We start from the raw sequence: 72,089 nt of genomic DNA, 5'->3' as shown, positions 1-72,089 counted from the left end.
TGTTCAGGAGTCAATTCAAGTTCAGCATGAATAACGGAACAGCCTGGCACATGAGGAGAAAATCCTGTGTTTGTGGTTTAAAACAGGAAGTGTTTGGCTTAAATTGTTAAAATTTAAAAAAAAAATTAAAGGAATACGCCGAAACCCACACGACTGAACAAACACATGATAAAACTAGATTGAAAAATGGTTTCAAAATGTTATAATCAAGTGGTTTGTAAATCATGGGGGTGCATGTGAGCTAAATAGTGTATGTGAAGCTGAGGAGGACGGCGATCAGAAGTGATCTGCGTCTTGTTGTCATGTGTCTGTACAGTTTATTTTCTGTTTTTGATAAAACCAAAAACACAAAAAAATATGTTTTTGATTTTAGGGGGAGAAATTTTACAGAAAATACAAAAACATGATAAAATTTCAAAATCCAAAAACATTGAAAAAATAAAAAATGAGTTTTGTTGTGAAAAAAGAGGAAATGATAGTACATCAATGGACTATTACAACACGCTAAAGAAATGGAAAGTCAAATGATTTTAAACAAGTCTTGCTAATGATGTGCCAGTAGGCTTCGCACAAGTAGTAGATTGTTTTCGAGATATAAACCTAAATATCAATACTTGCTTATCTCGTGAGGAACATCTCTCGGATATATGGGTAACCCCCGAAATCTTGTTTGAGAGAATGCCTGATTCTGAGATACTAGGTCTTTATACTGTTTGATATCTGGGGTATTATACATGGTCTTCTGATATTGCGGAAGCAATGGCCTAGACCTCGTATAATACTTTACGCGCTTTTAAAGCATACCCTCTGCATAAAAATTGATAAAATATCGAAAGATACAAATCAAGTGCAGTTGTAAAGAAGATTCCCAAGGGGAACACACCGAAAGTCGAGCCTTCATCTCTTTGATCGAACGGTAGTTCGTAGCTGAGCTCTCAAGGTCTCGCGCTAACCCGAATACAGATATCAGATTGGTATACTCACCTGTATGATTGAATCTAGGGAATTTTGATACAGGAGTATATTCTGAGGTGGGACACGCGAATAAGTTTAAGTCTTTAAAACATTAATCCGTATCTCGAATCAATTGAAACTTGTGTTGAAAGTTTAAGTGGACAACAATACTGACAATCAGAAGTGAATTTGTTTAAGATTTAAAGTTAAATCAAGATCAACGGTGTTAGTGATCAGTCTCAAAAACTGATATGATCCTCTTACACAAACTCACAAAAATATGTCTGTAAATATGTTTGTATAGTTTACTGTTTCTTAAAGTCCAAAAAAGATTTCCTGTTTGTTTAGCTAAATATTAAAAAATCCAAAAAGATTTGATACTTTATCTTATTTTCGAAAACAGACGTTGGGGATCTAATGATCAAAGTCTCACAGTGCTAAACAAGTTGGATCACTTGGGTTGGATAAAGAAAAGTTTGTGAAAAGTGTTGGTAATTGCTCGAAATGTTTAAAAAGTTCATTGATTTGAACTTAAAAATATTTTGAAAATGTCAGCGAGATCATAATTTGGTCAGCGAAGGTCATTAACTTGGACTTGGCAGGCTAAACAGTTGACCAGGGTCATTAACTTGGACTTGGTTAGCTGAATGTGTTGGTAAATAGTTAAAAACTTAAAAAATTCAAAAAAAATTTCTCATAAATGTATGAGATTTGCAGAAGAAAGTTCCAGACTACAATCCCGATAGCTGAGTCTAAGGGGGAGTCTGAAGATGAGCTCACCGAAAGGGGGAGCTTGTAACTGGAAAGCCAGGTGTCGATCCCAAAAGCACGAAAGCTTTACGAAAGGGGGAGCCTGAAGAGAAGAGAAAGACAGGATTGCTAGATTTACAGTTTTGCAAAGACTTGCTGAGGAAGAGAAGAGAGCTGCTAAAGAGAATGAAAAGCTCAGAAAAGCATTATTGAGAAAGCCGAAACAAAGACAAGAAATTTTCAAGTCTTTGTGAAGAAAGTTTTTGAAGACAGGCTGACTGAAGACTGTGGCAATATCCAAGGGGGAGATTGTTGGTGCACAATGTCTATCGCCTACGTCATCAGTCTAGGGCGTGTTAAATGCGTGTAATAGGTCAAAAAGTTAAGTTTTATATGTATTATGTCCAGTTCGCATGAAGTGAAGATTTAGTGTCAGTTCGCATGAACTGGAACATGTCAGTTCGTGCGAAGTGGGTTGTGTTACCCCGTGCGAACTAGAAACCCTATAAATAGGGGTGTTGGGTTTTTCATTTGTAACATTCTGGTGAAATCTGTCACGAAGTGCTGCCGGATTCTCAGCATTTAAAAACGTTTTATATGAATGGAAAACCTGTTTAAAGTGTATTTCTCTGCTTCTACTCCTATTCTAACACCGATTCAAGGTTACTAGATTGTTTCCGCCTTTCTAGCAACCTAGATTTGACTCAGAACGACTCGTATTGATCGAATCTCGATCCTACAATTGTGATTCCATTTAATCACAGGAGAATCTTGATATTTCCATGACTTCTTTTACCACGGAGGAACTCTTTTGAATCTTTGCAAGGTTTCGGTCTTTTCTGTCATATTAAATGGATTTTTGGTGTACGATAGGAGGCGTGCCGCGTGCGCTCATGTAAGGACCAATCTGGTTGCTTTTTGTGCAAATTTGGGAATGTGGGTTCAGAGGGAAGTTGCCAATCGGTTTGTTGTAAAGCACTGTTTGGAAAGAGCTGCGACTTTTGGTATATTCTTATTTGTACATTAGTTAGATCAACGTTTGTAATAGAATCAGTAGCTCGTGCAATTAAATTCATCTTTTCTTAGTTGAACTTGGCCTGTAATTGATGTAGTTTTCCAGCATAAAGGCAGGCGGGGTGGAGCCGTGATGGGCTTTCATCACTCGTGAAAAACAACAAAACACCACCTCTACTGATTTGTATCACTCGTGCATTTCATTACACGTGGAAATTATCACGGCGTGAAAAATGAAGATTGTGAGGGAATGTGAGGGTTTATTGTTGGGAGTTGTGAGTGATGGGCATTTCCACTAAAAAAGGTTGTGAGTGATGGAATAATGGTTGATGACATGACGGAACTTGATTGGATGTTGTGAGTGATGAGTGATCACCACCCCATCCCCCTAAGAGGTGAAGGGAGTTGTTACCTATTTGGAATAGGTAAACTCCCCATTCACCAAATCAGACAGTGTCACGTCAATTCACTTAAATTGTTTACCTAATGCTCAAAAACGTTGGTGGTGGTTTACCTATCCTGGATTAGGTAAACTATTTTTTTATTTTTTAAAGTAGTATATTTAATAATTAAACATGTATTTTAACGAAATAAATGTAAAATAAATTAAAAATAACATTACATAAAATTAAAAATTGCTAAAATTACACTAAAGCAAAACAATTAAAATTACATTATATTTAAATAAATAAATTAGTCTTCGTCGGAATCTACCAACAGGTGGGGTAAATCTTGACTACCGAGATGTTCCACGAGATCGTGTTTTAGTCTCCAATGCGTGTCTTCATCCAAAAGCTCGTCCAACACCCTATCGTCTAGTGTACCGGTGCTATCGCGTTTCCGTTATCTTTTTAAAATCATGTTATGTAAAATAATACATGTGTACACAACATTCCTAATTTTTTAAACGCTCCTTGCTCTCATCGGCCGATTCAATACCCCCCATTTAGACTTCATCACACCAAAAGCTCGTTCGACGTCTTTTCTTGCCGCCTCGTGTTGCCTCTTGAATTTCTTTTTGTCTACTTCATGAGGGTATAAGATCGATTTCACAAACACGGACCATGTAGGGTCGATTCCATCCACGAGCAAATAACCACGTTTTTTTATAAATGGTTGTTAACGTAAAATGGACATTTAGGCACAGTTCCATTTCATTCCGTAAAATAATGGAGATTGTTGTAGCACATTGATATCGTTATGTGAACCTGGTGGATCGCAAAAAGCATGCCAAACCCATAAATCTTGAGATGCAATCGCTTCGAGCATAACAGTCGGGTATCAGTGATCTCCTCTCATATACTTGCCTCGAAGCTCTGTGGGACACGTTCGCCAAACGAAATGGGTGCAATCAAGGTTTCCGAACATACCAGGAAGGTGATGTTTTTCCTCATGAGCGTCGTATAAAAGTGCCATGTCGTGGCTTGTCGGTCTACGTAAGAACTCCGAAGTGTATATTTTGTAAACCGTATCGCAAAAATATTCTAGGCACTCGCGGGAAGTTCTTTCTGCCATATGCAAGTACTCGTCGTTCTCGTCTAGAGGGCTACCAGTTGCAAGCTGTTTAATAGCTGATGTAACGTTTTGCAATGGCGTAAAGCCCTTCTTACCTCGCGCATCGAGGCCCTCTTGAAACCACGAGTCGTTCGCTTCCACGTCGCTCACAATTTTTAGAAAAAAACGTTTCAACATACGGAACCTATGCCAAAAAATAGCTTCGTTGTATTTCGGGCCTTCGACAAAATAATCCGCCATGAGTGTCTCATGCCCAAGCTCACGTTGACGTTCAATATATCTCCTTCGATTAGATGTACCCATGTCTTGAAGTTCGGCTTCTTCGATGAGATTTTGGGAAAAAAGAATGCTACTACCGGATGATTCGTCGCTACTATCGGGTGGAAAAAACAATGGGATTTCATCCGCCATTTTGTTTTGGAATGATTGGGTAAATGTTTGGTATTTTTTGGTTTGGTTTGGGTATGAATTTGAGTGTGTTTGGGTATGAATTTAAATGTTTGCTATTTATAGTTAAATTTTAAAAAAATTATTTTTTTTGTTTTAAACGGCAATATAGTCATTGAAGTCTCCAACGGTCAAAACCAACCCCCTTTCTCGATCGGTAAAGCTTCACCGCTCTCACTGTGTCACCGATCGGTAAACACCATTGGCGGCGGTGTTACCGATCGGTAACCCGCTTTACCGAGGTGTTTACGACACCTCTCCGCTCACCCTAAGTTCAATAATGTCACACCCATATATTTCCACATTTTTCCGGTGGGCCCGGTGGGGAGTATCGTGATGTAGTTGATATCATCATAGACAATTAAACACAATTATAGCATAGTGGAAGGCTTGGAAGTTAAATACTATTACAACCCATAATGTTCAAAGTTCAAACGAAAGAATATACAGACGGATTGTAATAGTATTTAACTTCCAAGCCTTCCGCTGTGCTATAATTGTGTTTAAGTGTCTATGATGATATCAACTACGTCACGATACTCCCCACCAGGCCCACCAGAAATATGTGAAATATCGGGGTGTGACAGGTTGGTATCAGAGCCAACATTGAGGGAATTAAACACTAGCCTTTTGTGTTTAATCTCAATGACACAATAGCACATTCCTTAGACTTCCGAGTCTAGGCAAATGACCTAGGAATATTCTTAACCTTCATTTTTATTTATATATGTTGTTTTCTTGTTTATTGAAAGGTTTTATAAAACAATGCCGCCACATGTCAGGGGTAAAGGAAAAGGTCCCATGAGAGGGGGACCATCCAGTCATGCCGGACCCTCTCATAGACGTACGCCTTCAGCTTCATTCAGCTCCGATTCACATGATGATTGGAGACATTCTCTCGAACCAGCGAGACGATCCGTTTCGCTTAGCACCTTACCTTCCTACCATCACTCCTTCGGGCTGCTACAACCAGACGAGCCCCAACATTCACATCACTCACAGCATTCGCTGCACTCACACTCATTTCACCACTCGTCCCATCATTCTGATTCCCATCGTTCTTACTCACAGGGCCACTTTAACCCTGATGATTATATCAACGCACCAACAGGATATAACCCGTTGGGCCCCGAAGGCCACTTCTTGCAAGATATGGATATGGATGATGATCCGGATCCACAAATGCCACCTTCTGGGACGCCTACGCATCCCATTGATATTTCTAGCGGTTCTTCTTTTGCGGGATCTCCCTACCGAGGTCCCGATACTTATAAAGAATGGTTTGGGCAGTGGGATTTTGTAAACACCCCTTCATTCCACAACGCTCCACCACAACCTCCATTAGAGGACCCGCACTTTCAAGCAGTTACACCACCACCTCTACCAGCGGAGGAACCACCTCTGCCACCTCCTGAACCACCAAGATGGAGGAGAAACGCACACATGTCCGTGAGAGGGGGACCAAGAATTAGTTCTCCTCAGGCTTCTAGCAACTACCCTCCGATTCCAGAAAATCCACAAATGGGTGAACCTTTACATACTGTGCCGGAGATCGATACCACACCGGCCACCTTTGCACCACCGCCACCTCCAATGGGTTATGAAAACCCAATACCTACCTACCCAGGTCCGACTGGGTATAACCCGTTTAAGCCATAAGCTCCAACTGGTTACCATTATCAACCTCCTGCCTACGACCCATATGTCGAGGCAGTTAACTACAACGCCCTCTATCCTTCGCCGTTTCCACCAGCATACCCAACTGGGTATGCTGTCCAAGGGTATCAATACCCTCCATATCAGCAACAACCACAACCTCAACCTCCACCCCAACAACAGCAACAAGAAATCTTACAAAGGGTGGAAGAGGTTGAATGTAGGGTGGAAAAACGTGATAGGAAGAACCATAAGTTTCTTAAAGGTCTTGCGAAATTTATTATGGGAAAGAAAAAGGATCATTGAAGACCTTTAATTTATTTATTTTGTATTTGTTATTTAAATTAAGTCCCTGCGTGGACATTTCGTTTTAGTATCAGTCCCTGGTTTCTTTCTTTTTAGTCCCTGCGTGCACAATTTATTTCAAAGACCTGTTTAGGGCAGTTCTTATAATCCTTAGTACTATTAATGGAATTTTTTTTTAAATTCATTTATATGTATTTTCATTACATCAACATGCAAACAATCATTTCAATTTTAATTGATCTGCTTAAAAATTTCAAAAGATATTCTTAAAGGTATAACATAGCCAAAAATGTCAATGGCTATGATGGTGTAACCTCTTAAGACAATAAATTCTTGTTAACATCTAAAAACATGTTAACACTCCGGGCAGTGTGACTTGAGAAACCACACCAGCCTTCAAAGTACTTGGATCTTTCCAAGCCCTTATATAGCCTAAATGATCAATGTGAATCATGGCTAGAAACACCGAATATGATACTAAAACATCCATTAGAGATGTTATTCATTCTGCCTACGGACCAACTTATATTGTTTTCATGACAAAGATAGTTATAGCCTGTAACTTTTTGTCAAAAGGCAATGAACTATGTTTGACCCTTAAAGTCTTCGATCTAAAAAGATCAAAGTCATATTTTAAATTTTCCTAGTGACAAGACCTTTTGTGCCATCTAAATGTCCTTTGAGACAAGCCTTTTGTGCTATATGAAAATGTCTATACGACATTGACAGTTTTGACATATGTCCCATGTCTAATAAATATAAAGGATTATATCCTGTATAAATGGCAATAATGGTTCATTTGTAACCTAGGCATATTATAATCAAATAATTTCAAGCATACTTCCTTATTGGCCTCTATGGTTATTTATACCATGGCTATCTAATCATCAAATACGATGACTCATTATATGATAACTAAACAAATCATTATTACTTGATTATAGCATTCAAATCATGGCTGGCTCCGATGAAGCTAATAGTCACCCAGTTGATGGGAACAATGATACAAGGCTGAATGTTACTGGCGCCGAACTTCAAGCCATGATAAACACGACAGTTACTAAAGCTGTGAACGAGGTATTCAAAGAGTCAAGTGAGGCTCGATCGAAAACTCATTCTAAGTCCCTATCGAAGCCGCATACGTCGAAAAAGGATGAATCTCAACACTCATCCAATCAGAAAAGTGAATCCCAAAAGCAGATTGTGTTTAATCAGGCTCCCCGGTATAACAAGGGATGTACTTACAAACATTTTATCTCTTGTAAACCAAGAGATTTCACTGGGGAAAAAGGAGCCATTGATTGTATGAAATGGCTGGATGAGATGGAGACAGTTGTAGATATCAGTGGGTGTGCCAAGGAGGACATTGTGAAGTTTGTGTCTCAGTCCTTTAAAGGTGACGCCCTGATATAGTGGAAAGCACTGGTGCAATCCACAGGGAAAATTCTGTTGTATAACCTCTCTTGGGTTAAGTTTGTTGAACTTGGGAAAGACACCTACTGTCCACAGCACGAAGTGGAGAAGGTGGAGAGTGATTTCCTCACTTTAGTTATGAAAGATCTGGATTGTAGATCCTATGTTACCAGTTTTAACTCAATGTCCCGACTCGTTCCATACCTGGTTACTCCAGAGCCTAAGCGCATTGCGCGCTTCATTGGTGGTTTAGCCCCTGAAAGCAAGGGGAATGTCAAGGCTTCATAGCCCACCACTTACAAGGAGTAAGTCAAGGAAGACCACTGAGGATGGAAAGAGAAAGAGAGAGGATGATCAGTCCCACCAGTCAAACAACAAGAAGAAGGGAAACTCTGGGTTTAAGAAGGATCAGTCTGGTAACAAGCCCAGGTGTAAGAACTGTGACAAAAGGCATTTTGGGAAATGCAATCTAGATCCACAAGCCAAGCCTTGTGGAATCTGTAAGAAGAAAGGGCACAAATCTCTGGAGTGCCGAAACTTGAAAGATGCAACCTGCTATGGTTGCAATGAAAAAGGGCACATTAAGACTAACTGCCCTAAGAACACCAAGAAGCTTGATGAGGCGAAGAAGACAAATGCTAGGGTGTTTCAGATGAACGCCAAGGAGGCAGTGAATGATGATAAAGTTATAACAGGCACCTTCCTCATTAATGATATTTATGCTAGAGTTTTATTTGATTCAGGTGCTGATATGTCGTTTGTAGACCTTAAATTTAGTAAATTGCTGAATCTGCCAATTAAAACTCTAGACATTAAATATGAGGTAGAACTCGCAGATGGTACCTTAGAAACCGCTTCAACTCTTCTTGATGGATGCTTTATATCCATGAAGAATTATTCAATCCCGCTATCTCTTTTGCCAATGAAATTGACTGGGTTTGATGTAGTTTTAGGCATGGATTGGTTGTTACGTAACCAAGCCCAGATTGCCTGCGATAAGAAACAAGTCAACATCAAAACCCCATCTGATGAGTCGATCACCATTCATGGAGATACGCACTATGGATTGCCCGACAATGTATCTATACTCAAAGCATCCAAGTGCCTGAAAAGCAGATGTGTCATCTACATGGCACAGGTGACAGTAGATGATCCGAAACCTAAGATAGAAGACATTCCAATCATTTCTGAGTATCCGGATGTCTTCCCTGACGAACCTGGATTACCTCCTGAGAGACAAGTAGAGTTCAGGATTGATATCCTGCAAGGAGCAGCACCAATTGCATGAGCTCCTTACCGGTTAGCACCAACAGAAATGAAAGAGCTAAGAACCCAATTGGATGACTTACTGGAAAAGGGTTTTATACAACCTAGCTCGTCACCATGGGGAGCACCCATATTGTTTGTAAATAAGAAGGATTGTTCAATGCGTTTGTGCATTGATTACCGTGAGCTAAACAAGGTAACAATCAAGAATCGTTATCCATTGCCCAGGATCGACAATCTGTTCGATCAACTTCAAGGGGCAAGCTTCTTCTCGAAGATTGATTTAAGGTCAGGGTATCATCAACTCAAAGTTAGAACTGAAGATGTACCTAAAATTGCGTTTAGGACAAGATACGACCACTATGAGTTCTTAGTGATGCCTTTCAGGCTCACTAACGCACCTGCAGCATTCATGGATCTCATGAATCGAGTCTGCAAGCCGTACCTAGATAACTTTGTCATTGTCTTTATAGATGACATACTTATCTATTCTCGTAATCAAGCTGATCATGAGAAACACCTTCGGTGCATCCTAGGACTGCTACAATGGGAGAAGCTTTACGCTAAATTCTCTAAGTGCGAATTTTGGCTTCGTGAAGTCCAATTCCTTGGATATGTTGTAAGCGAGCGTGGTATACAAGTGGATCCCGCTAAGTTAGAAGTAATCATAAACTGGGAAGCACCTAAGACACCTACTGAAATCCGTTGTTTCTTGGGATTAGCAGGATATTACAGAAGGTTCATCGAAAACTTCTCAAGAATAGCTGCGCCGCTAACTTTTCTGACCCACAAGAATGTGAAGTTTGATGGGGGTCCTAAACAGCAGGAGTCTTTTGAAATCCTCAAGCAAAAGTTGAGCAATGCTCCAGTATTAACATTGCCTGAAGGAATAGAAGAGTTCGTTGTTTATTGTGATGCTTCACACACCGGTATGGGCTGTGTGCTTATGCAAAGAGGCAAGGTGATTACCTACGCATCACGACAACTGAAAGTGCACGAAAATAATTACACCACCCACGACCTAGAATTGGGTGCCGTTGTATTTGCACTTAAGTTATGGAGACACTACCTTGTATGGAACTAAATGTGTGATATACTCAGATCACAAAAGTCTTCAACACTTGTTTAATCAAAAGGATCTCAATATGAGGCAACGCCGTTGGATGGAAACCTTAAATGACTACGATTGTGAAATTCGCTACCATCCTAGTAAAGTGAATGTAGTCGCAGATGCATTAAGCAGAAAGGAAAGGATTAAACCTATACAGATTAATGCCAAGAGTATCAAACTTAAGAACAACTTGAATGAAAGGCTGTTAGCTGCTCAAAAAGAATCTGTATTGGAAGCTAACCTTCCAAGTGAGAAGTTAGGTGCAACTGTTGATCAGTTGTCACCTGGCAAAGACGGAATCCTTAAATTAAATGGTAGAATCTGGGTTCCTATTCGTGGAGGACTTAGAGATATAATCCTTCAGGAAGCTGATATTTCAAGATACTCAGTTCATCCTGGGGGTGACAAGATGTATCAAGATCTAAAGGCCAACTATTGGTGGATGGGTTTGAAGAAATCCATAGCCACACACGTAGCTAAATGTATGACATGCGCTCAGATTAAAGACGAACATCAAAAGCCGTCAGGTTTGCTGCAACAGTTAGAACTTCCCACATGGAAGTGGGAGATGGTAACCATGGATTTCATTACCAAGTTACCTAAAACTAGGCATGGAAATGATACAATATGGGTTATAGTTGACAGACTGACTAAGTCAGCTCATTTCTTACCCATCAAGGAGACTCATAGCTCCGATAAACTAGCTCAGTTATATGTGGACGAGATTGTATCTCTCCACGGAGTGCCAGTATCTATTGTATCCGATAGAGATACTAGATACACTTCTCATTTCTGGAAAAGTTTCCAACAATCTTTGGGCACTCGTTTGAATTTCAGTACTACTTACCATCCTCAAACAGATGGGCAAAATGAGTGTACAATTCAAACATTGGAAGACATGCTTCGCGCATGTGTCATTGATTTAGGTGGTAGTTGGGATGACCACCTTCCCCTAATTGACTTCTCCTACAATAACAGTTACCATACCAGTATTCAGGCTGCGCCTTTTAAGGCTTTATACGGAAGAAAATGAAGAACGCTCGTCTGTTGGGCAGAAGTTGGGGAAGCTCAATAATCAGGACCTGAGATAGTCCTTAAAACAACGGACAAGATTGTCCAAATTCGTGATCTCCTAAAAGCTGCCAGAGATAGGCAGAAAAGCTATGTAGATAAGAGGCGAAAACCTCTAAAGTTTGAGGTAGCAGACAAAGTCTTACTAAAGGTATCACCCTGGAAGGGTGTGATGCGTTTTGGTAAGAAGGGCAAGCTAAGCCCAAGGTACATAGGACCATTCGAGATCATCAAATGTGTCGGGAGTGTAGCTTATAAGCTAAACTTGCCTGAGGAGCTTAGTGGAATTCACAATGTGTTCCACGTCTGTAATTTAAAGAAGTGTCTAGCTGATGAATCACTAGCAATGTTTCATAAAGACGTACAGATTGATGAAAGCCTGAGGTTTGTTGAAAGACCTTTATCAATCGAAGATTGACAGGTTAAAAAGCTCCAAAGGAAGCATGTACCGATTGTAAAAGTGAAATGGGATGCTTGTAGAGGCCCTGAATATACGTGGGAGGTCGAGTCCACTATGCGACAGAAGTACCCTCACTTATTTCAGTAAATCTCAGGGTCGAGATTTCTTTTAAGGGGGGTGAGAATGTAACACCTCGTAAAATCATTTCTAATTATATAAAGACACGTGTCCTAAACCCTAAACGTGTAAAGGATTTATTCCGAAGGACTAAACTTGACAAACATGGAAAATACGTATGCGGAGGGACTGAAAGTGTCAACATGCTAATTTATGCCTCTGAGTGACCTTTTACCAAACCTGGAGCTTCATAATGTTATATCATGCTCTCGGGAATTATTGATAATGATTATAAAAGTTGAGGGGCTAAATATGTAAAGTTTCAAAATTCTAGTTCTCTGATCAATCGCTTACGGGTCGTATTCAGGCTTAAGGTCCGTAAGGACTGTATCTGGGCGAAACAATTCAAAAGCGGTTACGGACCGTAAAGATTCAGGCTTACGGTCCGTAAGGAATGTATCTGGGTAAAAGTTTTGGAGTGTATCTGGGTAAAAGTTTTGGACAGCTGCAGGTTTGTCACCTTATACACACATAATTCAAAACCAGCAGCTTTTTGATGGTTTTAGAAATCAGCTAGGACACCTGTGATGATCTCTGGACATCCATAACACCTGGCTTGATCCTTGAGCACCTTCTTCAACTATAAATAGGAGCTTCAAGTGCCTCATTTACTTGCTCATTCAAATTCAATCTTTCCCACTCTCTTCTGAGGTTCCTGATCAAAAAGGAAGCTTCCTTTAGTTTAAAGTTTGAGCTAGGACCCTTTGTAAGTGTCCTTTGCCATTCTAGTTCGGTTTTTATGCATTTAAAGACCGAAAGTCAAAGTTGTCGTAAAACAGGTTTGGCCTTTGGTTTATACCTAAATGGTCCAGCCATTGTTCGAGCGAATATGGCTACTTGATCATAATTAGGTAGGTGTTAATCCCTCAAAAGGGCACCTCCTAATTATCACGTTTACTTAGTTAATTGTAGGGTCAAAGTAATTAATTAAAACATCAAACTAGTCAAATTTTTAAATAATAATCATAACTGATAATGTAGAGGTTATAAATCATATTTTGTCACTTAAACAACTTGGTAAATATTATTAGAACATGTTTAAACATGTTCAACCCGACAATTCTAAGTTTAAGCTCGGTTCGCAACCGAAAGTCGCAAAAGCTCGACTTTTGCTTTGACTTTCAGTTCTGACCCGATTTAGCTTAATTCCTTTATGTTTTAAGCTTCCATTGTGACCATATAATGTTGTAGTAAAACCCTCTGAGATTATATTGCATGGTCACTTAGAAATTCTGAATTATATGCATGTTTCCATTATTATGCTTATTAATGACAATTATGCCCTTATGGTCTAAAAGTAGGATTTTTAAATAAATGAACATGCAAATGGATTAGGTACTGATAAGTAAACATATTTAAAATGTTTTGACACTTACATTCTGGTCATAAACTGATGTTATGCAAAAGATCGTAAATTAAGCTTCTATATAGACTAAAATACCCTTCGGTGTATAAATCATGCTTAAACATAAATTTTGGGACAAAAGTCTTAACCTACTATTATGATGTCATTTTTAGGAATTTTGGAATGTTGGATCAGATTATATACTGACCTTAACATAGAGTTCGTGTATAAAGCTTATAATTGTCGATAATACCCTTTTTGTGAATAAAATAAGTTTTACAAATAATTAACATGCCAAACCATTTCCTACTGATCTAATATGAAAAATAAAATGTTTTGACCATTCAAGGTTGGTCAAAATCTCAGAATAACATAAACCTTATAAATATCATTAAATATCGGCTTTTACGCTAATTAGGTGCATAGTATGGTTTAAAATCATATTTAGCACCCAAGACTTGTTACCTACTGATTTTATAAATGATTTGAAATATTCTTACAGTACGTATAAGTCATGAACTCAGAATTCCAATTATGTCCTTAAAAGCATATGTGAAATGTCCAAAATACCCTTTCAAAGCATAGTTTGGCCATAAATGGTAAACCACACATATGTGTGATATCCTACTATTATAACATCATAAAATAAATATTTTTATAGAATGTTTTTGACCAGAACATCAGTTTACCTATAAACCCCTTTTTAAAAATCCTAAAATGACCAAAACGCCCTTATGAGGCTTAATTCGGTTTTAAATTCTTTTTGGGCATATATGTTGACATCCTACTGATGTCTTAACATATTTTAAGCATAATAATATATGGAACTTGTATATGGTTCATTCGGTTACCCGTTATGCTTATACGCGTTCAGTTCGGTTTATGTAACTAGTTTGCATAAATTAGCCGAAACGGATTTAACCTTGTCATTCAAACTTCAAATCCAGTATGTATTTAGTTCACCCATATTATACAAGTATTCATACTTGTTGGGTCTAAATTACATTCCATTTCGGTCTCCGCTTAATCTTGCGTTTCGAACCGTAAAGTATCCTTAAAACTAACCGGTCTAAGTCTTTGACTTAAATAAGAACCGTTAGTATCCTAATAGGTTAATAAAACCTTCCTTACAAATTAAGTAGTCTCAGTAGAAGATACGTGCATAGAGCCTTAGGAATATACGGCTGAGTAGCAATCCTTGCATAATTAACTCTGGTAAATACTTTTTAACTTATTTTCCCTTATACGGGCTTGAGATACGGTAAATTATTACCGCTTGGTTGGGTATGAGATCATTTAATCGGATTGTGATTTATTAAATTTGCATAACCCGTTTGAATTTGTTTTGTTTGATAACATAAACATTGGGGGTTAACGACCGTGTCCTGGATATCCTCGGCTCATTTAAGTTATTAATGGCCACGACCTATGCACGGGGTGTAGGTATACACCCGACAGAAGCAAATGCTAAATAATAAATAACCCACATGTTGGGGATATGTCACATCCCTAATTTCCACGTGTCACCGGTGGGTCCGGTGGGGGATTATCGTGACGTTGTTGATATCGTCATAGTCAAACAATCACAAATTATAATGCACAGCGGAAGCAAAGATAGATTTATTTCAACTTAAAATTTATTGTAATATCCAAGTATCACAAAATGTCGAAATAAAATCCACAGGCAGAATCAAACAAAAAGGAAACTCCATTTCAACAGACTTCATGCATCCTAAGCTTGCGAGACTCTATGGATGCTTAAGGAGTGACCAGCCTATTTCGCGTAGTACCTGCACTTAGTCTTTTTGGAAAATACGTCAGTTTACACTGGTAAATACAATTCAACTGACTCATTTTAAAAATGTTTAAAATTGATTTAAATGCACGTGGCATAAAACTTTTTATAACTTGGGATAATTATTTGCTTAATAATCTTGTAAAAGAATTACATGTTTGTTCTGCGTTCAGTAGCCCGGGTCGTGCCGGGTTAAAGCTCAATAGACACACCACTTAATATAAAACGCCGTGAGACTCCTCCCGTGCCGACGATTATACGCAATAAAATGCACTACGGGTGTACGCCTACACCCGTGTGCTAAGGTCGTGGCCATTCATGGAATGATGCCAAGGATATCCGGGACACGGTCATTAAACCCCCAAAGGCGTTAAACAAACAAAACAGCATTTTCAAACGAGTTAATTTGACAGCACTTAACCATCAGCTGGTTAAGGTCAATTCCCCTACCAAGCGGTATTTTATATACCGTACCCCAAGCCCGTATAGGGAAAATAAGTTAAATGTATTTACCTGAGCAAGTATAAACCAAATATAACGAGTGCAAGTAGCTTTTACTGGGCTCCTAGATCTGGAAATTAAGGTTTTAATAACCTATTAGAATCCTAACGGGTCTTAAGCTTAGACCGGTTAGTTTTATATAAAGATTTCGGTTTTAAACGCACAATAAGGCGAAGACCGTTTAAGAATGTGGTTTTGACCCAACAAGCTTGCACACTTGTTTTATATGGGTAATATAATCACATTTTGAATTTTGAGACCAAAAAGATATGGTTTGACCCATTTCGACTATAAGGGTCAAATTTACCACATAAGCCGATCCGAACGCGTATAATACGTAACGAGTAACCATAGGAGTTAAATACAAGTTTCTGAAGTTATTATGCTTAAAATATGTTGTGATATCAGAATGATACCTTCCATTATGCCCCAAATGATTTTAAACCAAACTATGCCTCATAAGGGCGTTTTGGTCATTTTCTAAGGTGTAAAAGAGTTAAATTAATGACCTGAGTTACAGGTCTGATTACATTAGTAAATATACTTAATTTACTAAGTTATAAAAGTAGTGTATCAAAATTATGTGAAATTTATTATCTTTAACCTTACTATGCATCGTAGGGGCATTTTGGTAATTTCACAAGTTCCTAAAAGGTCAAGTCTGGAATTCTGAGTTCAAAACATTTGCCTACTGTTTAAAATATAAAAACTTGCTAATCACATCAGTAGGTTCAATCCTTTAGGCTTAATAAGGTTCTAGTACACACTTATGTGTTAAAAATGCCTAAAAAGGCGATTTGGAGCCATTTCCGGGTTTTCTGTAAAAAGCTGATATTTTTAATATTCCAGAAGGCTCAAAATAATATATTTATCATAACAAATCAGTAGAAATTGGTTTGAGGTCAAAAGGTTTTGTAAAACTCATTTTATGGCTAAAAAGGGCAAAACCGGCATAAACCGAATGAACCTTAGAATACTAAGTTATGCTCAGCCTAAAAATAAATAAAAATCTTCAAAATTCCCAAAATATTATTTTATAACAGTGGGTAAAAATTTTGGTATAAAAATTTGGGTTTTAATAGGTTATACGTAATTTACGCCAATTAATTAGTAAAGAAGCTCTTAATTACGCTATTGAGCATAACTCTTAATCTAGACCTCAAACTGACTTCAAATTTTGGGTGCAAGTTTATAAATTAGCAACTAAGGTGCCTACTCTTTTACATTTTCAAAAATCATGTTTTAAGGTCAAATGGGCATAATGGTCAACATATAAGCAATTAACGGAAACATGCATGTGAATAGGATATCTATTGAACCGGGTTGTATAAACTCAGAGAGTTATACTAATATGAAAATAGGTTCAAAAGAAGCTCTAAGGCAATCCTAATCTTGGCTTAAACGGGTCAGAACTGAAAGTCAAAGCAGAAGTCAAACTTTGCGACTTTCGGTTCCAAACCGAGCCTAAACTGAAAATTGTCGAGTTGAACATGTTGGAACATGTTCTTACATTAATTACCAAGTTATTTTAATGATCAAACAGATTGCATGTAACCTACATTGCTAATTATAAGTTAATTTGAAGTTAAGCGTTCTGTTGACTTTTTATAGTTAGCTTTGACTCGACAATTTGCATGCTTAAAGTGGGAATCTGGAAATACCCTTTTAAGGGTTTGTTACCCACATAATTACCTACTTAAAGGTATCTTTAATTCGTGATTTGACAGAGCACATTATAAGTAATCACGAAGTCAAACCTTAATTACGATGGTTTGACTTTTAGCTAATTAACTAAGCTAAAAGTAATTAGAGGGGTTTAAGGACACTTACAAGAGTCCTAAGAATGCTTAAGGTGCCTAAGAAGATTTGTTGTAGTCCAGGAAAGCTCCAGAGATGTCTTGAACCAAAGTCCCAAGTTAGCAAGTGACAATGGTTACCATTCAAGTCCTTATATAGTGAGCCAAGAGATCCAAGATTGTGACACACAAGTCTACAATGGTTGGGGGATCATCCCAGGTGTTCCTAGAGAGCTAAATACTGCCTAGCAAGCCCCTGGTTTCAAATATTTACGTTTTAAGTCGGTTAACAGGTTGAACAGGCAGCTGTCCAAAATCTGCTGCCAGCGACCCCCTTACGGACCGTAAGCACATGGCCTTGCGGTCCGTATGCTTTTCTTACGGACCGTAAGCTTTAATCTTTACGGTCCGTAACCGACCTTGCTGTAAACTCCCAGGTACCCTCCTTACGGACCGTAAGCCTAAGGCTTTGCGGTCCGTAACCGATGGCCAGAGGACAAAATTTTGTGAGCTTTTAAGTCTTAACCAAGCAATCAAACTAACTTCTGAAATCAGTCCCTCTTTTTCAGATGTGGGACCATCTTGATCAGCCATTGCATGCCTAGCATGCTTTTACATGTTTCCCATTCAATTTCAACTCATGAGGGTCTTGCAAAGTGACGAAGTTTACCAAGAATGAGTCTTGGATTCTCATAATAGTTGGCCAAGGAAATTGACTATATTGATTCCTTTTTATGAGGATTTTATTTAGCAACAAACCTTATAAATCCAAAGTCCATAATAATAAAGATGGAACTTTATTTATTTGGAACCAACCGGTTATCATGTAGGATGTTTATCAAATGATTTAAGGATCTTGGGATTTAAAAAATTCGGGTCGCTCAGAGGTGATTTAATAACATGTCGCCCTTGGGTCGTTCAGAGGTATTTTAAATAACATGACGCCCTTTTAAAAAAAATACTACCAAACATCTTTTATTTAATCCGGCTTTTCTGACACGTCTGTCTCTCGTGACACGTGTCTTTATTTCAATGGACTGGAATTTCCGAGGTGTTACATCCTCACCCCCTTAAAAGAAATCTCGACCTCGAGATTTACTGAAACAGTTGAGGGTATTTCTCTTGCATTTTGGACTCTAACTCCCATGTATATTCAGGACCTCTACGAGCATCCCATTTTACCTTGACAATAGGCACAAGCTTTCTCCGAAGCTTCTTTACCTGTCGATCCTCAATCGACACAGGTTTTTCCACAAATTTTAAGCTCTCGTCTATATGCACATCCGTGTGTGGTATGACTAGCGACTCGTCAGCTAGACATTTCTTTAGATTGCAGACGTGGAATACATTATGAATACCATCGAGCTCCTCAGGTAAGTTCAACTTATAAGCCACTGATCCTACACATTCGATGATCTCGAAAGGTCCTATATACCTTGGGCTTAACTTACCTTTCTTGCCAAATCGCATCACCCCCTTCCAAGGTGATACTTTGAGCAAAACCTTATCGCCAACCTCAAACTTGAGAGGCTTTCGCCTTTCATCTGCATAGCTCTTCTGCCTATCTCGAGCAGCTTTCAGGCGGTCGCGAATTTGGACAATCTTTTCCGTTGTTTCGAAGACTAAGTCAGGACCTGATAATTGCGTATCTCCCACTTCTGCCCAGCAAATGGGCGTTCTGCACTTTCTACCATATAGCGTGTCACACCCCCAAAATCCACCTGCGGAGTGTCACCGCTTGGAGGCGTGACTGACCAGGATCAAGCCACCAATCATATAGAACATTGTATAAAATAAAAGTAACTACAATTGTAATTAAACCAAACCAAATCCATATGAAAGGTGTTCCCAAAACATAAGTAAGTTATCACTGTTTAGCGGAAGCGTATCAATAAAACCCAACATAATTGAGTATGAAATGTCATAAGTGTTTAACGAAACAATCACGATCCAAGCCCACAACGACCAGCTCCTCCATGTGCAAGCTCCATGTACCTAACGACCTGCAAGGCATGTAACAGAAGATCAACAACTAGTTGAGCGAGTTCACAGAAAGTAAATGCGTAATAGTATGTTCGTTTGTAACATGTGGCTCTACTGGGCCGATAGTGTGTTCTATTGGTGGGGGCTTCCCATGTTGTATAACCACTAGACTATTCGTAACCATAAGTGTTCTACATATCCCGAGAACAGTAATACGTACAAGTTTACATAGGTTTTACGTAAGTATCCTTCACAACCGAGGATAGGGGTACACGGGGGTTTACGTAGGTTTTACGTAAGTGCCTGACACAACCGAGGCAGTAGTGAGTATGAGTTCACGTAGGTTTTACGTGAGTGTCCTTCGCAACCTGAGGACAGTGAGTAGCATAAGTATACGTAGGTTTTACGTATGTGTCCTGCACAACCGAGGACGATGGTATGGTAGTCTAGTAACAGTGTATGTACGAATCTAGTCAATCTCATTCCTTCAATCCCATTCCCAAGCCCTTGGGAATCCCATGCCTTAGTAAGAGTGTGAACTCACCTTGGTTTTGCTCGGTAGAGTGTTTAACTTGTTAATGCAACTTTGGGTCAATCACGTCCAGAAGATTAAAATATGCTAGGCACAAGGGTTGATCACTAAGAGCAAGAAGCTTCGACCAAGAGGGGGCATACTGTCGCACGTATATCTTGGGGAAGGTAGGGTTGGTTTTGAATTCTTGTGATAAAAGTTACCATGTTAGGTACATATAGGCAGCATACTAGGGCGGTTCATTAATCAGCCGGCCATGGTAATGGGTTCAAGCCCAAGTGACCGATCCATATTGACAAACAGTCAATATTTAGTGATCAAGGGGGGCTTCGGTTACTTGAGGTGCGGCCCACATATACACTTATAAATATTTTAGCAATTAAAGGTTACTAATTTTTATAGTTGTAATAGATATTAAAAAAGTAGAAATATCGAGAAACAGGATCGCGTGATGAAAGATACAAACCTTGAAAGTTCGGGTTGTCACATAGCGCCTCGAAAGGCGCAGCCTTAATGCTAGTGTGGTAGCTATTATTGTAGGAGAATTCGACTAACGGTAAATGCCTGTCCCAACTTCCTCCTAAATCAATCACACATGCACGCAGCATGTCTTCCAACGTCTGAATGGTACGCTCACTCTGCCCATCCGTCTGGGGGTGGTAAGCCGTACTGAAATTCAATTGAGTGCCCAGAGACTGTTGGAAACTCTTCCAGAAATGAGATGTGTATCTAGTATCCCGGTCCGAGATAATAGATACTGGTACACCATGCAAGGCCACAATCTTATCTACGTACAATTGGGCTAGCATGTCAGAGCTGAAGGTTTCTCTAATGGGCAGGAAGTGTGCTGACTTAGTCAGTCTATCAACTATGACCCATATAGTATCATTTCCCTTCGGCGTCTTAGGCAATTTGGTGATGAAGTCCATCGTTACCATTTCCCATTTCCAAGTGGGAATTTCAGGCTGTTGCAGCAGACCTGACGGCTTCTGATGTTCAGGTTTGACTTTAGCACACGTCAAGCATTTAGCTACATGCTATAGACTTTTTCAAGCCTATCCACCAATAATTTGCCTTTAAATCCTGGTACATCTTATCAGCTCCAGGATGGACAGAGTACTTGGAACCACTGTTGCAAAACTCGCGATTACTCAGCGATTAATCGCCGACTAGTCGCTAGTCGGCCTCCTACTGAGTAATTTTTTACTAATCAGTCAAAAAATCGCTAGTCGGTCAAAGCCGGTCCAAGCCGCCCTAGTCGGCCCTAGTCGGCCCAAGTCGCCCTAGTCGGCCCATTTGAAATCCTTACAAAACAGGCCCAAGATTACAACTTTAGCCCATTTTCCTTATCCCTTACCCTAATATGACGAATAATTTGAGTCGGATATAGAGGATGAAGTAGACGAAGAGATTGAATACGAGTCGGATGGTGTCAAAATCATTGAACACTACGGGGATGACGATTACATTTGAGCTATTTGTTAATGTTTGAATTTTAAGTACTAAGACTTGTTATGTTATGACTTATATGTAAGTTTAGTTTATACTTTGAACTACTTTTACATTTTTAAGTATTATATTGATATGGATGTGTGAGTATATATATACATATTTATAAAAATAATAAAATTTACATATAAAGTTCCGATCCGGTTAATCCTGATTAATCCCGAGTAATCCCGAGTAGTCGCTAGTCCCCACCTCACCGGTCGACTAGCGACTAGCGAGTTCTCCAACCTTGCTTGGAACTGTGGGCTTCCTTGAGGATAACATCACGAAGTCCTCCATATACAGGAACCCATATTCATCCATTTAATCTCAACATTCCGTCTTTATCGTAGGACAACTGTTCTTCAGTTACTCCTAATTTCTCCTCGGAATAGTTAGCTTCCATCACAGCTTCCTTTTGTGCAGCTAACAACCTTTCATTCAAGCTGCTCTTAATTTCAATGCTCTTGGCATTGATCCTTATTGGTTTCACTCTTTCCTTCCTGCTCAAAGCATCTGCGACTACATTTGCCTTGCCTGGATGGTATCTTATTTCACAATCATAATCGTTCAAGGTTTCCATCCATCGTCGCTGCCTCATGTTCAAATCCTTCTGATTGAACAGGTGTTGAAGGCTCTTATGGTCGGAATAGATTACACACTTCGTCCCATACAGATAATGCCTCCAAAGCTTTAGTGCAAATACAACGACACCCAACTCTAAGTCATGGGTGGTGTAATTCTTTTCGTGCACCTTTAATTGACGTGAAGCGTAGGCTATAACCTTGCCCTTTTGCATTAACACGCAACCCATTCCGGTGTGTGATGCATCACAGTACACCACAAATTCTTCAATGCCTTCAGGTAGAGTCAGTACTGGAGCGTTACTCAACCTCTGCTTCAAGGTATCAAAAGATTCTTGCTGCTTAGGCCCCCAATTAAACTTAATGTTCTTACGTGTCAACGACGTTAAGGGTGCAGCAATTCTTGAGAAGTTTTCAATAAAACGCCTGTAGTACCCAGCCAAGCCTAGGAAGCTACGAATCTCTGAAGGTGTCTTTGGCTCTTTCCAGTTCATAATAGCTTCTATCTTTGCGGGATCCACTTGAATTCCACGTTCGCTCACAACATGACCAAGGAACTGGACTTCACGAAGCCAAAACTCACACTTTGAAAACTTGGCATAGAGTTTTTCTTGATGGAGTAGCTTGAGAATGCACCGAAGATGCTCCTCATGGTCAGCTTGGTTCTTAGAGTAGATGAGGATGCCGTCAATGAAGACGATGACGAATTTATCTAGATAAGGCTTACATACGCGGTTCATGAGATCCATGAATGCGGCAGGCGCATTAGTGAGCCCAAAAGGCATCACTAGGAACTCGTAATGACCATAACGAGTTCTAAACGCGGTCTTATGTACATCCTCCTTCTTGACTTTCAATTGATGATAGCCAGACCTGAGATCTATCTTGGAAAAGTAACTCGCTCCCTGTAGTTGGTCGAATAGATCATCGATTCTAGGCAAAGGATATCTGTTCTTGATAGTAACCTTGTTTAGCTCACAGTAATCAATGCATAGACGCATTGACCCATCCTTCTTTTTGACAAACAGAATTGGCGCTCCCCATGGAGATGAACTAGGTCTAATAAAGCCTTTAGCTAGCAAATCATCTAGCTGTGTCCTTAATTCTTTCATCTCCGTTGGTGCTAGTCTATATGGTGCTCTGGCCACTGGTGCAGCTCCGGGGATGATGTCAATCCTAAACTCCACCTGCCTATCTGGCGGCAAACCAGGTAGTTCCTCCGGAAAAACTTCGGGATAGTCAGAAATGGTCGGTATGTCTTCGATCCTGGGCTTCTTCTCGTCAATGGTTACTCGTGCCATATAAATGACACAACCCCTACTCGTGCACCCGGATGCCTTAAGCATGGCCACACGCTTTGGCATTCCGTGTTGAGTATCTCCCTGAATAGTGAGTGGCTCACCAGATGAGGTCTTGATTACTACCTGCTTCTTGTTGCATACTATCTGGGCTTGATTATGCGATAACCAATCCATCCCTATTACTACATCAAAGCCTGCTAGCTTAAAGGGTAACAAGGACAAAGGAAAAGAGTGGTTCCTAATGGACAGGACACATCCATCTAATACAGTCGAAACTGTTTCTAATGATCCATCAGCTAATTCCACTTCGTATTTCATACTTAGGACTTTAACAGGTAATTTCAACAGTTCACAGAACTTATTATCTACAAAGGACCTATCCGCCCCAGAGTCAAATAAAACCCTTGCGTAGACATCATTAACGAGAAAAGTACCTGTTATGACATTATCATCCTGTATAGCTTCCTTTGCATCCATGCGGAAGACCCTTGCATTTGTCTTCTTTCCATCTTCTGTTTTCTTGACAAGCTTCGGGCAGTTGGGTCTAATATGTCCCTTCTCATTACAATTGAAGCAGGTGGCATCCTTAAGTTTCTTGCAATCTAATGCCTTATGATCCGGGGACTTGCAAATCCCACATAGTTTCTACTGAGATTGGAACCTAGACTCCTGCCTACATTTCCCGAAATGGTGCTTCTTACAAACCTTGCACCTGGGCTTCTCACCCGACTGTTGATCTCCCTTCTTGGACCCCGACCCTTTCTTGTGGTCGTCATTGCCTTTCCGCTTCTTATCTGAGCGTCGCGAACCATCATCTTCGCGTTTTCGTTTCTCGGCATCTGCGGCCCTCAGTGATCTCTGTCTAACTGCATCTTTTGTAAGGGACAGAGATAGGTCAGCCACCGATCGAAAAGTAGTGGGCCGAGAGGCCTTGACGCTTGCTTTAATTTCTGGGGCCAGACCCCCAATGAAACGGGCTATCCTCTTTGGTTCAGGTGTTACAAGATAGGGAACTAGCCTCGACAAGGTATTGAAGGTTGTGAGATAAGCCTGGCAGTCCAGGTTCTTCATAACCAGAGATAAGAAATCAGACTCTATTCCCTCGACCTCGTGCTGTGGGCAATAATTCTCCTTGATTAGGGCAACAAATTGTCCCCAAGACATGTTGTATAGAGGTATTTTCCCGGTGGCTTGAATCAACAACTTCCACCATTGCAGGGCATCACCCTTGAAGGATTGCGTCACGAACTTCACAATCTTTTTGGAATGATTATCATTTTCATTCGAAGAATGTCTATCATCCTCCTTCTTGGAGTCCTCCTTCTTGGATTCCTCCTTTTTAGACTTGGGTTTGACAGAAGGTGGCTTGCTGTGAGCCTCTGAATGAGTCTTAGATTTATTATGCGGTGTAGACAGGGTTCTACTATGGGTCCCGCTGTACTCACTGTACTGTCTTTCTAAAGCCTTAGTAACCGCATCATCTACCAGTGTTTTCAACTCTGCACCAGTTAACTGTATCTTTGCATTATCGTGGTTCTCCACCGGACGACTATTTACTTCATCTGACCCCGCCATGTAGCTTCAATTGCTACATATAAACAATAATGGGCAAGGTTTTTATTTAATAGTTAATACAGTATTTTATGTATTTTATTAACCATGGTTTTAAATAGCCATTGCAGGTTAAATTATTAATTAACATAAATTCAGGGTCTGCATTATAACCCTATATTATAGTTAAGAATTAACATATAACTTAGTCACAAGGACAGTGTTAGCTTATAACCCGGATTCTTACAGAATCAAGGCATTAGGGTTTGAATCACAGTTCATTACCCTATTCTAGACAGTGAGTTGCAGACTCAAACTGGCTTTTAGTCCCTAGGACATTAATTACTACCCGTAGGTACTTCATTCTTAAGGAATGGTCATTTACTTGCAGGGAATCTTAAATTAACCCAATTTTCAATGATGGTCTATGTGACTTCTACTGGGTCACAATTTGCCCAATATGTCAACATACTCACACATGTTAACAGTATTTGGAATCTTTTAGACAGGTTCTGCCATCTTGGCCATGTCTGCAACGACACGTGGCTAGGCTTTTACCCCTTAGATTCTCTTTATAACGCAGATCAATCCTAAGTTGAGATGTTAATTATGGACCTGAATCTAATTATGGAGATACTATTTTGGCCTTGTCTTAAAAAAATGACATGTGGCTAGGTCTTGTCCTTTTTTAGATTTTTGCCATTTTACACAAATGGTAGGTCTTCTTTTATTTTAGGAAATGTTATTTTCATTTTATTTTAAGTTTATTCATATACTTATTTATAACAACAATCATAAAATTTAAATGCAACATTTCACTAGATCAAGATTTAACAGTACATCAGTTGCCCAAAACGGGACTTCTACAACAACATGCCCACGCAGGGGCGAAATACAACGAATAAATCAACAAACAAACCCACGCAGGGGTCAACTGAAAGACATGCCCACGCAGGGGCAGAATACTAAAAGACAAGCTCACGCAGGATCTGAATACAGAAACATAAAGTCCACGCAGGGACTGATTACAACTAAGCAGACAAACATCAAAGGTCCTTAATGACCCCCCCTCTTAGACTTCCCCTTTAGCAGGTCTGACAGGCCCTTGAAGAAGCCTTGCCGCTCCCTGCGGTCCTCTCGAACTTCCTGTTCGACTTGGTGCAACCTCTCAAGAACCTCCTGCTGATGTTCCGGCGGAATCAGTTGTGGCTGCGGCGGCTGGTACATAGGTTGAGGAGGTGGTGGATGCTGGTACACATAAGTCGGGTAACCAGTGGTCCACGGTCCTCCGTATGGTCCTTCAGGATAAAGAGCGTTGTAGTCCCGAGCTACTTGATATGGATCGACCTCCGCATAGCCGAAGTTGTAGTGAGTATGCGCTGGCTGCTCAAAGGGGTTATACGCTGCCGAACCAGCATACGCAGGGATTGGGTTGTCAAAACCCAACGGAGGTGCCATAGGTACTGAGTTGATTTCTGGAATGGGGCTTGATGGATCCCCCAATTGTGGTTCTTCCTCTTCCTCCTGAAGTGGCGGATAATGGCTGCCACTTGATGGTTGGGGTGTGCTGATGCGGACACCCCCTCGCACGGACATCCGTGCGTTCGATCTCCTCCGCCTCGGTGGCTCCGGAGGCGGCTGTTGTTCCACTGGTGGTGGTGGTGGCGGAGTAACTGCCACGAAACGAGAGTCCTGAGAAGGATCCTGTTGCTGTTGCTGCTGCTGCTGTTGGTATGGGGACGAGTGGTGTGAGGGGTAAAATACCAGTCGATGTTTCGGAACCTCTCCTCGTAGCTGTCTGGACCGCGATAAGGCGATCCGTGAAAAGATGATCCGTCAGAGATCTCTATCGGGTGGTTGGGCGTCCCTGTAGCAGGCTCCATAGGGTCGGTATCCTCGTCCATATCGTTTTCCCCAGAGAAGTGGTCTTCCGGTCCAAGTGGGTTAAAACCCACGGGTTCTAGAAAAATGTTGGCCGGGTTGAACCGGCTCTGGAAGGTTGGGGTTGGGTCACCAAAGGAGTGGTGAGAGTTGGATCTCTGCAGAGGTATGAACGAGGGTGGTTGTTCGTTGGGCTCATTTTCAGACTGTGGCCCAAATGAATGCTGGTAAGAAGGTGAAGAGCTGAGGGAAACTGATCGTCTCCCGGGTTCAACATAGAGCCTCCACGTCTCTTGTGGACTGGTGCTCATGGTAATGGACGGGGTACGCCGGTGCGAAGGCCCGGCTTCGTGGTCGTGACCCGTGACAGGGGCCTTGCCTCGTCCGCGAAGAAACCTTGGTGGCATATTGACCTGCATACAAGTTTTAGATAACCACAATATAATAATATAAGACCCAAAAATAAAACAAAACAGAGTTTGTCCTATGTTCTTTGTCTAGACATCGGAACTCGAAGAATGTGCAATTCGTGCACTGAGACTAAACACAAAAGGCTAGTGTTTAATTTACTCAGTGTTGGCTCTGATACCAACCTGTCACATCCCTAATTTCCACGTGTCACTGGTGGGCCCGGTGGGGGATTATCGTGACGTTGTTGATATCGTCATAGTCAAACAATCACAAATTATAATGCACAGCGGAAGCAAAGATAGATTTATTTCAACTTAAAATTTATTGTAATATCCAAGTATCACAAAATGTCGAAATAAAATCCACAGGCAGAATCAAACAAAAAGGAAACTCCATTTCAACAGACTTCATGCATCCTAAGCTTGCGAGACTCTATGGATGCTTAAGGAGTGACCAGCCTATTTCGCGTAGTACCTGCACTTAGTCTTTTTGGAAAATACGTCAGTTTACACTGGTAAATACAATTCAACTGACTCATTTTAAAAATGTTTAAAATTGATTTAAATGCACGTGGCATAAAACTTTTTATAACTTGGGATAATTATTTGCTTAATAATCTTGTAAAAGAATTACATGTTTGTTCTGTGTTCAGTAGCCCGGGTCGTGCCGGGTTAAAGCTCAATAGACACACCACTTAATATAAAACGCCGGGAGACTCCTCCCGTGCTGACGATTATACGCAATAAAATGCACTACGGGTGTACGCCTACACCCGTGTGCTAAGGTCGTGGCCATTCATGGAATGATGCCAAGGATATCCGGGACACGGTCATTAAACCCCCAAAGGCGTTAAACAAACAAAACAGCATTTTCAAACGAGTTAATTTGACAGCACTTAACCATCAGCTGGTTAAGGTCAATTCCCCGACCAAGCGGTATTTTATATACCGTACCCCAAGCCCGTATAGGGAAAATAAGTTAAATGTATTTACTTGAGCAAGTATAAACCAAATATAACGAGTGCAAGTAGCTTTTACTGGGCTCCTAGATCTGGAAATTAAGGTTTTAATAACCTATTAGAATCCTAACGGGTCTTAAGCTTAGACCGGTTAGTTTTATATAAAGATTTCGGTTTTAAACGCACAATAAGGCGAAGACCGTTTAAGAATGTGGTTTTGACCCAACAAGCTTGCACACTTGTTTTATATGGGTAATATAATCACATTCTGAATTTTGAGACCAAAAAGATATGGTTTGACCCGTTTCGGCTATAAGGGTCAAATTTACCACATAAGCCGATCCGAACGCGTATAATGCGTAACGAGTAACCATAGGAGTTAAATACAAGTTTCTAAAGTTATTATGCTTAAAATATGTTGTGATATCAGAATGATACCTTCCATTATGCCCCAAATGATTTTAAACCAAACTATGCCTCATAAGGGCGTTTTGGTCATTTTCTAAGGTGTAAAAGAGTTAAATTAATGACCTGAGTTACAGGTCTGATTACATTAGTAAATATACTTAATTTACTAAGTTATAACAGTAGGGTATCAAAATTATGTGAAATTTATTATCTTTAACCTTACTATGCACCGTAGGGGCATTTTGGTAATTTCACAAGTGCCTAAAAGGTCAAGTCTGGAATTCTGAGTTCAAAACATTTGCCTACTGTTTAAAATATAAAAACTTGCTAATCACATCAGTAGGTTCAATCCTTTAGGCTTAATAAGGTTCTAGTACACACTTATGTGTTAAAAATGCCTAAAAAGGCGATTTGGAGCCATTTCCGGGTTTTCTGTAAAAAGCTGATATTTTTAATATTCCAGAAGGCTCAAAATTATATATTTATCATAACAAATCAGTAGAAATTGGTTTGAGGTCAAAAGGTTTTGTAAAACTCATTTTATGGCTAAAAAGGGCAAAACCGGCATAAACCGAATGAACCTTAGAATACTAAGTTATGTTCAGCCTAAAAATAAATAAAAATATTCAAAATTCCCAAAATATTATTTTATAACAGTGGGTAAAAAGTTTGGTATAAAAATTTGCGTTTTAATAGGTTATACGTAATTTACGCCAATTAATTAGTAAAGAAGCTCTTAATTACGCTATTGAGCATAACTCTTAATCTAGACCTCAAACTGACTTCAAATTTTGGGTGCAAGTTTATAAATTAGCAACTAAGGTGCCTACTCTTTTACATTTTCAAAAATCATGTTTTAAGGTCAAATGGGCATAATGGTCAACATATAAGCAATTAACGGAAACATGCATGTGAATAGGATATCTATTGAACCGGGTTGTATAAACTCAGAGAGTTATACTAATATGAAAATAGGTTCAAAAGAAGCTCTAAGGCAATCCTAATCTTGGCTTAAACGGGTCAGAACTGAAAGTCAAAGCAGAAGTCAAACTTTGCGACTTTCGGTTCCAAACCGAGCCTAAACTGAAAATTGCCGAGTTGAACATGTTGGAACATGTTCTTACATTAATTACCAAGTTATTTTAATGATCAAACAGATTGCATGTAACCTACATTGCTAATTATAAGTTAATTTGAAGTTAAGCGTTCTGTTGACTTTTTATAGTTAGCTTTGACTCGACAATTTGCATGCTTAAAGTGGGAATCTGGAAATACCCTTTTAAGGGTTTGTTACCCACATAATTACCTACTTAAAGGTATCTTTAATTCGTGATTTGACAGAGCACATTATAAGTAATCACGAAGTCAAACCTTAATTACGATGGTTTGACTTTTAGCTAATTAACTAAGTTAAAAGTAATTAAAGGGGTTTAAGGACACTTACAAGAGTCCTAAGAATGCTTAAGGTGCCTAAGAAGATTTGTTGTAGTCCAGGAAAGCTCCAGAGATGTCTTGAACCAAAGTCCCAAGTTAGCAAGTGACAATGGTTACCATTCAAGTCCTTATATAGTGAGCCAAGAGATCCAAGATTGTGACACACAAGTCTACAATGGTTGGGGGATCATCCCAGGTGTTCCTAAAGAGCTAAATACTGCCTAGCAAGCCCCTGGTTTCAAATATTTACGTTTTAAGTCGGTTAACAGGTTGAACAAGCAGCTGTCCAAAATCTGCTGCCAGCGACCCCCTTACGGACCGTAAGCACATGGCCTTGCGGTCCGTATGCTTTTCTTACGGACCGTAAGCTTTAATCTTTACGGTCCGTAACCGACCTTGCTGTAAACTCCCAGGTACCCTCCTTACGGACCGTAAGCCTAAGGCTTTGCGGTCCGTAACCGATGGCCAGAGGACAAAATTTTGTGAGCTTTTAAGTCTTAACCAAGCAATCAAACTAACTTCCGAAATCAGTCCCTCTTTTTCAGATGTGGGACCATCTTGATCAGCCATTGCATGCCTAGCATGCTCTTACATGTTTCCCATTCAATTTCAACTCATGAGGGTCTTGCAAAGTGACGGAGTTTACCAAGAATGAGTCTCGGATTCTCATAATAGTTGGCCAAGGAAATTGACTATATTGATTCCTTTTTATGAGGATTTTATTTAGTAACAAACCTTATAAATCGAAAGTCCATAATAATAAAGATGGAACTTTATTTATTTGGAACCAACCGGTTATCATGTAGGATGTTTATCAAATGATTTAAGGATCTTGGGATTTATAAAATTCGGGTCGCTCAGAGGTGATTTAATAACATGTCGCCCTTGGGTCGTTCAGAGGTATTTTAAATAACATGACGCCCTTTTAAAAAAAATCCTACCAAACATCTTTTATTTAATCCGGCTTTTCTGACGCGTCTGTCTCTCGTGACACGTGTCTTTATTTCAATGGACAGGAATTTCCGAGGTGTTACAGGATAACTGCTTGGTGGGTTTTATAAGTGGTGAGTCGGTTAATCATGACTAGCTTCCAAACCGGCCCCAATTGTATGACAAACATGTAAACCTGTATACAAGATTTTAATAAAAATTGTCCCAAGTTATAAAAGATTTTGTGCCTTGCGTGCCTAAACCAATTTTCATAAGCTCTTTTCAAATTGTCAGTTAATTGTATTTACCAGTGAAAACAGACGTATTTTCCAAAGACTAAGTGACAGGTACCTCTCGAAACTAGGCTGGAGCTACTTGGCATATATTAAGAGGATCTTTCAAATCCCTAGATGCCTGAACTCTATTAAACTCAGTTTTATGTATTTATTTTTATGGTCCACCTATGGATCTATATTACAATCCGTCTGTATATTCTTTCGTTTGAACTTTGAACATTATAGGTTGTAATAGTATTTAACTTCCCAGCCTTCCCTATGCTATAATTGTGTTTTATTATCTATGATGATATCAACTACGTCACGATACTCCCCACCGGGCCCACTGAAAATATGTGAAAATATCGGGGTGTGACAAATAAACACTAGAATATTATAAAATATAGTGATAAATTAGGATATTTTACATTTATAAAGATTGTTACAAAGATACATGTACAATAAGAGACATTAAATCTGGATCACTTGTGCTAAGATCAAACCATTAATTAATCCATCCTCGGGTTACCACCACCATTATTGAAAAATGAATCTTATAACATGTGCCTCATCCTCTAAGTCCCCCTCCAAATCCTTAATAAGCCCTTTGATTAACTTGAAAAGTGTTGGAAACCAGTTGTTCTTCAATATAATCAAACAATAGATTTAACAACAAAAACTCTTTGATTAAAATTGAAGGTTACATAAACTCTAAACTATAATCCCTATTTATACTAAACAACCCTCGGAGAACAAGTAACTCAAGAAACCAAATAAAGTAAACAATAGATTCAACAAGAAAAACTCTTTTATTAAAATTGAAGGTTACATAAACTCTAAACTATAATCGCTATTTATACTTAACAACCCTCGGAGAACAAGTAACTCAAGAAACCAAATAAAGTAAAACTAGTACAAACCCTAAATCTTCAAAACATTTTAGTATTAATCAAGCCTAACATTAACTATACGTATTCCTCACCCGGGTCACTTTTGTTGCCTTCAGCACAACCCGGGTAGTTAGATTGACTAGCGCCAACTCGCAAACGGGCAAACAGGAGTTCTGCCATGGCGCAGTCGTATGAAAAGTTTGCTTCATCATCGATGACATTGTCCCAATCATCATACTCATTTGGAGGTGATAGGTTAAATAGGTCAAGATTTAAACGGGTGAGCATCGAGGTCTAAAAACAGGTGTTTAATAGGCTGCTGGCGGTGCATGGTAGGCTGCTGGCGGTGGTTGATAGGCTGCTGGCGGCACATGGTAAGCTGTTGGCGGTGTTTGGTATGATCCGGGGGTTGCAAGTGCACAAACATGCATACGCCCGGGTAACGGCAACATGTGGAACAGTTTCACGACGAGAACGTCATCTAACGTTCAATTGTCCGACTTCACCACCACCCATTTCTTATAAGTAGTTTTGATAGATAATATAGATAATGTGGTCTGCTGGTTTTTATATAGCTAGAGCCATACACAGAATTGTCAAATTTTGGTAGATAATATTGTTTTGTAAAATAATATTAAAAAAAACATGGAACTTTAAATTTTATAAATACAATAACTAACACAGATCACAAATACAACAAATTGGATTAAAATACATTAACAACAACAAATAGAACAAAATGCTATTTAGCGATAATTAACACGGTGTGATTCCAGGCTCCCTTTGTAAGTGAGTTCTTGAAAATTTTGCTTTGATCCGGGCCCCTTGAAGAGATACACCGATCACATCAGTGTTATTTGCCAGGTACTAGGGCTGTCCAAACTGTTCGACGATCGAGGATCGCTCGACGATCGCTTGAAAAATGCCCGAAAAATGCTCGTTCGATTTCCACTCTGTTTGTAAATGAGCTGCTCGACTCGGTTTGATTTGAAAACGAGCCAAGCATGAGCAAAGGTCCGCTCGCTCGTCGATCGCTCGGTTTCGCTCGAATTATTTTTATTAAATAATTAATATATATATTATAGATTTTAAAGATTTATATATATATATATATATATATATATAGAAACGGATTCGGGAGAAAACGCTCAAAAGTGTGAGAACGGTGAGAACGCGCATCCTGGCCCAACACGTGTCCCGCGGCATAGAGAAGGGCGGAGGGGTTTTTTTGTCTTTTCATTCTTCTTTTATTTTCACAACGCGGTATAATATTTTCTGGCGTCTAAGTTTTTTTTGGCGTTAATTGTATTTATTAAACTTTTTGACGTTGAATTAATTGTTTTTGTGTCACATATATAATTTTTTGGCGTTATATCGTTTTGTGGTTAATTTTTTTGGCGTTTGTGGCGTTTTGTATATTAATTCACTATGAGTAATTAATATTTGCATAAGATTAAAATAAGTCCAATTTTTCTTTTTGGCGTTTAGTGAATTTTTGGCGTTTTAATACCCTTTACAAGGTGCTTTGCCAGCAGCTGTTCTCCAGTTTTCATTCTACTAGCGTTTTGGTATTTGTAGTTTTTGGCGTTTTATATAATAATGTATTTTATTTATAGAGAATTAGATAACAAAACAACATATAACTTGATATCAATACAATATAAAATGAAAACAAAAATAATTAAAAATGGTAATCTAATTTTTTCTTTCCAATCTTCAATGTCATCAGCCTCTTCCTTCTTGAATTTGTTTTTGGCGTTTTGAACCTTTTTTGAATAATTTAGCTAGATGCCAACTTTCCATCATAAACCCCGTCTTTTTCAGAAGAATCTGCTTAGTGGCATCCTGTTTTTTGGTGTGATATTCTTGTTTGGTGGCATGTCATTAAAGATCAACTCTTGCTTGATGCTATTTGTAATAATGGCGTCCAAAATAACATTTTACACTTGTGTTGAACCCTTTATTCCATCCATATAATCATCAAGAACAAAGCTCACATGATGGCATATCACTGTCATCAGTCTCTTTTTCTTGAATATTTGTCCATCTCATTCAGCAAAATATTATTGAGTTAACCCCCTCAGAAAAAGGATCAATTTCAGTGAAAGCTTTGCCATCTGTGGTGTTTTAAAGGGAGTGGTTTCTAGAGGATATGGCGTTTTTGTGTTTTTCTGTGTGTGATTAATTTCATTGTGTATAGACCCCTCTCTTATAGGAGTTTTTTGGCGCGTAGTTTAGGCGGGACTTTTTATTGTAATAAATGATCGTAATAAAGTAACTGTCTTTTCAGTTACTGTTTTTGTATTTACTGTGTTGATCAGCTTTTATCAGTTTTATAGGTTATAGATGTCCCATCTTCTATGTTTCACGTTTTTTTTAAATGGCCTTATGCAGACCAACATGACAAAATACAATAACGGAGTAAATAAAATATTAAGCAGGAAAAATATTTTTGTTATTTTTGGCGTTTTGTTAGGGTTAACAATTTTTAGTATTTTTTTGGCGTTTTAATAATAAAGATAGAAATATATCATTTAATTATCTTAAAAAAGATTACATAGAAGAAAAAAAAGGAAAAAAAATAAAATCCTTCGTCAAAAGGTACTTTATCTGAATAGTATCCATCACTTGCGTCATCTTCTTCCTCCTCGGAGTCTTCAACTTGATCGTCATCCATGTCATCACATTCACCTTCATCAGCTTCTTGTTCCTGAAGATTCTGAAGCCTACACCTGAACATGTCTTGCATTAACTCCAATTTTGAGTCTATTTCTGTGTTGGTACAAGTGGCGTTATGCAATTCTTCCATGAAACCCAGTCACTGCTTTGTCATGATGTTCTCTAGCCAGTAGACTTCCTACTCTCCACTGTCGCATGTAACCGTCACCATGTCTGTTTCATCATCAAAACGCCATGATGTCATGACAGGGTCTGGCTTCACATCTCCTTTGATTGGGCCAAATTTGCTGGTTAATGCTTTCATAAGCATATGCGTTTCATGGCATTCGTTGTCTAGAGCGATGCCAATGGATAAGATTTGCCTCTGTATCTCTTCTTCCATCTTCAGAATTGCCCTGACCGTCTTAACATACACCCTCCTTCTGTTGTCAAAATGGAAGACGTATCGCCTGATTCCAAGAGTGTATCTCCACGAAACGATTGTTGCCATTTTTGGCGTTTTGTTTAAGTTGGCGTTTTTGGTTAACGATTTTTTTTTTTTTTTGCAGAAAATGGATAGATTGAAGTGATTATGGAAGCTATGTCTTACCTTTGTTTATATAATGATGTTTTTGGCGCGTAATTTAGGAGGGAATTTCTTCTAATAAATGTTAATAACTGAAATTCAGTTATTTGTGTTGTTTCATCTTCCTGTAATATTTAACGCCTTTTATTACTAATTTTTTGCGTTTTGTTTTTAATGGTGTTTTATCATTTGATGGCGTTTTGAATATAACCATTAAAAGACCCTTTTACCCTTAATGAAGCGCGTCCCACATAATAATATTAATGTTATTTACGAAAACGCCACCGCGCAATCTAGTCCATGGATTGTTTTATCGGACGATCCATAAGTGTTCTCACCGTTCTTACACTTTTCACCGTTTTCTCTAAATCTTAACCCCATATATATATAGGGGAAGGTTCATTTGAGAAGAAATTTAATGTGAGAATAAAAAGAAGAAAGGGCATATTAGTAAAATATTATTTCATTTATAACTCATATCATTAATTTTTTCTCTCTTTAATTAATTAGTCAACTAATCATTAATTATCCTACACATAATCTACAAAACCTACACATATCAAAATTTTCCTAGATATACCCTACATATTATAGAATTTTATCCTACACAGTCGAAAGTTATCCTACTCACCTCGAAATATATCCTGCACAACTCGTAATTTATCCTACACAACTACTAATTTATTCTACACTATAAATTAAGTTGTTTTTTTTAATTTGGAAAAAGTATATATTTTGAAAAGGAGTTACAAATTTAATTTAGTTATTTATTAAAGGAGAAGAATATAAAATTAATGATTTATGTAAGTTTACCAATATACCCTTATATTAAAATTAAATGCAAATATTAAATGAAGTAAAATAAAGCATTCTTATTGGTTAAAACCATTGTTGCAAAACTCGCGATTACTCAGCGATTAATCGCCGACTAGTCGCTAGTCGGCCTCCTACTGGGTAATTTTTTACTAATCAGTCAAAAAATCGCTAGTCGGTCAAAGCCGGTCCAAGCCGCCCTAGTCGGCCCAAGTCGCCCTAGTCGGCCCATTTGAAATCCTTACAAAACAGGCCCAAGATTACAACTTTAGCCCATTTTCCTTATCCCTTACCCTAATATGACGAATAATTTGAGTCGGATATAGAGGATGAAGTAGACGAAGAGATTGAATACGAGTCGGATGGTGTCAAAATCATTGAACACTACGGGGATGACGATTACATTTGAGCTATTTGTTAATGTTTGAATTTTAAGTACTAAGACTTGTTATGTTATGACTTATATGTAAGTTTAGTTTATACTTTGAACTACTTTTACATTTTTAAGTATTATATTGATATGGATGTGTGAGTATATATATACATATTTATAAAAATAATAAAATTTACATATAAAGTTCCGATCCGATTAATCCTGATTAATCCCGAGTAGTCGCTAGTCCCCACCTCACCGGTCGACTAGCGAGTTCTCCAACCTTGGTTAAAACTTCTTTTTTTTTTCTTCTTATAAAAAATTTCTTCTCATTTGAACTCTCCACTATATATATATATATATATATAGTGGAAGGTTCAAATGAGAAGAATTTTTTTGTAAGAAGAAAAAAGAAGAAATTTTAACCAATAAAAATGCTTTATTTTACTTCATTTAATATAAGTATTTAATGTTACTATAAGGGTACATTGGTAAATCTACATAGGTCATTAATTTCTAGTCTTCCTTTTTATAGCTAACTACATTAAATTTTTTGTAACTTAACTTCAAAATATATATTTTTTCAAAAAAAATAAAATAAAACAATTTAAAGTGTAGGATAAATCACGAGTTGTGTAGGATAAATTACGAGTTGTGTAGGATAAATTTCAACGTGTATGATGAATTTCGAAATATGTAAGATAACTTTTAATGTGTGTAGGCAAAAAAAAAGTTAGTGTGGAGGATACTAGTTTTTATGACTAATTAACTAGTTAAAAATGATAATAAATGAGATAAGTGAAAAAACTATTTAATGTTTTACAAAATTACCCTTTGTTCTTTTTCTTCTCAATTAAATTTTCTTCTCAAATGAACCTTCCCCTATATATATATATATATATATATATATATATATATATATATATATATATATATATATATAGAGTGGGGATCCTACGGAAAGTGTGTTTTTCCTAAAAAGTGTAAAAAGTCATAAAATACAATAATTTCAGGCATAAAACACACCTAAAACTCACAAATAATAGAGTGAATAGTACTAAAACACCATATTCAAACTCTAATAGTCCATAAAAACTTCAAACACACCATCGTAGAACTATGAATATAAAACACACAATGCTAAACAACATAAAACACAATAATATTTGTAATTCCACAATCAGAGTCTTAACATCTAAAACACAACACAAAACCCACATACATGATGTTTTAGTAATCTTCATCATATTATTTGTGGGTTTTTGGTGTGTTTTATGGTTGATATTATGGTGTTTTATAACTTTTTACACTTTTTAGGAAATTTGGACTTTCTGGCCAACTCCTATCCTATATATATATATATACATATATATATATATATATATATATATATATTGTTATATAGATAAGTAGCCCAAGAAAAATTAAAAGCTCAAGAAACATACTAGCCCAACTCAATACCAAAACCTAACCCTAATTCCTAAAACAATCACATAATCTCGCTGCCACAATCACATATTCACATACCTCGGCCCTTGCTGCTGGTCAACTGAAAAAATGGAATCTCGCTGCTGTAATTGATGAATCGGGAGGGAGAAAATCTGGTGAGATATCTGGACAATGTTGATGTAATTTCAGCAGAGGATCCAAATACCTCGCTGCTGCTCAACTACTCAAGTTCAACTCATACGGAATCTCGCTGCTCAACTGCTCAAGTTCAACTCAACTCACGATTACTTTTAGTAGAGGATCCAAATCAGCAGAGGTACAATCTCATGATTGTTGAGGTACAATTTCAGCAGAGGATCCAAATCAGCAGAGGTACAATCTCCTACCTCATGTTCGATTTTACTTCAATTTTGATACCGAGACTGAACACTAGTATATTCATTTATTTTGATCTTGATTGATATGAATGTATTTTGATCTTTCAAAGGATATCGTGGAACTTCTTGTTTGTGGAAGTGATTGGTTAAAGGTCAGCTCAAAAACAACCTTAAAGCTGCAAGAGATGAAGAAAAAAATGGAAATTGATGTGTTGACTACAGACGGGTCTGATAATAAATTAAAGGTATTTTTATAATTAACAAACCATAAAAGTTGTTATGTAATGTGTAGAACTTAATGGTTTTGTTTAATGCTTGTGTTTATAGGTTATATATGTTGATTTGAAGTTGAATTTTGTGGATGGAGATGATCATGCTTAAAGAATAAGTTTGTGGCTTTTGAGCTAAATGACAATTTGTATTTCGCACTTTATTTTGTGCTTCTTGATATTGTTAAAAATATTTTTAGAAACATGATTTTAGTTATGTATTGCTTTTGTTAGTAAGGTGTTGGACATGCTTTAATTAAGTTAGAATTTGTTTTTGTTGAATGCAGCCTTGTAATAGTCTTGATTTCAGTTTTTTTTTTTTTTTTTTTTTTTTTTTTGCTACACATGTTTTAATTTCGGTGCTGAGAAAAACCGAGCGAAAACGATCCGCTCGATTCAAATTCAATCCGAGCACGAGCATCAATTTTGTATTTTGTGCTCGGTTTTGCAAATTCAATCCGATCGAATCGTTTGTAATTCAATCCGAGCACGAGCAGACCCTCGATCGGATCGGATCGGCTCTTGAACACCCCTACCAGGTACCATCACCCATAAGCACGGGCACTTCTAAAGCTTAAGAAAACGTCATTTTCAAACCATGTAAACACCTTCGTTTCTATTTGGAGGCTATCGAAAGGACTAGAGATAGCCATTGTATACAATTGGTTGCATATATAACATCTGATTTTCGTGGGTATTTATAGGGTGCAAATTATAATTTACAAATAATTCGAAAATGTTAAATAAATAATTATCGACAAGCGCCTCCAATGCGTCCTTCAATAAAGCATACGAGCCAGCCAATGAGCCATCAGCGAGCCAGCCAAGGAGCCATCAGCACCTCGGGAAGCAGCAGAGCCAGACGCATCAGGCTACTTTATATACTGGGATGCGCTGGCGGCTGACTCTTCCACACAAAATCCACACGTGTCATACTCCTATTGAAGGACGCGTTGGAGGCCGGATGCGCTGTTCCAAGGGCGCATGAGGTGGCCATTTTCACAAGTGGGTTTGGTCTTTGGCCATTCTCGTAATTTTCCCTATATCTATTGTCGGCTCCATATCCAAACCAGTTTCCGTACATTTCTTTTCATCTTTAAGTTAACAGATTGTGACCTAGATTACTCAACGGTAACTGTTCCACTTCCATCAACTTTATGTGTTTCAATAGAGTAAACTGCCAAAATGGTCCCTGAGGTTTCGTCACTTTTGCCACCTTAGTCCAAAACTCAAACCTTTTGAATCTGGGTCCCTATGGTTTCAATTTTGTTGCCATTTTTATCCAAAAACAAAATCTGGTTAGTTTTTTTAGTTAACATTCAGCTTTTTTGTCTGTTTTTCCTCCCTTTTAATGAAGGGCAAAATGATCAGATTTTTTTAATTTGTTATAATAAAGCATTAAAAGACTATTTTGCCCTTCATTAAAAGAGAGGAAAAGACATATTAGCTAGATGTAAATTGAAAAATCTGATCAAATTTTGATTTTGGATGAAAATGGCAATAAAATTGAAACCAGAGGGACCCAGATTCCAAAGGTTTGAGTTGTGTATGAATGTGGCAAAAATGACCAAACCTCATGGACCATTTTGACCCGTTCCCCTATTTAGCTATTTTTTATTTATAACCCAAATCTACTGGATTATATCTCTTCACACAATTTAGAAAAAAATCTTGAACATCATCTTAAGGGACCTGCTAGGGTGCGAGATAACATGAAAAGGTGTGGAGCGATCTTGTAATTTCAGTAACACCATGGAACACATTGATTTGATGAAAATGTGAAATATCATTGTGAATGATTATTAAAATGTGTTAAAATTTCCAGTGGGAAAAACTATTTATGTTCTCGTCAGATTGAGGGTATTGACCTTGATTTGTACAAAGAAACAGCTTCCTGAAGCCTTGGAGCAAGTCTAGTTTATTTTATTTCATTTTTTACAAGTGTTGCTAGAGGTGGCAGTTAAGATTCAGTCAGTTATAATTATGGGCTTTTTGCATATTTCTCCTTAAAAATTTTAAAATTGCATATATACCCAAATCAAAAATTAAATTGCATATTTCCCCTCTATTAACTAGTAAAATTGTAAATTTACCCATTTTGATTTAATTTATTAAAATTAAATTATAGAAAGACTATTTTACCCATCATTTTACTAAACTTTAGAAAATTGCGGATATACCTTTTTTACTAGTTTTTATCTTTTTTTCACTACTTGCATTTTTTATGAAGTTTTTTTTTTATTATTTTTTCTCACGAATTAGAGTAACAATCATAAAAAAATACAATTGACAATCATCTAAATAGAAAACAAAATGCCAAAACTTTAATCCATTACAGTACCAAAAAATCATCTAAAAAACCATCCATAAAAATTCAATTTAACAATATCCAAAAAATGAAAAAGACAGCCAAAGTTTTGACCATTTGGCCATTAACAGTTTATATGTTCTTGTGCCGGCACCTTTTGAATCTGTGGTGGCAATCACATGTGTGACATTATCTCTGAATATTGACACTATTGCAACATTGCTGCTTGCAAAATCAACGAGATCAAACTGCATTTTAATGTTATTGATTATTAAAGTTGAATGAAAACATATATAATTCTTATAAGCCTAACCAAAGCAAGAAGATGTAATAAGACAGTTTTCTGGAACAAAGAAACAAATTCAAACATATGAACAAGGTTTAAAAGTACGGCGGCTAAACTCAGTCAATATGACCGTTATTTGACTCCAACAACATAATCGTGCTCATGCTGTCAACAAGCTATAAGAGAATTGCCAAATTTCAGTGATAATTAGTTTTGTACACCAACCTTTTCATCTGAAACCCACCGTCTCCGCCGCCGTGAACGGCGGCACTGACGCCGGAAATCTCGCCTTCGCTATCTCTCTCTCTCTCTCTCACCAATCTCTCTCTCAGCTCCGTCTCTCTCTGTTAACTCTGCAAGGTGGGGTGTGTGTGAGGGTTGTGCGGCCGGAGAAGACAGCCGGCGTTGCTCCGGTTTGCCGCCGGAGATGAAAGAACGAGGGAGAGTTGTGGGGGTGTGGGTGGTGTGTCGGAGAAACAAAAGAAAGCCGGTGGCCGGCCGGTGTGACTGTCGGTCTGTCATCGAGAAGGAGAGGCAAAGAGTTGTTTGGCTTTGTGTGTGTTTGGTTTGGATAGGGTTTGTAGAGAGTTTGAGAAGGGTAGTTTAGTCATTTTAACATGGAAGGGGAAATATGCAATTAAGGTTGTTTTTAAGGGGAAATATGCAATTATTCCTATTACAAAACCAAATCTTAAACATAATTATTAAACACAATTTAAGGTTTTGTAATTACTCAATGACACAAAATAGTTTTCAAGAATTTATTACAACTTTCACACATTCTTTTATAATTTTCAAAACTAAACTAATATTTTGTTTGTTGTATCGCCCTTGATCTTGGATCTTATTTGCAGATCCAAGATCCCTAATCAATATAATGTTTGGCTAGAAAAGGCCCATTCAACAAATAAAAATAAATAACTAAATATTTTATTCTCTTCATCTTCATGCGCTCACCAAATAACCAGAGAAGTCCCGACCGTTGTTGGTCTACCAGAAATTCTTTTTGGTATGACTTATCTAACTTTTTTTCTTCTTCTCGTTTGGAATGCTCTGTGTCACCAATATACGAGGGTCAAACCACATAAAACCTTCAGCCTTGGATACTTGATTAACATAAATACAAGTCGCCGAAGGGTCAATGGACCCCCTAATTCCGTTGTTGGCTTATGGCAAAACTCATCATAGCCAATGTCAAAGGTGTCAAGGCCATGGGTGTTGTCTTTGACTCGCCGCGAAAAAAAAAAACAGAAGGCGGTCGTCATGCTTTAGATCTTGATCCAGATATGTAAGGGCACACAAGGATGTCGTGGGTATCGATTCTATATTGATCACTATGTAGTCACTATGAATTATTTTATTGACTTTAATATCAAAATAATTTGGTCTAAAAGATTTTAGCACAAATCTGGTAATAAACGAGGAGAAAGGTTGGCTGAACTTCATTTTTTATAATAATAGAGTAAACTATTTGAGAAATCACATATTATTTTCTTGTATTCTTATCATAGACGAAAACTGAGTAAGCCTCATCAAAACAAAATGAGATAGCTAAAGCTATATGGACAAGTTAATTTTCAGTACCTTAATGGGCCCGGTTGAAAGACTTTGAACAATGAGTTTAATTTTTTTATTACTTTATTATTATAAATACTTTTAGATTATTATTTTTTATAACTTTTAAGATATGGTATTTTATAAAATTCCAAAAATATCGTTACGACATGCTAATTTTATCTATGTTTAGATATAAATTTATCAAAGCACAAACATATGTATTATTAAAGCTACCTCATAGTTTACTTTATATATTATATATAAAGTGTTTATATATTATATATAAAGTGACATTGTCTAATATAAGATATTATATAATATATAATTCCAAAAATATCATTGCGAAATAATTTGATTAAAGTTTAATCCAAACGAGCCAAATATAGTTGATTTTTTTCTTTACTGCGAGGAACAAAACCTATACCGTCTGCATAACATTGGTGTTGGTTCCGTATTCATTTGTTTTTATTGTTGTTTCAACGTGCCGTTATGAAATTTGTTAAAAATAGAGTTGTATTCGCAATAAAGTATTTTTTAATATCGTAGTGCCGAGCTAATAGCGGTCGAACACCGAACCACATCAGTATTAGTATTGGCATTCGTTTTTATGGTTTTCAATCTAAAACATGTGTGGATATTCTCTTAACGTATCTTTTTTGTTGCTATACTGAGTGCCAGTACCTTAGCATACCGAACTGAAGTGATACTGACCGAAAGCTCGTTGTATAGCAATGGAGAATCCCACTAACATGATTTATACTCAAAAAGAATTTTTTTTTTTTTTTTTTTTTTTTTGGCAAGTGAGGTCCCACTCTTTATAGGGCTTCACATCTCAAATTGATGGTAACATTTTTAAGTGATCCAATGGCTACAAAATAGTATCTAAAAACTTTATGTAAGTTTTTAAAGAAAGTTCTACATACATGTAACGATGTAACGTTATTTTCTTTGAGATACCTGGATTTATGTAGAGTTTGTTCAAGCTTTATAAATGAAATATGCCTTAACTTGAAGGTCATAACCAAAGATGCAAATAATGAAAAAGCTAGGGCTGCGAAATGGGCCATCTTCGAGGGTTGGTTGGTTGAACTCAACACTAATCCAGAAATTTTATATGAACTCGAACATGACACGTGTATTAGTTAGTTGACACGATCACGGTTCGTTTAAGAGAAAAAAAATATATGTAACTTTTTTCCATATTAATACTTTGCAATTCTAAAATTACGTTTACTATTTATATTTTAAATAATTGTGTTTAAACTGTGCCAACTTGTGTTTTAAAGTGATAAATTTAAACATAAAAAATAACCAATTAGTTTAAGTTTACATAAAACACATTTAAAAAGTAGAAAAAAATAAATTCTTAAACGAGTTGTTACTAACCCACAAACACGTCTGTTTAACTAAACGTGTTTGCGAATTCAGCGTGAAACTGACAAGAACATGTTTAGACTGTATCAAAACTTGTGAATTTCATATGAACTTTGTGTGAGTCCAAAATTCATACCCCTAGTTAAAACATAGATCAATTTTGACAACACTCAACTAAAAAAATAGGCTAGCTCGAGTTCAACTTTATAAGATTGCGAGCCTTCATGGGGATGTTAGAGCGTGGCTCAGAAAGCTCGAATATTATTTGAAAACAAACTTTCTTTCCAAATAGAGTAAAATGGCATTTTGGTCCCTGTGGTTTGGGCAGTTTTATCATTTTAGTACAAATCTCAAACTTTTTAAATCTGGGTCCCTGTGGTTTCACCTTTATTGTCATTTAGTCCAAAATTCCAAGTCTCATTTTTTACTGTTACCACCTGCCTATTTTGTCTTTTTATGCAGGGGTATTTTTGTCCAAGTGCTTTCATTTAACATTTTCTTAATTAAAAAACTAAATTAAATACATTATTAATTCCTTTATATACCCTTTTAATATTCATTTCCCATTTACATCATCTTCAACCCCTGGATCAAAACCCTAACTAGAGACATCTTCAACCCCCTAGTAAAACCCTAACACACAGTAGATCAAAAGACGGCGCACCCTGTGTGTTACATTATTCTATCTCTGTTAGGGTTTCCAGAACTTGCGGAACATCCAACACCAAGATTCAGTTCCTGTTTTCCCTATCTCTCATACTTTCTCTCTCTAGGGTTTCCATAATTCTAAATCTTCTTACACACACAACTGCAATTAACCTCCATCAATGGCGGTGAGACTAACGACAGGCGCAATATCGGCGATATGTAGCGGAAATTTGCAAACGACGGACGCGAAACCGGTGATTCAGGTGTTGGATGTTCAGCAAGTTTAGTTGCAAATGATGTGCAAATGATGGGAACAGATGGCGTACCCTGTGTGTTAGGGTTTTACTAGGGGGTTGAAAATGATGTGCTTCGATCTACTATGTGTTAAGGTTTTACTAGGGGGGTTGAAGATGTCTCTGGTTAGGGTTTTGATCCAGGGGTTGAAGATGATGAAATAGTGTTTATGAATATTAAGAAGGGTATTTAAATGAGTTAATAATTTATTTACTTTAGTTTTTTAATTAAGAAAATGTTAAATTTAAAGCAGTTGGACAAAAATACCCCTGCACAAAAAGACAAAATAGACAGGTGGTAATAGTAAAAAATGGGACTTTTCGAATTTTGGACTAAAATGGCAATAAAAGTGAAACCACATGGACCTAGATTTAAAAAGTTTGAGATTTGGACTAAAATGGCAAAACTGCCCAAACCACAGGGACCAAAATGGTAGTTTACTCTTCCAAATAATTTGATAACCAAACTAAGTGAACGTTTAAATAATAATAATAATAATAATAATAATAATAATAATAATAATAATAATAATAATAATAATAATATAAATATTGTTTACCAAAGACGTGAATAGTAACTTTATTTTTATAATAATATATATTTTTTTGTTTTTCTTTTATCTAATATATTACAACAACCATACCCAGTATAATCCCACACATAGCGAAACTGTTGATAGAGTCTAGGGAGGGTAGGATGTAGGCAAGTCTTACCTCTATAATTATTTATTATATTATAATAGTTTATTATTATATTTACTTTTAATAACATATTTTTAATTTTTTCCTTTTTTTAAACCATATATTTCCTATACCATTTTTTTAGTAATTCTTTTTTTTTCTTTTTTTAGTAAATATATTAATTTATCGATTAATTTGATACTTCTTTAATAATTTACATTTATAATTTTTTTTCTAAAAATTTAAGTACGTAGTTGTGCTTGATTTTTTCTCCGACATTCTGTTAAAAGTTTTGCTAAAAACAAAGTTGTACTCTAAATAAAATATTTATTTGGTATCATAAAACGGTACGATGATAAACTAAACTGTTCTAATGGTTTGGCTTTCTAAACAACGTACTTTATTTTCAAATCACGTTTGTTTTACATTACCATTTGCTCGGTTTCGCCGCAACGCGCGAGGTAAAAAAAAAACTAGTAATAATAACATTTAATAATGAACCTCTTACCATAAATCAAATTATTGTTTACACAAAGTAGTTAAACTAACATATGTTACAATTTTATATCAGTGGATACATTCATTCAATGTTCTATATGGAAAACAATCTCCTACAATGTCTTTGCCGATGTTGCAGACTTGCTACCTCAACATTGATCACCTCATCTATCAAATCTTTGAAAATAAGACGCTCTATGTCTAACACTACCCCTTGAACCTCATAACAACACTTTCCCCAGTCTTCAGATTTTTTATTCAAATCTGCACTTACAATGTTTATCACTTCATCATCATCATCCTCATTGTATGTGCATCTTCTGAAGCCCTTTTGAAGAGTATCTATTTCTGACCACAACTCTTCTAATAGTTTCTCTCCATTCATAAATTTCCCACATCTTTTTCCATCCAAACTGACTAGTTTGTGGAAGAGAATTTCATTTACAGAATCAAATATCATTTTTCTTCTGATTTTCTCATTTGAGTTTGATCTTGGGTTCTCCAGAAGGTGGAACAAGTCTGGTTTAATCAAGCTGCAAGTTGGATGAAGTTGAACTTGCCTGATGGCAGAGTCTAGATCTTTTAGAAAACCCGAGGCCGATAATATCTCTCTGATGTATCTGTGATCTTCATTTGTGGTTTTGCATGGATATACTAGTGTTTCATCCATTAGCTTTGACGATTCAGTTTTTTGAATGGCACAAGCTTTGTTTTCTAGTTTTACATGCTCTGCCTCTGCCTCTGTATTGTTCATCCATTCGGTTTGATCATCGCGTAAATTCTCATTTGGTTTATTCTTTATTGGAGATGGTGTGTCTTCTATGAAAAATGCATCAAGAACTGAGTCAGGACTCGGTTGTTCCACAGAAAGTTTGGCAAGTTTAACCATTGGGATGTCTTCTATCAATCTTTCAGCAAAATTATTCTGAATAGGGAAAAATGACACATGTTAACTAAGTTAAATCTGTAACAAATACATGTACTTATGTGCATATGCGCATATACGTTTAATGTATGTATAAATGTGTGTATTTTGTAAAAGAAAGTGAACCAGCTTAACTCACCCTTTGATTTTTCTTTGGCTGATCATTTCTTGGGACTTCCAGTTTACTTTGAGAAGCCAGATTAGTTTTGCCTTTTGATTTGAAGGAAACTTTATCACTATCATTATTACACCTAAATGATTGCCCATTGTTTTGCATTGGATTAATGGGCTTGATTCTTGGGTGTTTGGTCTTCAAATTGGATGATGGCCCGTTAAAACATTGCTTGTCAACGTCATTCTTTGGCTTTTGCAGTCTTGGGCTCGTCGTCCTATCAGTTTCCTTCATGTTCTTTGGAGTTCTACCATTTACCTGCTTTCGATCCGTGTGGTTAACATCATGATGACCTGTCATCATCTTAAGTTCAGTAGCCATCTTGGCCGGTTTCATGGCCCGGTTCACGAGTTCACGTCTCTTTGGTGAGCTAGTCCCCTTGACCGATGGTGAACATGGTTGATCGGGCTTCTGTATCTCCAGAGACTGCTCTTGGTTCTTCACCCCTGTTTTGGTCATTTGGATTGCTTCAAGTATCTGTTTAAGTGCTCTGAGGTCTTTCCCTGATGTGCTAAACTTGAGCTCATTCAACATTTTCTCCATCTCGCCATAAACAGAAGGTTTTTTGGCCCGATAACTGCCTTCATACTGCTGCAAAGCTGGTCTAATCCTTGAGTGCACTCTTGGAGAATTTGAAAGCGGTTGGTCACTCACATTCTGTTTAATCTTTAAAGATTCAACTTCACAAACAGAGTCTGTTAAACTATCCAGACCCATTAACCGAGCCACGACACCTGATGACGGTCTTTTATTACTTCCTGGCTCGCTTCCTGGCCCGTTCATGAAATTCGAGTGTGAGTTTTGCTTACTATCTAATGATAGCCTTGGAGGCTCTTTGACTTTGAAAGTTGACTTCAAAGAATACTGTGATTCCCTTTCATCACAAGAGAACCTTGATATCTCCTTGACTTCTTTTACTGCGGATGAACTCTTCTGATTCTTTGCAAGGTTTCGGTCTTTTCTGTCATATTGAATGGATTTTTGGTGTATGAAAGGCCTCGGGGAATCAATGTGCTTCATGGCAGGGGGCGCGCGCTCATGTTTTGTCATCCGGATCTCTCTAGTCATGGACTCCTTGACCACATCTCGGATATCAGTTGGTGGTAAGGACCGATCTGGTTGTTTTTTGTGCAAGGTTGGGGATGTGGGTTCGGAGGGAAGTTGCCAATCGTTTTGGACTCGCCTACTACCTTCGAAAGATGAGAAGGTGGTAGATGAACAAGAAGAAGAAAATGAGTTTCTTGATGATTCAACTGAGGCACCATTCTTTTCTATCATTTTCTTTTGGTTTTTCTCCTGTATGTTTCAAATTTTAGTTAAACATCTATGTTTCTGTTGATGTTTAGATATGGTAAAAACTACAAATTACATTCTTTTTCACCTTAGGTTTCTCTAGTGAATTCTTGAACTCCTTTTCACCTTGACCACCTTCCCCTAAACAACAATTGGTTTGTCATTAGTCAGTACATAGATTACACTAGGATGAAAATAGATTAATTGACCACTTGTTTTAAACAAAATAGTCAATGACTTTTCAAAACAATATCAATATGACTCTTTACATTTTAGTATCAAGAAAAATCAATGGTTAGGCGACATGTGGTGTACTTTTACGTCGACACGCCCACCCTATCATGACACATGGGATACTTTTGCGCCCCCAGTACATATTTGCGTCCTGTAGCGCAGAAAAACATTTTTTGAGATACTTCTTATCTTTTCATTGGTTGTAATCATTTGCAATGCTCAAAATTTTAATCTGAAAAGAAAAAAGTCAATGGCTATTTTATTTTAAGTGATTGATCAACCAAGCTATTCTCGTGATTTTCCCTTACATTGGCCCATTGCTATGGCGCAAAAATACATTTTTGAGATACTTCATGTGTTTTCATTCGTACGGTTGCAGTCATTTTTAACGGTCAAAATTATCAAAGAAAACCAACGGTTAGGCGGCATGTGGTGTACTTTTGCACGCTCTTCACTCTATCATGACATGTGGGGTACTTTTGCGCCCACAAGACATCTTTTGTGTCCTATGGCGCAAATATACATTTTTTGAGATACTTTTGTTTTCATTGGTTGGAGTCATTTTTAATGGTCAAAATTTAATTTGAAAAGAAAAAAGTCAATGGCTACTTTGTTTTAAGTGATTTGTCAACTAGGCAATTCTCGTGATTTTCCCTTTACATTGGCCCATTGTTATGGCGCAAAAATACATTTTTTGAGATACTTCTTGTGTTTCCATTGGTACGGTCGTAGTCATTTGTAACGTTAAATTTTAATTTAAAAAAAAAAGTCAATGGCTATTTCTTACCAAGCGATTGGTCAACTCAGCTATTCACATTGGCCCATTGCTATGGCAAAAAAATACATTTTTTTAGATCCTTCATGTGTTTTCATTAGTAAGCTGTCATTTTTAACGGTCAAAATTTAATTCAAAAAGAAAAAAGTCAATGGGTATTTCGTTTTAAATGATTGGTCAACTCAACTATTTTCGTGATTTTCCCTTATATTGGCCCATTGCTGTTATAGTAAATAAATTTGTGACCATTAGCAAAGCTAGACGCTACTAGATAATTATAAGTAGAAATTAAAACAACCACTTTTTATCCTTTCGATAATACAAATTGCACAATTTTACACTAAACTAATAAGGACAAAACAATAATATTATATTTTTTGGTAAAAACTATACATGACCGGTAGATGAAAGGTGGTTGGAATATTGAGATACAACGGTTGTTACACAACTACCATTACACTAAAATTCATCTACCTGTTTCCATGAAAATAATATCTACCAAGACTTCATAAGATGTAAGTTAAAACACTTAACATTATGCAGATGAACAAACACACAAACACACTAACAACATAACTGAATTCAATTCGCACGGTCGTACCTGCGGTTAGCCTGTTCTGGATTGAGCCATGGCGGTGTAGGCCGAGAAGGTAACGACGGTCAAAGAGCTGAAAAATCCCATTCATGCATCCTAACTGCTTCTGCAGCCCTTGTTTATCTTCTCTTAGTGTGTGTACAACCTTAGTAGACATTATTAAAAAGAAAAAAAAAACAAGCACAGCCACTAGAAGAAAAACAAAATATGCTTTTCTTGTTCAAGCGTGCAGAGGATTTGATAGTTTTTCTGTAAAGCTGCAGAAAGAATGTGCAGAAATTAGTAGTTTTGGCTCCACTTTATTATAGAAGGGTGAAAGAAGGATTTGAATATTTTTTTATTTATTTTTTTGGCTCCTTATAGGAGGCTGCTAGATGTATAGTTGGAAGGGGATTTTGAAGCAATATATGGAAGTATTGGTGGATTATTTTATGTGGGAAATGAAATGAGGAGCAATTTTCTAATATTAAGAGGGAAATTTGGATGGTGGTTTAGATTTATATAATTATTTTTGAGAGTTTGGGTGTGGATGTGGTCAGATCTTGACAGCCATGTGGACAAAGTAATGTTTATGGGGTATGCAGTCTGGCCCCTTTCATGTGGAATTTGTCAGTTGAGGAAGCTAACTACATACTATTACTACATACATTGTGTATTGTCAGTTTGTGGGTTTTAAACCCCTTTTGTACTCCATTCCTATGGTATAATTAAGGGTTAATGTAAACCGACTGAATCGTCTAAATCAAAATCAAAGCATGTCGGCCAGTTTGACTGGTTTGAGATTTAAACGGTTTGGTTCATGGTTCGGTTCTTACACTTTACCAGTTTAGCGATTCGATTCGATTTGTAACTTGGATCGGCCGTGTAAACCGAACGGGGGGGGGGGGGGTAATTTTATTTTTTATCTATATCTCTTTTTTCTTTTGTGGAATATATATAGTTAAGAATATGCATAAATCATTTTTTAATATTTTAGTACAAAGTAATAATTTAGAATAAAAAAGAAAAACAATTCAACATGTCAAACCGAACCATTAAACCACCAAATTGGTAAAACCGTCTTGTTTGGTTTGTCATTTTCCAAAACCGTAGTTATCGTTTCGGTCCAGAATTTTCATCAGACCGGTCAAACCGGACCGTAAACACCCATGAATACTAATGATATAACCTTTTTTTGCAGTGCATTCTTATGATTATTAAAAATTTAGTAAAAAAAAAGAAACCAAAAATGCTTGTTTAACAAGCATACATACAAAAAGAAAATGTCCCATGGCTAAGCAAGCTGCTACATTTATCATGTGCCTCCATGTACATAGGCAGTACAATGATTGTCTACATACATGATTATCAAGGTGCAAGTGATGTACTGCATGCATGCATTACCTACATGTACTTTTCTACTTAATACATATCCATCTATCCAATTAACTTGCTTTTGTGGGGCAGTTGACTCTGATGGTTGGTCTTGGGGGCATGACCACATGCTTAAAGGACTCACATGAGGATTGCTTGCCTTTGTTTCACTAAACATTCACCAACCATTAGCCATCAATCAAACCATCCTAACTAGGTTCCAAGAATTTAAAATAAAGCCACATTAGCATGCCACTTTAGCTACATGATGACCCCCCCACCCCCACCACAAACAAATCACCAAGTGTTATGTACATATAAACAGGCCCATAATAGAGTTGGATGGATCTTTATGGTAGTTTCTTTGTGATTTGTTAAAATTTGGGGTGGGTTGGAAGGGGATATGGTGTGATTCTTGCAGGGTGTCAATAAAATATGGCTTGTGTTTGATATGAATATTTAAAAGGAGGTAACTTTTTACACATTCTTCTAGGGTTCTAAAAAGGGGTTGAAGATTGTGTGAGCATTAAACAAGGGTTACAAGTTGTTAACTGATTGTTATTTGCAAGTCAAGATTCCTTCTTATCCCTTTTTCATCACATGAAAAGGAATGAAGGAGCATAAAAGGTTTGTGCATTTAAGCTTGGGGCCGATCCTTTAAGGAAAAGAAACACTTTTCATCTTTTATTTATTTATTTGTATAGATAGTGAGAGAAATCACTAAATTATTAGGAGCTAAAAGAATACTTATTATAACTATTATTCCCCGATCTATGGAGAAAGAATGAAACTTATCCTTGAGGGGAGTATAGAGATAATTAATCATCACTTTCATATAATGGTTTTAAAATGATTTTTTTTTATTTCTTATATAATACTCGGTTATAACCCCGTGTGTTACACTGGTTAAATAAATGTAATTTTATAACTTAGTAATAAAATAAATTATGCTTTCAAAAGTATGTGTATTGAACGAACCGAAAAAACCATGTATTATACGGCTTAAATGTCATATGTTAACACGTTGAGTCGTCAAGACATGTCTTTAAACATGAACTTTAACATGAAATTTGTAAATCATGTTAAGTTAATTTTAAAAAAATATTTGTTTGTTTTCCTGCCTCTCACTCATACTTACTTATATATACTTATTTTTTTATAATTAACGATATTTTTGGAGCCGAGGGTCTCTTCTGAAGCAGCCTCTCTATCCCTAGGGATAGAGGCAACGTCTGTCTACATCTCACCCTCCCCAGACCCTATAAGTAGCTTTGCTATTTACGGGATTTACAGGGTATGGTTATTGTTGTTGTTATAATTAACGATATTCATTATATATAGATAAATTTTTATCGTAATAATGTGATCAGAATGATGAATCAAACATAAAAAGCAACCGATAAAGCCTGATATTGTGTATTTTAACCCAAATTAGTAGAATTAAAGGAATATCAAATGCTAAGTTGTCAACCTCACAAATTCGAACTAATATGCAAAGAATCTCAATTAAATTAAAATATTAGAAATCACCCATTATATATATATATATATATATATATATATATATATATATATATATATATATATGCGAAGAGTACTGTACAATATTCCTTAATGTACATTACGTAGAATATAGTGAATTCGCATGTTATAAAATAGCAGGATGAAATCGCATGTGATAATTTTGATGAAATAGCATGGTTGTTTTTTTGTAACAATTTCGCATGTGGTAATTTTGATGATATCGCATGTTAAAAAACCAACATGCGAAATTGTTACAAAAAAACAACATGCGAATTCAATGCGGGAAAATAATCGGACGGCTGAGATTGTAACGTACGTATTGTACGATAAGGTCATTTGTACGTTAACCTACCCCTATATATATATATATATATATATTGTTGACGAATACTTATGAATAGTAACTTTATTTTTATGATAATATATAGCTTTTCTTATTCTATTATTTAATACTATAATAGCATATTCACTTTTAATCTAACATATTTTTATATTATTGTTTTACTTTTGTAAAACCATATTTTCTTTTTCATTTATTATTTATTTTTTTAATTTATTTTTTCATAAATAGTAACTTTATTTTTATAATAATATATAACTTTTTAATATTCTAGTATTTAATATTATAATAGTACATTCACTTTTAATTTTAAAATAGTTTTATATTATTATTTTACTTTTGTAAAACCATATTTTCTTTTTGAGTAGATTAAAAGTTTTGTACTTAATGTTCCAAAATCTTGCACGTTATGTCCTTTAGGCCAAACCCAGTTAGATTTTTTGATTAAATCCGGTCATGTGCCTTGCACATGAGGGCATTATTGTCTTTTCATCTCTTCAGATACTATTATGTACAATAACTAATATTAAGGGGTTATTGTATACAAAATAAAGACATATAATAAAACACTCTCTCTCTTCCTCCCTCACTCTGTCTCTCTCTCTTCTCTCTATTTGCAAGATGATAGAGGACAAATTTGTTTTATAAATAGATCGAATTCAGGTTATGACATTTCACTCGTTCATTTAATACTATTTTTTCCATAAACTCTGACGATGACAACTATAACTTTTATAAAAAGTATTATCTATTTTTTAATAAACAATCTCTGCTTCATTCCAATCACCAAAAGAGGGTTCTGCGGAGGTGGCCCTAGAAGCGGATTGTGACGGTTCATGGGGAAATAACCGGAGATCTTACGGTGGATTTGATGACTGTTCATGGCGTTAGCACTGGAGGACCGTTGGAGTAGGGGAGGACCGTTGGATTTGATGACAGTTGGATTTGATAACGGTTCATAGTTGTAGCACCACCACCACCTGTTAGATCTTCTGATTTTGGTTCCGGTTTTCGTGATTCCGGTGGTTCGAAGCAGCACCGTTGGAGTAGGGGAGTGGTGGCCGAAGACTCGATGCCAGAATTGTTTTTTGGGGTTTTTGATATTTTTGGTTTTGGGGGTTTTTGATTTGGTATTTAGGTTTTTTATTTTTGGGGTTTTTTTATGCAAGTAACAGTGAGCAATGAATGTGGATGAGGATGTGGAGGGTGGAGGTGGAGGGTGGTGGTGGAGAAGGGTGGTGGTGGTGGTGGTAGTGAAGGGTGGTGGTGATGGGGGTTATATAGTCATACACCACTGATGTAACTCATTTAACCTGTTAAAACCCAAGTTTAATAGTTGTACACCACTGATGTTACGTTATTACACATTAAACCTATAGTTAAAATAATAATAATATTTTAAATTATTTTATCTTATTTTTTAAATACTATTCAATAAATGGGGTAAAAAAGACTAAAATGCTCTTGGGTGATTTAATCAAAAAATTTAACTGAGTTTGGCTTAAAGGACATAACGTGCAAATTTTTGAAACATTAAGTACAAAACTTGTCAACTTTTGCGTTAAAGGACAACGCCTTCAATTTGGTGTAAACATAAAGGACAAAACTTGTAATTTACTCTTTCTTTTTCATTTATTGTTTATTTTTTTAATTTATTTTTCTCTTTAAATCATATTTTCGTTTTCGATTAGTTTGATATTTCTTTAATAACTTATGTTCGTTAATTTTTTTTGACACCATAAACAATGATTTCATTTTTATAATAATTTATAGTTTTTTAATATTTTATTATTTAATATTATAATAGTTCATTATTATATTTACTTTAAGTTTTAACATACCTTTTGTTTTATTTTACTTTTTTAAAACTATATTTCTTTTATCAATTATTTTTTGCTTTTAGTGATTCATTTTCTTTTTTAATCATATTTCCATTATCAATTAATTTCAAATTTCTCTAATAATTTACGTTTGTTAATTTTTTTCTAAAAACTTAGGTACGAGTTGCGTTTAATTATTTCCCTCTACATTCCGGTATAAGTTTTGTTAAAATGAAATTGTATTTAAAATAGATTATTTATTTGGTATCGTAAAACGGTATGATGATAAACTAAACCGATTCTGACGGTTTGTCTTTCTAAACAACATGCTTCAATTTCAAATAACGTTTATTTTACATTGTCATTTGCTTCGTTTCGCCGCAACACGCAACATCAACGAACCTAGTAATATCAATTATCACTATTATGTTTTGTTTTTTAATATTTTGACCAACACCAATTCTAAAGTTGATGAAACTTTTAAGTAAAAAAATTAATAATTAATTCCATATTAAATTCGTTTGTAAAATTAGTAATTAAGATTTCCGAAACTTAACCGTTAATTATGTATTTAAAAATTCCAAACTTTCTAGAAAAAAATTAAGAGTTCAACCAGCTTGGAAACATACAACTACTTCAACGTATATATAATCCTTTAGATAAATTCAGAATATTTATAATCGTTTAGATAAATATTTTTGAAAAAAAAGACATTTATCTCAAAGTATTATCTTTAATAAAAAAGTAAGGATTTATAATTAAGTAGGATAAAATTTAATATTAATTACTATTTAATTAATAGATAAGTATTAAATACAGACGGAAAAATAAAAATTAGATGTCTCCAATTAATAACACGTGTTACACATCGATTTACTTTATTATATAATATAGATATAAATGTGTATAAATAAATAACTACATTTCAAAGTATCAACATGTAATTTTTCTTATGGTTTATACATGTGAATTAGCTCAAGTGACAAGTTTTTTAAATGGTGAATTTCATGTATAAGGTTACCACACGCTTCAAATCGGAGAGCCCCGTATTGCCCCACTTTGGTCAGGCTATGTTGTCTTAACCGGACCCACGCTGGATTCAAAGTTTGGTTTTTTTGGATGTTCCTCCGGGAAACTATGCCGACGACTGCCCACTTGACAGTCGTTGTGCCACTACAAGAGCAGAACTCTTTTGCGTAACACACGGTGAGATGAAAACCTGGTTGGACTCGGGAATTGAACTGACAACTTCACACAAGACCTAGTCCAAATATTTCATTGTCTATATATATCCACCCCCAATATGACAAAAGTGAAAATTGAACTTGAGTATTTTTTTTTTAACCAAAGAAACCAAGGCCTCTCGCCTAAAAACTTAAGTGAAACCCAACATCTTATCATGATTCTTCTTAATTAATGAACTTAACTAGCATATACGACCAGAGATCGTTTACGCATGTTTGTTTCAGCTTACAAAAGTTATAAATCAAATTGAATATATAGTATGTCTTTATTAACCATGAACCAAGAATAATAGATTCGTAAATCTATAAAGAGATATTGTGGATCGAAGCAAGAATGGACCTACATGAGCCCAAAATTTAGAAGTTGCATTCATATGTTTCCTTGGAACGTGTTGGTTCAATGGCTTGAGGACAATTTGAGAAGATTTTTCGCACGTAGGTTAGTAGGTGTGAGAGTAAAAACCAGCTAAAGGATTTGTCTTATAAACCCCTTGTGAGCTTGGTTTTTTTTTAAATATGTGCAAACCAAAACCTACTTTCTACTTTCTAGCTACTTCATTCTATTCCATTCCATTTCATACGTCTTGCTTTTGTAAATCATTCATCTTATCTTCAACTTAGACACATCTTAAGCTTATTATGAATCTCTCATCAAGGAGAGCATGATTCTGTACAACATTATATATTATAACAACAACCATACCCAGTAAATCCCACAAATAGGGTCTGGGAAGGTTGGGATGTAGACAGACCTTGCCTCTATCCCTAGGGATAAAGAGACTGCTTCCAGAGAGAAAACATTATATATTATAAACAGATATTAATTAAAATTACATTTTTACTACTATTTTCTAAATGTACTAGTTGTGATTTTGATTGCTCAAAACATTTCAAAATAGATTTGAGTTGTAACTGTATACAATGCTAATCAACACTTTGTTTTTAAGACTTCGTGTACAAATGTGGATTCTTGATCCCATTTCAATCTATTCCAATTATATTCACTAAACATTATTTGAATTTGCAGCAATCTAAATAGTAAAGTTTGAATAATAATAATTGAAAGTAAGATGTCATATTTAAGTTATTTGGTGGTTTAAGGAGCACGACAATGAAGACGAAAAAACTATTAACCAATAAACATCCCCACTTCTTGTTTCTTAATTTGCCTACACTTTGTTCTTTTATTTAATAATTTCATTGAATTATCTATTTTTATTCATACATTTTCCAGAAAAATATGAAACACATATCATTTTCCAAGTATAAATGTAGTTTTATTAATGAGACATGACATTAAAATATTTATTTATTTATGTATATTTTATATAAAAAAAGTATACATAACTATAATGAGATTCAATGAAAAAATCATAGTCAAAGGTCAGTGTCAAGTAAAATCATGCTACAAAAATTGCCAGATAATGAAATCAAAAGTCACCTAATTGCACATGCTTTGTTTCGGATCCACGGAATCCACTCTTGATTTCAATCACCTTTTTCTCTAATTAATCTTTAATCTGATTCTGATTCTTTCATCTATATAGGGCTAATCATTTTACTAACTATGGTTTATCACAAATAAATATTATTCTACACCTTTAAATTAATAAGGGGGCGAACATAAGGGGCGAGGAGCCGAGGATCGACGGTTCTAATCTTTCGTTTTCACTGCACCAAACGCAAAACAAAACCCATCACCGCAATATCGACCTAAATCTCGTTTTTTTCGGCCATTTGTCTTTGCTGAGTTCAAGTTTTTCTGACAATGATTGACGGTTCTAGTCGTTTGTTTTTTTTCCCGGTTCACTTTTTTTGGTCGTCCATCTTCACCTCGTTCACATTTCTTCGATGTTTCAACTCAGTGAAGTTGTAGAGAGGAATATTGTGGTGGAGTGCCGGGGAGATTTGGGTTGGGCGGTGTGTTTGTCAGTGTGTCTAGATGGGTCCGCCACTGGGTGTGACTATTACGGTGGAGGACTAGTCACGGATCGGCTAGGGTAGTTAAAAGAGTTAATTAGTTTTACCCTTTCAGGTGTTATTATAATTTATTGTACTTAATTCTTTTAATAGTAAGGGTAGAAAAGTAAGTTTACATAACCTACATGTATCCAAAGAACAAAACGTGTGATTAACGATTGAAGTGTAGAAATTACAACCGTAATTTTATTAAACTTATGGACAAAAACATGAATTAAAAAACCTCAGGGACTATTCATGTAATTAACACTAATAATTGACCCGGAGATCTTTCTAAACCTTGTGATTGCAAATTAGGTACACAGAGTTCAAGTTCATTGTTTAAATGGCATTTGCTTTTGCAAGGTTTTTTTTTTATTAATATTTATCTCAAAAGAGTTTACAACGTTTCATTTTTATATGCTGTCATATATAATTATTGAAGAGTAAATCTTCTTTTTAAATTGTTCAAACTTTTGAGGATAGAAACAAATACAATCAACTTTTTTTAAAAGTTACAAAATTTAAAGTGATAAATGTAGCCATGTGTAGTTAAGATGTATAAGGTCATAGCTATAAATCATGAAATTTGGAGCTTTATGAAATATGATAGTGTTTTAGTGTTGATCTCAGAGTAAAAGTACGAATATGTTGGTGATAGCTTTAGAGGGAAGACAACTTTGGTATTTAGGCTATTGAGCATGTTCCTCACGTCCTCATCATCCACATCCTTCACATCAGCTCCATGTCACCACTTTCCCCTCTATCCCTATCAAGGAGAATGGTGTTCCCCATCCTTCCGCGTCACATTCAATCAAGATTCCAACGTTCAAAATTAATCGGGGAGATTGGGAAGTTTCCCCAAATGCACCGAAGGGAGGTCGGGGTCGGTGTTCCCCTTCCTTCCCGTTGTCACATCAGCATCCCCGACCCAATACCCTTTAGCCTTACATGTTTACTAGTCTTCTTGAAATTAAACAACAAGATTACTATTTACCAATAATGTTGCACGAGGCTCTACCAATAATGGAGTTGTAATAAATCATGACAATATCTCAAAGGTGGTCTCCACAAGATAACTTCAAACGAATATTGTTAGCAACACCCTAGCTTTTGAGGCTAAAAGATGTGTGGAGCTCTATGATGGCTTCAAAGTCCGAACACAATGTTTGTTTTTAGTATACTATAATATAATCAAGACTTGTTATAAAATAAAGTGTAGTCTTAGGTGATCATCATAATTCTACATGTTGTGGTCTATGAATGAGCTTCGGGTTATCATAAATAATTTAACGTGTGTAACTAATTTGCATCTTTAAGATATCAAGGCTCCGAGTCAATTATTAGAGTAAATTACATGAGTAGTCCCAGGACTATATAGTTTCGCAGTTTTTCCATATTTTTACACTAACAGTGCCGAATTCGTACCGCTCTTCCATAATCAGTCTGATATTTGGTTTTTGTTTTCTGCTCATTTTTCCATTTAGTATTATCAATACTGATTCAGATACTATACCAATTTCATCTCTACTTTTTTCTTACGAAAGTTTATTTAATATTCTTGGTTTAATACTGATTATTATTTTATGTAATTTGTTAAATATTTATCATTAATAGTTTAAATATTATGAATGTCTCGTTTATATGATGTTTCACTCATTTATGATTGTTTCTTTTGTACTATCTAGATTGTTAAATATCAACATCGACGTGTTATAAGGGGCTATGTGGTGTGGTGTGGTCATGACCTAAATGACCACCACCATCATCCACGTCAGCATCATATCACCCCATCCTCATTCATTAACCTAATCCACCACCCTATATGATATGGATTATGACCCTCACTATCATCCACTATACTCCCCCATCAATTAAAATCCCCTGATTAATTGAAAGAGAGTCATGATTACCATGAATTATACCATGCGAACCACCATGGTTTGCACATGGGCGCTGTAGAGGTGATTCCAGGATCCTACATGGCAATCTATGACCCAAATCACCATCCCATAACTCATAGCCTAAGAGATTGGAAAAAAAATCCTTAAAAGTTTACTTGATCAGTGTGGTAAATGATTGTTTTACAATATGTTTTAATGCTTACTAATAATTTTCATGAATTCTTTTTGAAAAAAAAATTATGTGCAAGAATATATTAAAGATGTTTTTATTATATTTTATCCGGTCATATTCAAGAGAATACATAAAGAGAGGAGTTATTTTACATAATATTTTGAGTAAAATGCAATTTTACCTCCTAGATTTTTACCCTACTGACACTCTTACCCTCTGAAACCAAAATCTTTCTACCCTACCCCGGACGAATGCCAATTGCCACAATCTTACCCCCTGCTGTTAAATGACTTACCAGATCTGTTAGTTGCCATGCGAAATGACCATTTTACCTTTTCAGTCTTACCACATATTCTTTGTAACAAGAAAACATCTTACCCACTGCACAACTCTTTACCATTCCTGCATAATCTATTTGACCTTGAATAGTTAACACCTTAAATTGGTTGACCCAAACAAAGTCAAAGCCTGCAACTGTAATCAAAATCAACCTATAATTAACCTATAAGGGAAACTGTGATCAATACCTTTTATGAATTCCTAATCCTAATTCCAAAACTGAAATGCTAATTCTAAAATTGTGATCAATGTTGTGATTATCAAAAGAATGCCCAAATCAAACTCCTAATCCTAGTTAACCCCCTAAATATTATTATAATATTGCTATCAAACTCAAATGCACATCATAATCAACATATTCCTAATCGAACCCAAACTGTAATAAAATATTCTACAATTAAGTAAAGTTAGCCCACATAAGATATATAACATAAGATCATTTAAAATATTAAAACATCATTAAAATACCAAAAGATAATCAACAATAAGTTTGAAAGTTACATAATATAATCATCCATCCTACAGTTATAATACATATATATATATATATATAACATGATATCAACCCTTTCATGCTTAGGGGGATACTGGAAGTGCAGGAAAGGGCGGTCATGCATTGTGACCACCATGTGCAACATAATGGTTGTTACCGTTACCTGCATCCTCACCTCAACTGCAAACAAACAATCAAACAACAATGAAATCAGACAACATTGATCATCTAGTGAAACAAACGAAATCAAACAACAGTAAACTACAATACAAAAAAAATATATATATGATCATCCACTGTGATTCCACAAACAATAAGAATCCATACTAATCATCCACTGTGACTCCACAAACAACAAGAATCCACTCTGATCATCCACTGTGATTCCACAAACAACAAGAATCCACTGTGATTCCACAAACAAAGAATCCACAAGAACAATGGACCTCTACTTAACCCCTGTTTCAATGAACCTCTAATTAACCCCCTGTTTCAAGTGATCTTATCAAAATTAAATGAACACTAAACCCTAGTTCGATAATAAGCACATTCACCTAAGGATAAGCCGTATAAACAAACTAATGTGTTACCCTATTAAACTGTATAAACCGTATAAACAAACTAAGCACATTCACCTAACTTCATCTGAAATCGATCTAGCGCAAAACATACCTGACATTTGCCTCAACATGTCTCTGACCGTAGTTTGAATCGGCATTCTTGATGATTAGAAGTGTTCTGGTCAGAATAGTTTGACTCGTCTGTAACACCCCGTGTTTTCGAATGTCAAGGTCAAAGTCAAAGTCCAAGTCAACTTTGACTTCTTTGGCTGTTAATGTTCTTTTGCTTTTTGTATTATGTGGAGTAAGTGTTGTCTAAATGAAATGATCGAATGTTTAATCAATGCGACCGATTTACGACTGTGAATAGTAGGAAGTAACAATGCGATAAAGTTAATCAATCGATAATCAAGTAATCAAATCAATCATCGAACTCGAACCTCGAATTATGCGAATTTTGGTATTGCTATATGTGTGTGTGTGCCTTATGTGTTACTTGTGCATGTTTACTTTATGTTTTGTGTGGTATTCAATCGAATCAATCGAAACTCGAATCGAAACTCAAAAAGCAATCAAACTCGATCGAAACCGACATTGAAACGTGACTTATAGATGATTGTATGTTAGACATAGTAGTTGGGACTGAAAGTAATTTGACTAGGAACTCTATCGTATTCGTATCATCGTCCATCAAAATCGAAATATCGAAAACCGTCGCGAAACACTCAAAAAAGGGGTTCCTGATCGAACAGGAATCACTGATCGAACAGGCTAGCCGATCGAACATCTTGTTCGATCGAGCAGCCCAGCCGATCGGAGATCCTGGCCGATCGGCTACCACTTTCCTCTTTTGGAGCCTATAAATAGCCCTGTCATTGTCACTCTTTCTACTTTTGGAAAGCTCTGACCGAACCAGCCCTTGTTCTTCACTTTTTCTCAGATTTCTCTCAACTCCGGTAAGTTTTCACTCTAATTCTTGTACGTTTTTTATCATTACATGATTCTACACCTTTCTATCTTTCAAAACTTGATTTCTAACCGTGAAATCACCAAGATCTAAGTGTTCTTGGGTGATGTCATCATGGTGTTCTTGAAGAACATCATACTTTGGCCACATTCAACCGTGAATAGCTTAGATCTGACCGATATCCACATAAACAAACTAGGATTTGTAAGAATCTTAACATTTTCATGGAAGGATTTCCAACTTTCTTTCAACTCTTTTACACTCAAAACCTTAAAACCGATAGAAACGAAGCTCGAACCAACTAACTAATCATTCTAACAGTCAAGAGGTTCAAGATTCGGATTCTATCTACGAGGTTCACCGATTTCGGGTTAAACATCAAACTACCGTTCCGAACAGTTCACCGGCCGGACTTGGGTGATTCCTGTCCGAACCGGTGAAGCAAGTAAGAACCCACGTTCTACGGTTTAACTCGCTGTCAAAATACCTTAAAATCATGATAAATAATCAAACAGCCAAGTGTTAGACGAAAGGCCGACCAGGTCAGAATGGCTGGCCGAACGGCTAGGCTGTTCGAGCGAACAACCCAGCCGATCGGACATACCAGCCGATCGGCCGGGCCAGCCAATCGGCTAGCACATGGTTCCACACTTTTCACTTTTCAAACTTCATGAAGTATGCTATTGACGAGGTGATGTTCGATCGAACATGCTAATCGATTGGTAAACATTACTCTTCGGATCATGAGATACTATGCTTCAGCACTTAATCGATTTTGCAACTCATTCGTAGTATGGAGTGCCAGCCGATCGAACAGGCTGTTCGATCGAGTGACATCCTGCTGAGAACTACTTCTGAAGTTCCTAGCTGATCGGTTAAGCCGGCCGATCGAACAGACCGTTCGATCGATCGACCTGAAAGGTAAGAACACTTCAGTGTTCTCAAACACTACAACGAAAACTTCAAAAGTTCAAACCATCATACACAAACACATCAGAGGAAGAAACAATCCACTCGAATGGTCCAGCCGGTCGAGCCTACCGGCCGATCGAACAGGACTGTTCAAATGGACTTTCAAGCCGATCGAACAGCCCGTTCGATCGAACCTGTTGTCCGATCGACCAGGCTATTCGATCCATTCAAACTTGTTTACATTTCCGCGTTACTCATCATTATGCTATCAAACTATTCAGGCTGACCCTACTCTCAGCGCTCCCTTCAATCCATAATCAATCACTGTGAGTATACTCGAACCCTTTTTGCTTTAGCACTTTTGGGTGTTACATACGTTACTTATCAACATCACAATCGAACACACTATTCAAACTATTTGAACGCTAACCGATTGCATGTATTACGTGACTAAATGTATGCTTGTTGTTATGTTTACACGTGGAATGCTGTCTACCTGCCTTAGCAACGTAGTACTATAGTTTGGACTCAGCACCCGTTCACACGGGGGTTGTTAAGGACAATTACTTGCATGGATTACGGTGGTAATCATGTATTGCGAACTGTCTCGGACAGTCAACCCGCAGTCGTTGGTATCGATAGGTCCATGTCGATAATTAACATGCATCATTTCCCTCTGTGTACGTGCTGGTTATGCGTAAACTATTCGAACTCTATATGCTATTATTAAACTTGTATGCTCACCTTTACGTTTTATATATTGACCTTATTTTAACGTATGTGACAGGTGTTTAAGATGTTTGCTTGCTAGGGAAGTGAAGCTAGAATAAAGCTTTAGAGGCCCCCAACAAATAGTTGTCTGTCAGGAACAAGCAACTAGGGCATAGTTGTCTGTAGATCTTGTCAGGCTGGGTCTTTAGGAGCATTTGAAACAATATTTATGTTTTGTATTAACTTAAATCTGAGTTGTCGGCACAGAACTACTTGTTTGGATGTTATCTGTAATAATGTATTTGTTTATTCGGGATACGGTATGGGACGTATCTTTAACTGGATTATATAGATAGTTGTTATGGAAACTTCTGAACAATCTGTTTCGCTCAGTGCCATGCCCCGATGATTCCGCCATCGGTTGGGGTGTGACATCGTCGGCGATAACAAGTTCTAAAAGCGTGTGGGAAATGGTTGGGGGGTAAGGCAGAACTGAGTGACATAAGTAAGGGTCTTTGCTAACGTGACTAACTAAATAAACGGCAAAATTACTAATATACCCTTTTACCGTTTAACATTAACATGGACTTTAAACGGTTACTAACAGCAGGGCGTAAGATTGAGACAATTTGCATACATCCGGGGGTAGGGCAGCAAGATTTTGGTTTCAGGGGGTAAGAGTGTCAGCGGGGTAAAAACCTAGGGGATAAAATTGCATTTTACTCTAATATTTTTAACGTGTAGAATATCCCCAAGATAATAGTTCGGATATTCCAGTAAAGCACTATTTTACTTTTATTAATATTTTAAATTACATAGTTTGGTGTGATTTAAGCGTTTCAAAAAATATATATATTTATATAATATTAAAGACAAAGGTCGGTGGAGGACCTTTGTCTTTAAGTCCTCAACTTTTATAAATATACACACTTAGCCCCTATACATTTATCTTCTTTCAATTTTCATATATTACAATTCTAATCCATATACTTTTACTTTTTAACCCCTATATTTTTAGTTTTTTTCACTTTACACTCTCAAACTAGGTAACTTAAGCATTCATTTTTATGTTTTGGTAATTGACAACTTTAATCTGCCAACTTTTTCTACTTAATAACTTAACGTCTCATTTTATTTGAATTGCTTTTACGAGTTTAAACCATAGCGTCACACATTAATATACTTGTTTTATCTACGTCTAACCATATTAATGTCTAAATTACTTTTACCATTTTACACGGTTGTCTAAAATATTGTTACAACTTTACACTGCAATAAGCGAGCCATATATATATATATATATATAGGGGATGGATCATGAGAAAACTAGTTTAAATGAGAAAACCAAAAAACTAACTAAAAAAACCTAAAAAAAACAAAAAAAATACCAAATTTTTTTTTTTTTTTACAATTTTTTAATAAAAAATCGCTACTTTATATGTATGGAAAAAAATTTTCAAAAAAAAAAAAAAAAAAAAAATTTTGTTGTACTGCACATGTGCACTAATACGGAAAGTCTAAACCACTTAACCCACCACCCACCGACACCCCCCAAAAACCTAAACCCCCCCCCCCCACCCCCACCCCCCAAAACCTAAATTCACCCTCCCACCAAAAGCCTAACCCCCCCACCCCCCACCCCCCAAAAACCTAAACCCCTCCCACCCCCCACCCCCCAAAAACCTAAAACTAAACCCTAAACATAAACCCGAAAAAAACCTAAACCCCCCACCCCCCCCCCCCAAAAAAAAACCTAAACCCCCCTCCCCCACCCCCAAAAACCTAAACCCCCCACCCCCCACCCCCCAAAAACCTAAACCCCCCACCCCCCACCCCCCAAAAACCTAAAACTAAACCCTAAACATAAACCCGAAAAAAATCCTAAACCCCCCACCCCCCCCCCCCCACCCCCAAAAAAAACCTAAACCCCCCTCCCTCCACACCCAAAAAACTAATCCTAATCCTAAACCTCCAAAAAAACTAACCCTAAAAGCTAAACTAGACTCAAAAAGCTAATTTTAAGCATGTAATGCAATTGTAGTACATGTTACATTGCACATGTGCACTACTATAATAATAGTGTAGAAAACAAGACGACACCATAAATCTTTTTTTATGTCATAAAAAATATGCTCGAATATACTTGAATGAAAGATAAGAAAATTTGTGATCTTATGGTGCCATTTTTGTTTTAAAATGATAACGTATGGAGAAATGGGAAATGTTTGAAAATTTATATATTTTTTGTTCCAATTTTACCCCTCCTTCATTAAAAGTCCCCCCTCCTTCATTAAAAGTCTCCCTCCCTCTCCCTTTTAGTGGATTTTAGTTAGTTTTCTAGTTTTCTCATTTATATCTAGTTTTCTCATGATCCTCTCCCTATATATATATATATAGGGGTGGGTTATATGAAAAACCCCATCTTTTTTAAAAAAACCTTGGAAACCCAACCTCATCCATTGATTTTGTTTCATCCAAGTAGATCAATGGTTGAGCTTTTTTTGGTGTCCTTTACATTTAAATAAAACCATAAATTATAAAAAAGGTAAAGGAGAAGGGCATTTAAGGGATTAAAAATCTGACTTTTCTCTCACTCACATCAACTTTATTTCTCTTACACACACATCTTATCTCTCTCCTCTCTCCTCTCTCCTCTCTCTTCAATCAAGAGCATGATGAACACCAAACACAACATTCGATCTTCAAGTTCAGATCTACATCGTGTGAAAGAGAAAATGTTTGAAGATTGTTGTTTTAGAGAGAGAAAGAGGACAGGATGAAGGTTTTTAAAGAGATGAATTTTTTGTTTTAGAGAGAGAAACAACAATCTTCATCATGTTCATCTATAACACCAAGAACACACATACAAGTGTGTGAGAGAGAAGAAGTTTGAAGTATGTTGTTTTAGAGAGAGAACGATGACACACGCACAAGTGTGTGTGTGAGAAGAAGGTTTGAAGATCTTCTTCATGTTCATCGGACGGTTATAGATCCGGTAAGTGTTCTTGAAATATCATTTCACACTTGATTTTTTGTTGAAATGGTTATTAATATGTTTTTGTGTGCTGAAAGTGTTTTAGTAATGGTTGTTAATATGATTTTGTATTTTAAACAAATCAAAAACTTTAGGATGAGATTTTGAACTGGTTTTTTTGTTGGTTTGGTTGCTTGTTAGGGGCTTTTAATCTTAACAGTAGCTGTTTTTTTGTTGGTTTGGGTTGCTTTTTTGGGTTTTTGATCTGAACAGTAAGTGTTTTTTTGTTTGGTTGCTTGATTCACAGACCCAGGCCCATAACATGTGTTAAGCCCCCTGTTAGAATGTTATATAACGTGTGTTGATTTACAGAAACAAACCCATAAATATATTCAATTGACAAGCTGGATGGATGTAGGCGAAGTTAATACGTGTTCTAGTAATGGTTAATGTTCATGTATTTTAAATAAATCTAAAACTTTAGGATGAGATTTTGAACGGGTTTTCTTGTTGGTTTGGTTGCTTGTTTGGGGCTTTTGATCTTAACAATAATTGTTTTTTTGTTGGGTTGCTTGAATTACAGAGACAGACACATAACATGTGTTAAGCACCTGTTAGAATGATATATAACGTGTGTTGATTTACAGAAACAGACCCATAAAAGATATTCAATTGATAAGCTGGATGGATGAAGGCGACGTTAATGCGAGGACATTGAATAAGTCACATCCTTTGGAAAAGAAGTCTTCGTTCATTTATAATATGTGTTGGTGGTTCATGCTGTAACAGAACACCATGATGTTTAAAATATCTGATAATGTGGATACTGAGCGTAAAACTTGTACAAGTAATAAATGTACAAGTTAGTATGTAACGTGTAATATGAAACGAGCCATTTTATGGTAACACATGTACCGGTAATTATGGAATATATAATATGAAACGGGTCATTTGTTTTGCACATTTTGGAATGTATAACATGTGTTAAGCCTCTGTTATAATCTTTTTGTAACCTGACATGTATTCATGTATATGCTAGTGGTTTATAAAACACCATGATGTGTATATACTGATCTAACATGTGTTACAATTTGTCTGTTCGAAACATGTAATTGCTTAACATGTGACAAGGGTGAAAACAGTCGACGGGGCGATCAGTTTAATGGTGAGCTTAGTTAATATCGTAATCTTGTTGTAACCCCACTTGTATACATATGATAACATGTAAGCATCCATTATAACCCGACTTGTATTCATGTATATGAAAGTGGTTTGCAAAACACCATGTTGTGCATGTACTGATCGTAACACGTGTACAAGTTAATAACCCCGTGGTTTACAAAACACCATGATGTGTATACACTGATCTAACATGTTTTACAATTTGTCTGTTCGGAACATGTAATTGCTTAATGACAAAGGGAGAAAACAGTCGACGGGGGCAATGAGTTTAATAGTGAGCTTATTTAATATCGTAATCTTGTTGTAACCCCACTTGTATACATATGATAACATGTAAAGCATCCATTATAACCCGACTTGTATTCATGTATATGAAAGTGGTTTGCAAAACACCATGATGTGCATATACTAATCGTAACACGTGTACAAGTTAATATGGAACATACAAGTTAATGTTGTAACACCGTATACCTGGAGCATTATCCTATATAGGGGTGGGTTATATGCGTACAAGTTAATATGGAACATACAAGTTAATATTGTATAACGTGTGTTAAGCCTCTATTATAACATGTGTTAAGACTTCCAGAATGGATGCATAAACTCCAATAGTAACTTAATAACATAGTATACCTGATATAACGTGTGTTAAGCCTCTTTTATAACGTGTGTTAAGACTACCAGAATGTGTTAAGTCCATACCGTTTTAACATCATGTACTAGACAAAACAAAATAAGAGTCTCACATTACATATTACTAGTAAAAGAAAATACATAGCACTAAGAAAATGGCGGAGCTTCCTTTGAAAATCTGCCTTAGCTTTTCAGCGGCTACCGTTGCTGCCTTATCTTTTCAGCGGCTACCCTTGCTTTATTGTTTGGGTCGGTCTTGAAACAGTTTGTAAACATGTGGGTGTGCGTATGCCAGGGAAGTTATAAAAATGTGTTTTCATGTCACACGTAACACGTGTTACGTTGTACATGGGTTTCATGTCACATGTAACACATGCATGTCCGAGAAGTTCAAACTATAACACGTGTTAGTTGTGTTGTGCTGCAATATAAACATGGTCATGATCCTTGATTATCTGATCCACGTTTGACGAAACCACGATTGAATATCTTTATTGTTCTGTTCCTGTAAAGCAACACACGTTATATATCATTCTAACAAGGGATTAACACATGTTATGGGTCTGTTTCTGTACTATAACGCACAAAAACAGTTACTATTCAGATCAAAAGCCCAAAACAAAGCAACCTAACCAACAAAAAACAGTTACTATTCAGATCAAAAAGCACCAAACAAGGCAACCAAACTAAGAAAAAAACAGTTACTGTTCAGATCAAAATCCCCAAACCAACAAACACATTTTTTTAACACAAAAATAACTAATACATGGATCAAAATCAAACGAGTTTGAAACCAAAACAAGTAATCCATGAATCAAAATTTATAAACACCAGGAGAATGAAAACCAACCAAACTAAAATCAATAGTATTAAAATTTATTACCTATAAACGTCATTTTTTTTGAAACAATAATCGATGGTATTGAAAAATAATTAATCATAATCTTAACATAATAAACTTTCCCAACGCATCCAAAAGCATTTTTCCATGACTCAAACATCCACATAGTCCCCGAGCTCAAAATTTCAATCATCTAACAATATTACCCTCGCACATAAAAAAAACCCCCAAAATTAATCCAAACAAATTTTAAATCAAAAAACAAACAATTAAACCTTTGTAGTTGATATGAGTTCAACATTCGGATGGAGATCATTCCCCCAAATATAATCTTTGGATGGAGAACATTCGGGTTCAGATTGATACGATCTCAAGAGCTCGTCAACATCGATGACCTTTGAGCAGTAGTTGATGATGGCAACATTCAGATCTGGTGCCATTTTGAGGATGCTACGGACCCACATGGTTCTTCAAGGAATAAAGTATAGCCATTTGGGTTGAATATATTCAGTTCCACATCTGAATATATTGGTTGGGGGTTGGGGGATGGCAGTGGTGGAGGGGCAGTGGTGGCAGTGGTGGGGGTTGTGCAGCGGGGGTCGGCCGACGATGGTAAATGTGCAACGGTGGTGGGGGTTGTGCAACAGGGTTGGAGGTGTTTACGGTGGTGCCGGAGGTACAACACTGATGGTGGTGTGGTGGTGATGATGGTGGTGGTGCGGTGGTGATGGTGGTGTGGTGGGAAAAAAAGATAATGATGAGAGAGAGAGAGAGAGAGAGAGAGAAGATCTGTCATCTTAATTTTCAAATGTATTTGAAATAGGGAGAGAGAGACACACATTGGGAATATAAAGGGTGTAATAAATGTTGTTGTTGAATTTACAAATGTGCCCTTAAAAGCAAAAGAAATGATGGAGATGGCTGGGACACGTGGACAATTCTAGACCATGTGATGGGTTTTCAAAGTTTTTTAAAAATCTAAGGTTTCCTATGGAGCATTATCCTATATATATATATATATATATATATATATATATATATCTAATGATGTTAATTTCATGAACGTACCGTGTGTAACAAAGTCAAAAACGTGTAATTCATGTGCGGGCATCACATGTTAATTTCATCATTGTACATTGTAACCACAATGCTTATATAGGTTACACTGAGTTTGATCTGATACGTCAAACACGTGTTTTATGTGGTTAACGCATCACATAATGTGTCGTCGGCTATAAACAACTAAGGTGCCGCCGACGTAACGCGTTGCGTATCGCAGTTTTAATGTACATGTCGTTTTAAATTTCACGTTTCAACGTAAATGACTCACGTTTTGATATAAACTTTTTTCTCAAGCGAGTCTGGTAAAAATAATACCTTTTATACTTATTTTGTGTACGTTCGTAAACTGTATTTGAAAGCAAGTCGAGTCAAATATAATACGTTTTCATTCGATGGCGATGTATTTTTTCAAGTAAAGAGTCGGGTCAAATATACAGTATAAATACGAGTTACTTTAACTTTCGACGCCGCCGCAACGCGTGGCGGGTCAAAATCCTAGTATACTATAATAATGTGATGAGCCTATTAATTTCCTTCTAACAGACACAAGCCACAACCATATATTCCAATCATTGACCATTCACCATTCACCTCTAGTGTTCAATTTATGTTATAAGATCATTCACCCACTTGTTAATTTTTAGATATAAAAACATTAACATTGAACATTTTTTATCTATACTATATTATAACGCATGAGGAAGGAATTTTAAGATACCTAAAAATAAGAACTTTAATTTCTCTCCTTTATTTATAGAAAGACCCCTAAAACGAGGGTACTTAAACACTATT

General features: G+C 36.6%; 3 protein-coding genes and 1 long non-coding RNA gene across 4 annotated transcripts; 1 reads left to right on the top strand and 3 right to left on the bottom strand.

Annotated features, from left to right (window-relative positions):
- Positions 1-3,999: 3,999 nt before the first annotated feature.
- On the bottom strand, positions 4,000-4,644 carry LOC110919975. Its single transcript, XM_022164221.1, has one exon. The coding sequence runs from the start codon at positions 4,642-4,644 to the stop codon at positions 4,000-4,002; it is 645 nt and encodes a 214-aa protein (XP_022019913.1).
- An 801-nt stretch (positions 4,645-5,445) lies between these two features.
- On the top strand, positions 5,446-6,339 carry LOC110919974 (leucine-rich repeat extensin-like protein 5). Its single transcript, XM_022164220.1, has one exon. The coding sequence runs from the start codon at positions 5,446-5,448 to the stop codon at positions 6,337-6,339; it is 894 nt and encodes a 297-aa protein (XP_022019912.1).
- Positions 6,340-40,982: 34,643 nt separating this feature from the next.
- LOC110917369 lies at positions 40,983-41,848 on the bottom strand. The gene is made up of 2 exons (XR_002580513.2): positions 41,488-41,848; positions 40,983-41,224 (listed from the first exon to the last, which is right to left on the bottom strand). It is a non-coding gene; the product is annotated as an uncharacterized LOC110917369 (long non-coding RNA).
- Positions 41,849-46,303: 4,455 nt separating this feature from the next.
- On the bottom strand, positions 46,304-50,848 carry LOC110916237 (protein LONGIFOLIA 1). Its single transcript, XM_022160982.2, has 4 exons — positions 50,314-50,848; positions 48,792-48,844; positions 47,378-48,706; positions 46,304-47,238 (listed from the first exon to the last, which is right to left on the bottom strand). The coding sequence occupies exons 1-4, from the start codon at positions 50,462-50,464 to the stop codon at positions 46,408-46,410; spliced, it is 2,364 nt and encodes a 787-aa protein (XP_022016674.1). The 5' UTR covers positions 50,465-50,848; the 3' UTR covers positions 46,304-46,407.
- Between the last annotated feature and the right edge of the window lie 21,241 nt (positions 50,849-72,089).

Source organism: Helianthus annuus, chromosome 9 (assembly GCF_002127325.2).
Source record: "Helianthus annuus cultivar XRQ/B chromosome 9, HanXRQr2.0-SUNRISE, whole genome shotgun sequence".
Taxonomy (NCBI): domain Eukaryota; kingdom Viridiplantae; phylum Streptophyta; class Magnoliopsida; order Asterales; family Asteraceae; genus Helianthus; species Helianthus annuus.
This window is presented reverse-complemented; position numbering and strand designations above follow the sequence as displayed.

Bases quoted from the DNA above. Each gene is read 5' to 3' on its own strand.
- LOC110916237 (XM_022160982.2), bottom strand. From the start codon at position 50,464: ATGTCTACTAAGGTTGTACACACACTAAGAGAAGATAAACAAGGGCTG. The intron at 48,845-50,313 runs GTACGACCGTGC...ATTGTTGTTTAG, and splicing joins CCAGAACAGGCTAACCGCAG to GGGAAGGTGGTCAAGGTGAA. The intron at 48,707-48,791 runs GTGAAAAAGAAT...TGAAACATACAG, and splicing joins ATTCACTAGAGAAACCTAAG to GAGAAAAACCAAAAGAAAAT.
- LOC110919975 (XM_022164221.1), bottom strand. From the start codon at position 4,644: ATGGCGGATGAAATCCCATTGTTTTTTCCACCCGATAGTAGCGACGAA.
- LOC110919974 (XM_022164220.1), top strand. From the start codon at position 5,446: ATGCCGCCACATGTCAGGGGTAAAGGAAAAGGTCCCATGAGAGGGGGA.